This window comes from Misgurnus anguillicaudatus, chromosome 6 (assembly GCF_027580225.2).
Source record: "Misgurnus anguillicaudatus chromosome 6, ASM2758022v2, whole genome shotgun sequence".
NCBI classification, from domain to species: Eukaryota; Metazoa; Chordata; class Actinopteri; order Cypriniformes; family Cobitidae; genus Misgurnus; species Misgurnus anguillicaudatus.
The window spans coordinates 1785202-1851031 of NC_073342.2; the positions used below are offsets into that span (position 1 = coordinate 1785202).

Genomic DNA, 65830 nt, shown 5'->3' on the forward strand with positions numbered 1-65830 from the left:
GGCACCATCTCGCGGCCCCCAGTTTGAAAACCACTGCACTAGAGCAGTGTTCTTCAACCCTGCTCCTGGAGGATCCCCTTCCAGAAAGTTTTAGATGTCTCCTTATTTAAAAAACCTGAACCAACTCATCAGCCTCCTTCCAGAATGTCTTCCTAACAAGCTGATACGTTAAAATAGGTGTGTTGATTAAGGAGACATCTAAAACATTCTGGAAGGAGGTCCTCCAGGACCAGGGTTGAAGAAAACTGCACTAGAGTAATGCCTTAATAAATTCAACTCCGTTCCACATTTTAGTTGCTGCTTCCTCAAATCCGTTTCGCTTGTCTAATTTAGAGTCCCTATAAATTAAACTCCATGTTGTTTTTGTTTTTACTACTTTGCATGATGCACTTCCACAACACGCTAAACAAAGCTTTTAGGTTATAAAAGCATTTTTTTAATATTAAAATGCACCAGAATACAAGAAAATGGTATCTACCCCAGTAAATATTTTAGACCCACCCACATTTTTTTGTTTCTGATGCCCATGTTTAGTACCAGACACACATTACAACTAAGCATTTTGTCCTTTTTTTATTAATGAGTTTTTTCTTAGTGGATATATGACTGGACTGTAATCTTCTATCCTACAGGTGGACCAAAGCTTATGCCTGATAAGAAAAAGCTTAAAAGGAGTAAGTGTACGTAAACATTGATGCTTTTATCAGTGTGTTGACATTGCTATTTTACCCCTGGTTATTTGTTATAGTTCTATTGCTTATTTCTCTAACTACTTACAACAGTCACAAAGGTTAGACAGTCATAAAAGAAATGCATATAGACCATATGCAGAGTCTAATATAGGATTTAAATACTTCCTTGTGGGTAATAAATAACATTGATATCATAATTGTTATGTAGATACTTTCTGTGTTTAGTCTTTTTAAATTGCAGGCTAAGAAGGAACAGAAAAATCCATGATCAGATGCTGTAAATATCAACAGTGACCCACTGTGTTACTTAAACTTAATGCCTATAGCCAAACATAATCTAAACATCATGCTAAAAATGAAATTCATGTGTTTGCTTTTTTTGTTTTGTTGTTTCCTTAATAGGGGAAAGCAGACATTTTGGTGGACTGGGAGCCCTGTCCAGTATGGTATGTAATCTTCTGTTTGCTTGCTTTATCAATTAATGCATGCATTATTTATTTATTTTTATTTATTTATTCACTTTAACTTTGTTTGTTTTTTTATTTGGCTACAATAATTTTCTTATCTGAACTGTTTCACAAATGACAAAAAAAGAAACTTATATTTATAAAAGACATGTTATAATTTGTGCTCCACACTTTCTCTTCTGTTTTAGTGATGAGATTTGGACCCATCCCTGGCAGCCAAAGGATTCTCTCCAAATTAATTAAAATAATTAAATAAAAATTGTATTACACTAAAATTCCATTTTGGTTTCTGACTATTTATTACATTTTTCTGTGCTGCATTTGAAGTCGTATTGTGCTTCTGTAGTGGTAAAAGGTGGAAATGTTCAAGAAATTCAAGAAATGTGACACATGGAGTTTCTTTATTCTTTACGCCATTCCAGCATCTATGGCTATTTTCATGGTGAGAGGGACAATTTGACATTTCCAATTTGCCTAACTAGCATGTTTTTGGCCTTTGGGAGGAAACCGGAGTAAATTCATGCTGACACAGGGAGAACATGTAAACTCCACACAGAAAGGCCACCTCACCTGAGCACTGCATAGTTTAGCTCCAACCCTAATCAAACTTAACCACCTGTGTTTGTCTAGTGATCATGAAGACCTTGATTAGCTTGCTCAGGTGTGTTTGATCAGGGTTTGAGCTAAAATCTGCAGTGCTCTGGCCCTCCAGGGTAAGATTTGAATAGCCCTGCACTATGCTATTCTATGTTGTTACTTCCTAAAAACCAATCATATCTTACTCTCATCTTATGTTACTCTCTGCTGTAGTCAGTTGTCATTTCAGGGTAAAGCGATGCAACTCTCTTTCACCCCATTTCCATCTGCAGACAGTCCTCATTGCTTTAAGCTCCTAGGTATCCTTCCAGTGCGTGTTCACCAGGAGCTTGAGCATTGCTATTCACCTCTTCATCATCACCACCACCACCAGTGTTTAGACTCCAATTGAGGATTCCTTTATATATCATGAATTTCTCTGCACCTACATGTGGTCAATTTGCTAAAGGCTGCATCATTTAAATTTGTTGTGCATCTCAATAATGCATTTGTTTGATCACTCTTTAAGCTTCTAGTGAATAAATAAGCAATAAATAAGCGTTTGGTCTCTTTTACCTGTATCTTTGTGAAGAACCACAAATATTGCAAAAGATAATCCTTTTTGTTTTTACTATTCCATACATCATATTAATTCCAAACACAATATGACGGTGACATGGTTATGAAAAAGTAGAACAAATAACTTTGCCTTAGGTTGTTTTAAGTGGATGGTTTTGAAATGCCAATTAGAGATAATACTTATAAATATAGGCCACTTATCTGGATCACTATTATATACTAGCATTAAACCGTTTTTGTCACTAGTTAACAACTATTGTGAACTGAAAGCCTTTGTCTGGAGAGTAGACATACCTTTTGAAAGTATTTAATGTTTAATATAATATCGCTATTTGAAGTGTACAGTAACACCCGCCGACATTGACCTTGAATTCAGTTCTAGAGTAGCTAAACTAACCCGAATGAACTGACATACTGCCGTGTTTTTCAACCTGAACATGTAAATACAAAATAATAATTTATGTTTCGGCTGTTTAAACTAAAATATCGATGATTTATAAATAGTAAATCCGTATAACCATATTCACGCTCTGAAAACCGGAAGAACTACAAGTATTATGGCTGATTTGTACGCTTTGTACGAAGCTCTATGGCGCGTTACTCTGGATGTTGTAGTTTATAAGCACATTGGAGAAGGCTGAACGCTCTACAATATCACCAATAAACTGACGTCCTTGCTATATAGTATAATGTATGTTTTAGCTGTAGTAGGTTATTGAAACGCATAGTATAAATACATTTTATAGCCCTAACCCTAATTCAAGTCTGAAGAACTTCAAATATGGACACCGATTTGCATGCTTAGTAAAAAGTTCAAGGGCGTGTCTCTGCTGGGAATTGTAGTCTTTAAATACATTGGTATATTCACCATAATAAGAAAGTGGTAATATAAAACTGATGGTACTCCTAGGGGTTTTAGGGCGTGGGGAAAACATTAGTGTTGTCAGATTTTAAAAGTCTAATTGTTAAATGGGTGAAAATTGCTTATGGGCTATTTGTACTGCACTTTTGGATGGTATCCATTAGTGACTATACTCATGTGATAAGTGAGGTCCAGAACTGTGTATAACTATTGGTCTCACATCTGTAAACATTCTTGTTGCTGGATTATAAGCTTTCAACAATGGTAAAATGTTAAGGTTTAAGGGTGAGAATTTAGAAAGCATGAGCCATGTAGAATCTTTACACTCACATATGTTACTCCCCAGGTCAAGACCTTTCCAAGGATGCATTTCGTATAGCTCTATGATAAAATGTTTTTTTTCACTGATTCAAGCTGTCCCTGGCCTAGTTTCAGAGAGCACTTCGAAGGCCTATTATATACACAAATAAACACAAAGCTTCATTTTTATTTAGTTATTTTATGTAGAAATAGTGCCCAAATTAGTTTGAGTTCTTTAATATGTTTAGTCATGTGACAAAGTTTCAATTCTCATAATTTCTTGGACATGACTTTGCATGCATAGCTTCACAGGACCCTTTGAAAAGAAACTATTTGACATGGCCTGAATTATTACCTTATTTGGATAATGACATCCAAGATCTATGTTGTCTGCCTTAACCAGTGGTTTTCAATCTTGTCCCAGGTGACCCACGGCTCTGCATAATTTCTAGGTCTACCTTAACTGACAAACCAATTTCTGTTTATGGATCTCTCCATAATCTCAGAGCTGATGATCTGAAACCCAGGTGATCCACTCCTCTGCACATTTTGCATGTCTCCCTAAACTGATTTAGATCATCAGCTCATTAAGGGAGAGATCCATGAACAGATCTGGGTTCTGGGTGTGTCAGTTAAGGAAAACATACAAAATATGCAGAGCTGTGGGTCCTACTGATCTAGTTTGAGCTCTACCACTGCTAGAACACTTTCTGCTAGAATCATTACATCACCAAATATAAGCAAAAGCAAGCGGTTTGAAGATAAGTAAAATATATGCCTTAAAGGAAGGGTCACCAGTCTTGCTCCTGGAGGGCTAGTGTCTTTGCAGAGTTTAGCTCCAGCCCTTCAGGTGTATTTGATTAGGGTTGGGGCTAAACTCTGCAGAGACACCGAGCCATCAGGAGCAGGATTGTTGACCCCTGCCTTAAAGCATGGGTCCCCAACCTTTTTGTGAGCAAGGGCTACCACAATGGATAAAACAATTCTGCAGGGCCACTTTTTTTAAATAGTCTACTAAAAACTTTTTTGTTTTACTTGATTTTTATTTTATTTTACTTGTTAATGGTTTATAAAAGTTTAAAATGTTAACGTACATAAAAGATGCCAAGCTAATATAAAAATATGTAATAAATAAATAGTCCTGTTTAATAAATAAAATTAAATTAAGGCTATTAGTAGTGTGCTTTGACAATTCACAAGGCAACCTTGTTGGAGACCAATGCATGCATTAAAGCAGGAGTGGGCATTCCTGGCCTGGAGGGCTACTGTCCTGCAAAGTTTAGCTCCAACCTTAATCAAACACACCTGAAAAACCCTAATCAAAGGCTGTAATCAAAGGTTTGATTAAGGTTGGCGCTAAACTTTGCAGGACAGTAGCCCTCCAGGACCAGGAATGCCCACCCCTGCTTTAAAGTAATGCATTTATTATATAATGCAGTCTGTTGTCAAATTAACCAAGATCGCCCATATAAATACGCATAATCACATTTTGTTTTTAACTAACAATGTATGAACAAGTAAAAACATAATATGCTCATATTTAGAAACACTTTATTTTTTGTCTTTCACAATAAAAGCAGTGAAAATACATGAAATGCAAATTTGTCAATCAAGCCATAAGTCTGAATTTAATAACACTAGACTGTGAAGTTCACTTGAAAACAACCAGCAGAACAGGGGAATAAAGTTGTAGTAATACACAATATAAGTATAATCATAAAATATAAATGTAGTGTATTTTTCTTTTGCATACTATAGTGCTTAATGTACAATAAGCTTATAAGAACAGAACTGATAGTGACAGACACATGGCCAACAAATTATACATCTTTAAGAAAGAATTTATGATGTTTATCTTTAATGGTGCACAACAGTTATATCCTATAATACACTCAATCAAGTAGAGTTTTCACATTTTGGCCTAAATGTGGTAATAAAGGTCACAAGGTCAGCAAAGTCATCCTGATGAATGTGCTTACAATATTTCATATCAACTTACCCGTTATAAAACTTTTCCTTTATTATCAATGATTATTCTGATTGGTTGAGCTTTGTTCAAAGCCATTGTAAAACACACCAATGACCTTACTGCATTACATCAATATTACTGCACCAATGCAAGTACATAAACACAATAAGGCACAATAAGCAGTGTTTTAACATTGAGTTTGTGATGTGGCTAACAATGCCCATTAGCAACTTTAAATACACAAATTATGAATACACTAGCCAAATATAACATCAGTTCAATTATTACAACTGATAATATCATACGATTGTTGCACCTATCTTGAGATGTTTGTGCATATTTAAGGAGCATCAACGTGCTAAATAACATGCTTGATAATCTAGACACAGGTTGAACATTTCAACAATATAGGATGCATACAGATTTTAATGTAGTTAGCATACTAACACTACACAGATATATGCCAAGTCCATTTCCTTAAACGCAGTCCTTTGTGCAGTTTCTATCTGGGAAAGCAAGAGGTAGGAAAAGAAGGTTAAGTTCAGCTGTTTTAGGTGTGTAAAGCATTATTAATTACACAAAAATGTGATTTCATGTAAAAATAATGGGGAAATTCCATCAATGCAGCTAAGGAAAGCTGTGCTCACTTGAAAAAGCCTTGCTTAAATTAACATTGTCAGTGAAATGGCTTGAGCCTACAGTGAAAGTCAGTGTAATATAGCAATAACAAGTCCATGTTGACTTTAACCGAGCCAGAATAGGTATATAGTGTGCTCGTGCACATAAGGTGCCCTGAAGAGTTAAGTACATTTTACGTTTTTAGGCAAACAGACACAGCTGTTCCTCAAACAAATAAACAAATTGTTCCCCACTTTCTTTCGTCCAAAACTTGAACCAGCCAATAGTTGACTTAGTTGAATAGTGACTTGACCAGTTGACTCTGTTACAAGCTGACTATGTGTTGAAACCTTCTAAAACCAGCAGCTGGCAAATTGACAAGCTGTGATGCAGCAACCCCAAAAGCTGGCTTGAGTAGAGGTGAGACGAGCCAGTTCATGTTGCTGCAACTTCCCCCTGTTAACTTTTAAAACAGCTTTGTCTTGTTGTGAATCTTTGATCTGAACTGGGCTTAAGCCACAGTAATGGAACAGAACTCCCACTTAAATTTGTGAGACTTATCAAAAATCTTTTCCTTTATCCACTTTGATGGAATAGCCTCTGGTCAATTTTTGAGAACAAACATACATACAAATAAATAAATAAATAAAATACCTAAATTATGTTTTCATCCTCGCTGGTATCTGGACTGCTGAGGTCAGATCTTCTTCTTCAACATGTAGAAGGACAGAGACCTCAAGACCTAATGCAGTCTTGTATTGTTGAAGGACGACTTGCAACCCTTCTGACACCACTGACGATCTTCTTAAGAGACAGCAAAGTCCTTCATTTCCCTTGTCTAAAATACAAAAGAGATTACATTAAAGACAAACTAACTTGGTATTAATTTTGCTTTTTGAGGCCAAAGAACTTCAATAGAGTAAAAAAATGTCACCCATTTAAATCTACATACAAGAATGGCTGTCATTTTTCTGTGCATTGTTGCAATGGTACCCGGCTAGATGACTCTGTATAAACCGAGGCAACATGATGGATCACTGAGGTAACAGAAAGACCAAAAGCAGAAAAAAGCATTTTGTGTTTCAGCCAATGTCTGATAGGCCCTTTTGGTTAACCGTTTTCTTCTTCAATATAGTTGTGCTTAAGTACCGGTACACAGCAAAATTGGACAGTAAAAATTTCAGTGTTAAACATTTCTGAGTTGAATTGAACACCTAAAGAGCAAATTTAACATATTCAGAGTAAATTGTTGTTCAGATTTGGAGTTAATTGACAGAGTTAATAATACCAGTTTCCTTACTATACGTTCACACCGCCACCGACGAGAGCGTTAATGTGGCCGGAAGTCAGAGAAAACATTCGGCGGCAACCAATCAGAAGGTGGAAAATTATTCTGTAGAACGTATTCGAGTGTCCGCTACTCTTTTTCTATAGCGTTGTTTGCAGGGCAGCCAGAGTGTTTTTTTAACAGTCTCCATCAGCGTTGTGAACGTACAGTTAGAGATGCAATTACAGTCCACCCACACATTTCAGTCTTCCGTTTGGGCTGGTCGCCTATCATTTAGTGAAACTAAATTATTTAAACTCATTTTTAATGCTTCGATTTTAACTGTAATTAACTTTTATAAACTTTTTGTGTTTGTTGTCCTTGAACCCTAGTTAAACGAACACTGCTGGGTTATATTTATATATGTATATGTATGTATGTATGTATGTATGTATGTATGTATGTATGTATGTATGTATGTATGTATATATATATATATATATATATATATATATATATATATATATATGTATATATATATATATATATATATATATATATATATATATATATATATATATATAGTGTCCCAATATTAAAGTGCGTTAAAAAGTAACACTGATGAAGATCTGCAATCTTTTACTTTATTGTCTCTATCACCATCTCTGTGTTATGTGTTATTTTATTAACCCAGGTTTAGATGTTGGCTGTTTCCTTTAAAGCACACACTCCAAAATGGCACATTTTTGCTCGCACTTACAAAGTGGCAATTTTCACATGCTATAATAAATTATCTGTGGGGTATTTTAAGCTAAAACTTCACATATGTACTCTGGGGACACCAAACATTTATTTTACACAATAAAAAATGTCATAATATGACCCCTTTAACACTTTTGTGAGTTAAAGAAACTGGCATTGTGTTAAATATTTAACTGTGTTAAACTAGTACTACCTAAATCACAGTCTAGCAAAGCCGTATTTGTTGTGAACAACAACTATAATGCCTATTTTATTATGTACAAGCCAAATGTCCATGGTAAACAGAGCAATAACCGTTCTACTCCATCCAAGTTCAGAGACTGAGGGTGACTTCTTTATTCAAACTTTGAATTGACAGGATTTTTATTTAACTTACCCTCCTCAGCCATCTTGTTCTGAAGAGCCACTGCCAGGCTCTGCAACCATGTCCGGTGTCGTGCCATCTCCAACACCACAATGCCCCTTTATTCTTGCAGTCACATTGTCAACATCACTTGGTCATGCAATCGTTTCTTGACTGAAATGTTTGCTAAGAATCAATAACAGTTATATGTTAATTTGAGACAATATTGCATAATCGCATTATGCATACTTTTTACAAACTGATACATAATAAGCAAACACCAATAAATTAAATGAATATTTTAACACTGACTATGTTGCATGCTTTTGTTCAGAATACTCTATAAAGCAAAACTGTAAATAAATTCTTGACATACCACTGCCATGAAGGTCCCACGGTCATATCTGAGACACACTGCTCTCTCCAGTGAGGGAATGCTCCACCACAGCTAGGTCAATGTTTGTGGCAGAGTCTAGTACAAGATCATTGTAGTTCTGTATCTCCTGAAGAAGGAGCTTTTTGTCCTCTGCCAGCTTTCTTCGAAGGCGGTGGCAAAGCTTGCTGCTGTCTAGAAAGACATGTACAGGGGTTTGTGAACTGTTCACCAAGAAAAAATGTTACAAGCAAAAGGGAAAGCAGCAATTGAATTTTATGCGAAAATTACAATTTAGATTGACAAAGAGGTAACTGAAAGATCCATTTAGGGGAGGAAGCTAAAATGTTACAGCTACATAAATCCTACAGACTAGACATTTCAAGAACAGAATTCAGAATTAAATGCTAATTCCATGTAATTGTTGTTGGAAAGTAGGATGCATACATTAGCTTTTAGAATTTATCAAGCTATTAAATTATAATAGTTATACCATTCTGACAGTAGAGAGTTTGCTTGCGCAGCATCACACTAAGATAAAGCCCCTCAATTGACTGCTGAAGTTCTCTGTGTGTGGTGTCTTGACTGGCATGAGATGTTTCTGATGTCTCTGTAGAAGTGATAATGAAAGCAAATTCACTGTTTAAACAACACACAAACATTTCAGAGGATACATTTGTATATAAAAGCCATTTTAATGGTTTAAACAACTTTACTTGATATGTATGGTTCCTGCAAAGAAACTATAATAAACATAAACACAACATAAATGTGCAATAACATTTGATTATGAGATGAAGTTGGCTTGTTTATGGTGGCAGGAGATGTCACCAACTGTTTTACCTTCTAAGACCCGAGCTTTGGTTTGGCTTGCATTTTAGATTTCTTCCAGCTATTTGGGGTCAGGAAAAAACAATATATATATTAACCAAATTTTTTTTTTTTGAAAATGAAGCAGTGTTATTGTTCACGTTTGTGTACCAGGTTCCAGTTACACAGAATAAAGTATTATGATGCAAACAACAAAAAAATGTGATATCCATGTATGTGGACACACCAGGTCTTAGGACAGGGGTGTCCACTCCTGCTCCTGGAGGGCCGGTGTCTCTGCAGAGTTTTATTCCAACCCTAATCAAACACACCTGATCCAGCTAATCAAGGTCTTACTAGGCAGACTAGATACTTTGAGGCAGGTGTGTTGAGGGAACTTTTAGCTAAACTCTGCAGGACACAGGCCCTCCAGGACCGACTTTGGACACCCCTGTCTTAGGAGGTTAAGAAATAGATGATAAGCCTACCATCTTTGGCACTTGTTTAATATCAAACTGAAAAATTCAGATAGTAGTGGGAAGAATATTGGTCTCGCTTACCACCAGCTGCCCATTCTTTCACATCAGAAAGCCTTGTGACGCCCCTTTATCTGTGCAATGTAGCTTTGTTTTTAGTTCTGCTAGCCTTGCAGTCTCGTGCTGGATGTCTGTTATTCAATAATCAGGATTGTTGTACATTGTACAATTAACATCAGGCAAAATGCACACAACAACTAAAAGACACACAAAACATTTATATATATATATATAAAAAAAACTTACTTTCACATATATTGTGGAAAGTGCCTGATGTAGAGAGATACTTTTTTATGGTTCCAGCCCATTGCATGCAATGTAAGCATGTCCACCCCTGCCGTTGAAAGAAAATAATGAGGGTATGATGCTCCAAATAAAAAAGTATGCAAAAATATAACAAACACTCTGATCACCTGCTTTGGACATATATTTGGTTGTACGGGCACAACGTGAAAGGTAGCTGTTCACTTGCTCCACTCACCGGTGGTTGTCCCTGTTCCTTCCTGGTTCCTACCACTTCATTTAATCTGTGAATAAATGGTGGAAGACTAATTTAAGAATTCAAGACTAATTCAATTCAAATACATTTTATTTATATAGCCCAATATCACATTTGTCCTCAAAGGGCTTTTACAACCTGTACAAGAAATGGTTATGCCAAAAAGAATCTAAATAGTGTAGTCAAGCCATTAACTTCTATTTCTTATGAATGTACATTACACATGTACGTATGAAGCAAAAATATTATACATACCTCACACGTTGTAGCGTGGCTCAAGCATGCATGACATTAAGGAAAGGTTTCATTGAGGTCAGCTCCTGAAGATCAGGAAGGACACTAGCAACTTTCTTCAAGTATGGCCAATATTTGCAAGCCACAGTCTATGAAACACACAACAAACACAACAAATCAAATTAAAGTGATGGTGTCATACAATACAGTATATGGCATTTATTCCTAATTTGATTTAGGAGTACTTGGTAGGCAAAAGTAGAAATCAACTCCGAACAAGATTTTTTTGTGTAACAACTATTTTGTCAAGTTATGATTAAAACTTGCATTTTCAGTGCTTTTTGTATGGTGTTGACAAATCTAGACACCGCACTGTCTTCAGCCACAAAAGGCCCCTCAAAAAAGAAAACAAAAAACAGGAACACCAGAGCTAAGAAAGAAAAATAGGAAATCCATCAATTAAAGTAAATAAATAAACCAATAAAAATACTGGAATAAAGACCACCTTCTGTTTCGGCAAAAGCGATATAGCTTTCTGTTTCGATCTGCTGAAGCAGCCAACAATTCTAGCGTTCAGGCTGGGCAGGTGAAAGGAGCACCACACCATAGCTGGTCTGATTCAAATGAAGCGTATGAAAACTCCAAGAAGCTGCATTGCAGTGCATCGCCGTTGATATATCCAAACTGGAAGATATATAGAATGAAATAGTAATTGTGATATTGTCTGCTTATGGAGTTTTGAATAAAATGATAACATTTACACTTACTCTTCTTCCACACTTCGTGCAATGCTCCAGCAGCTTTCCGAAGGCTTGTCTGGAAAATCTTGGAGAGATGACCTTGAGTTCTTGAAAGGAGATCAGGAGGTCCAGTGTGTAAAGCGTGGTGTTGTTTATTGAAGCTGGCCAATATCCACTCCTCAGAAGGTCTTTCAGGTCTGGGGTCCTTTGCTGTTTGCATGTTTAACAGACATACAGTGGCTGAGGCAAGTCAAAACGCCCTTGGAAAAAAAACATTTACCACATACTATTTTAAAACAGTTAGTTCATTCCGCACATTGTGAATGTTTAAGAGACATCTTATAAGTTTCTATAATCCCAGTATAGCACTCCTTCTGCCTAACTTCTCGAGTAGTATCATTTGCTAACTCACCAAATTGCTTTGCAACAGCTAACATTTTTTGTTTGTCTGCAGAGAACAAAAATATAAAGATATCTGTCTTTGTTTCGATTAATAACGATACCATGTGTGTAGCAAGGTTGAAGTCCAGGGAAGTGAGAACTGGTGAATGATGAACATATCTAAAATCACAAAATAAATAAATAATAACTAAACATAAATTGCATGCAGTTGACCCCCGTTTAGACTCCCACAACAGGCCTTGCTCACGATGCCCTACTTGGATTGTAATGTGCTATACAATGCACTTTGACTCTACTGGAAAGTACAATGCCACAGCATTGAAAACATCAAAACATAGTGTGAAAAACATCAAATCTAAAATGGAAATCTAAACTGTGAATTGGTTTTACCATTGATGGTAATTAAAATGATTGGTTTGCCTGAAAGCATTATTACGTTTGTGCGTTTACAACAGTGGTATGTCATCTTGCCGACTGCCAAAAAGAAAGAAAACCACTAGTTTAGATTACCTGTTACTGGCTGCAGACACATAAAAACATCAAAAGTAGGGCTTTTTTGAGAACATACCTTGTGTTGAGTGCAATATCCATCTTCCCCTTTAATGATGCATTTGGTTGGACGGATGGCTACAAAAAAACTATTAATTACACATTCCCTATTGTGGAGTGGCTGTTTTTTGTGACGTAATACATCACGGTCCCCACAGAACCACTCTCTGCACCTAGGGAGAAAAATAAATTAACATTATTCTAGGTGAATAACTCATATAAAAATAATACACTAAACCAAACTATTCAAGATTTAGTTGGATTCTAGGTTTGATTTTTTTGTATAGGATTGCTTAGTGGCTCAATGTTTAGCACTATCACCTCACAGCAAGAAGGTCCTAGATTTAATTTTCTCTTAAATGTGTTTTTATCTGGTTTCTCAAATCCCCCCCAAAAACATGCATCTTAAACCATAAAGCAGGGCACTGTGCATTAATTCTTAGCAAGCATACTTTAAGTAATTAAAGTTTAATATTATTGACTAAATAAAATTAAACTCAAATTAATCAATGCGATTTACCAAATTCCTCATGAGGATTTAGTTTTGCTGAGGGTACAGTTAGGTGAAATCTCCACACTGGATGACAGGAAGCACTCAACCTGTAAAAGTGACTGCAACAGTACACAGAACAGGTTAGGCTATCACTACATACATGATCTTTTTCAACATATATACAGAACTGTTTATGAAATCAGATGTATTTCTGTTAAGGGTTTGGTAAAGACATAACGAAGTACTTGACATGATAGTATACTTAAGTGTTATACTCTATTTCTTATTTGTTTTGTCATATTTAAATGTTTTAAACTGTTAATACTCAAATACAATTACAATGTTATTCCGTAATTTGATTTGGTCCACCATTTACATTTAAATTCCTACAAATCTGAAATAATTCAGATATACCCTGTAGCTGAGGCTTGGCGTCACCCTCCTTGCCTCCCCCTCGGCTTGCCCCAGCCAACAAAGATCCTTTTAGAGGTCTGTGAAGGGTCTCTTCTAGGGCATAAACATTTCGTCTCCACAGCTGCTCTGTGTGTGTTGAAGTGAATATTTCTTGTAAGACTAATAAAGGTACAGGACGTGAAAAACATGCAACAACTAAAGGAAACACAGCATAAGTATTGAAACACCTAAATGAGCCTTGGCATAGATTCTCCAAGTCTCTGAAACTCAGGGGATGAAACCTCTCTTTTCCAAAATATATTACCTTATTAAAACATGCCACGGAACATTATAGGATGTTAGTTGCTAAATAAGTTGCTATTACAATATACCGTATTAAATCTTCAACACTCATCTCTTTTCCATATTTATCATTTTTATTTTAAGTTGTAACACATCCAATATGTTTAAGTATAAACTAACAGGTAAATAAAAACTCTAACCTTGGCTTCAGCTAGAATGTGGTCATGGTTCAGCTCAAGAGCCATGAGCCTCCCCTCTTGGTAGTGGGGATCCTGTTTGTGAGGGGTATATCTGGTGGCCATTGCAAAGCAGACAAAGACAGAAAGACAAACACACAGCTGGACAGACAGGTACAACAGATGCAGTATATATAGAGATAGGTTGCAAGTTAAGAAAGAACCATGAATTTGAAAAAAAAAAGTTAAACCATGTTTGGTTTAGTAAAACCATTTTGCAAATAATCGATACACAAACCGTAGTTACTACACTTTTACCACAAAAACATGGTTAATTTTCGTACGGCTATGGCAATGTCAGCGTAATGCCAAAAGAAAGGCGTGAATTATAACATTTAAACAAATAGTGAACTTTAAACGAAAGCATCGTGACTTACCTGGACAATGATTTTCGCGTATGAGAGAATCCCTGTCAATTACGAGTACCGAAGAAGAAATCACCCAATAGCAAAGAGGACTGGCTCAGATTCCATAGCAACGAAGGCAGAGAGGATTCTGGGAAATGCAGGCGTCCGAAACTGACTTATTATTTTTTTTACAATCAAAGTAGAAACAATCAAAATTGATGGCCATAACATCGTATTGTTGAATTATCAAGCACACGTTAGTATTCATGTGTTGAGAAAATATTGTGATCTGCAGCGGGCCCACATGTAGTTTTAGCTGGTGCCTTCACCATAGTAGATGTCGATAAGGCTCATGGGTACTGTAGTATTAATTATTGTATTTGACACACGAAACCGATCAAAAAAATCAATATTATAGGATAAACATCTCCTGATTAAATGTTGAGTAAAGTAGCGCTTAAAGTGTAATCAATTAATGACAAATAAAGTAAAACAATCCCTGGTATATACTATTGCGATACATTAGATTAAATTCGTGCTTATAAACACGAAAAAAATAATAGGACAAAAAAACGTGGTGCAGGCACGAAAAATACTTCCTATTGAAATACATTAGATTGAAAGTCGTTCTGACTGGCACGAAAAAAAGGGGAAAATCGTGTCCATGGACACGAATCGATTAAATTACACGAACTGCCTTGGGTATATCTTAATTAAACATACAGCAAATATACAGTCCTGTAAACATGTCATTTTAATGTAGAACAATATATATTTAAAGAGAAACTTAAAGAGAGAGAAATTCGTGATCCCGCTTCAGACAAGGGATTCTGCCCCACGAAAATGTAGTGACCGCACCAATGAATTAACAGCCGCACGCTACTGCAAAATACACATTTGAACAATAAAATCAATCGCCTAAAACATACTTTGCAGCGCAGGCATGAATACCCCCATTACGTCAAAATCCAAAGATGAGGGATTTGGATTCAAATATCGGACGACCCTTCTACGTTGTCAAGCGACGAATTGGGGGGTACCCTCAACGTCAGCTTATAGACGTGAGGGGGAATGACCAACTGTGCGTGATCGAAAATAATAAAATATCTACGTTAATTAAGGCATGTTTTAAACACACAGCAAATACAGCCCTGTAAATATGTCATTTTATTGTATACCAAATATATCTATATAAAAAGAGAGAGAAAAGTCGTGATACACCGATTCAGAAGGCTTTCCGCTCCACGAAAATGTTTGGTCACCGCATCAATAATGATTGTAACCGTTTATGCGCCGCACGCTTGTGCAAAATGCACATTTGCAGCATAAAATCAATCGCCTAAAACCATATTGCGCAGGCAAACCGATAAACCCATTTCGTCAAAATTCAAAGATGAGGGGTTTGCATTCAAATCTATAGGACGACCCTCTACGTTTTCAAGCGACGAATAGGGGGTACCCTCAACGTCCGCTATGGACGTGAGGGGGTCATGACCAAACGGCAGTATGTGACGAATAGGGTGTGAGACTGTGTTGAATAATCACCATTTACTTTTAAAGCATTTTGAAAATTGCTTGCTTATGCTGGGAGTAAAGGTATTTATTGCAGTGCGCATCCTGTTTAAAAGGTAAGGTATGGTTCTTTTAAAGCTGACACATTTGCCACATTAAAATAACAGAAATGTACTGTTTCAACATTTTGGAGCCGGTGTGTCTGTGTTCTTGGGGCACATCTAAATGTAATAGCAGAATTGCTTAATATTCTTTTCTATTTCTTGTATAGGTCAATTATGAGTGAAGAACCGTTCACCAAATGAAGACCACAGCCAGGTGACGGGATTGTGTGGTAATCACAAACAGGTTGAAAATTGAAGTTCTGTGTGTTCTTTTTGTACTTTATTTCTGCAGGTAAGCACCATACCGTAAGCTTCATTCCCTTTATGGCGGGTAAGGTTCATACTGTTTTATTCTTTTATACTGTTTTATTTTAAATCATTCAGTAAATGCAAAGTTAAACCGATGGTGTTTTTAATCTAGATTTAAAAGTGCCTACTGTTGAAACACATCTGATCTCATCTGAAGCTGATTCCAGCTATACAGGTTCATACTGTTGTATTCTTTTATACTGTTTTATTCGTACTGTTTTAAATCATTCAGTAAATCTAAAGTTAAACCGATCATACTGTTGTATTCTTTTAAACTGTTTTATTCGTACTGTTTTAAATCATTCAGTAAATGAAAAGTTAAACCGATCATACTGTTGTATTCTTTTATACTGTTTTATTCGTACTGTTTTAAATCATTCAGTAAATGCAAAGTTAAACCGATGTGTTTTTAATCTAGATTTAAAAGTGTCTTCTGTTGAAACACATCTGATCTCATTTGAAAGCTGATTCCAGCTACAGGTTCATACTGTTGTATTCTTTTATACTGTTTTATTCGTACTGTTTTATATTCTTCAGTAAATGCAAAGTTAAACCGATCATACTGTTGTATTCTTTTATACTGTTTAATTCGTACTGTTTTATATTCTTCAGTAAATGCAACACATCTGATCTCATTTGAAAGCTGATTCCAGCTACAGGTTCATACTGTTGTATTCTTTTATACTGTTTTATTCGTACTGTTTTAAATCATTCAGTAAATCTAAAGTTAAACCGATCATACTGTTGTATTCTTTTAAACTGTTTTATTCGTACTGTTTTAAATCATTCAGTAAATGCAAAGTTAAACCGATCATACTGTTGTATTCTTTTATACTGTTTTATTCGTACTGTTTTAAATCATTCAGTAAATGCAAAGTTAAACCGATGTGTTTTTAATCTAGATTTAAAAGTGTCTTCTGTTGAAACACATCTGATCTCATTTGAAAGCTGATTCCAGCTACAGGTTCATACTGTTGTATTCTTTTATACTGTTTTATTCGTTCTGTTTTAAATCATTCAGTAAATGCAAAGTTAAACCGATCATACTGTTGTATTCTTTTATACTCTTTTATTCGTACTGTTTTATATTCTTCAGTAAATGCAAAGTTAAACCGATGTGTCTTTAATCTAGGTTTAAAAGTGCCCACTGTTGAAACACATCTGATCTCATTTGAAAGCTGATTCCAGCTACAGGTTCATACTGTTGTATTCTTTTATACTGTTTCATTCGTACTGTTTTAAATCATTCAGTAAATGCAAAGTTAAACCGATCATACTGTTGTATTCTTTTATAATGTTTTATTCGTACTGTTTATTCAGTAAATGCAAAGTTAAACCGTTGTGTCTTTAATCTAGATTTAAAAGTGCCTACTGTTGAAACACATCTGATCTCATCTGAAAGCTGATTCCAGCTACAGGTTTATACTGTTGTATTCTTTTATACTGTTTCATTCGTACTGTTTCAAATTCTTCAGTAAATGCAAAGTTAAACCGATGTGTCTTTAAATCTAGATTTAAAAGTGCCTACTGTTGAAACACATCTGATCTCATCTGAAAGCTGATTCCAGCTACAGGTTCATACTGTTGTATTCTTTTATACTGTTTTATTCGTACTGTTTTAAATCATTCAGTAAATGCAAAGTTAAACCGATCATACTGTTGTATTCTTTTATACTGTTTAATTCGTACTGTTTTATATTCTTCAGTAAATGCAAAGTTAAATCGATGTGTCTTTAATCTAGGTTCAAAAGTGCCCACTGTTGAAACACATCTGATCTCATTTGAAAGCTGATTCCAGCTACAGGTTCATACTGTTGTATTCTTTTATACTGTTTCATTCGTACTGTTTTAAATCATTCAGTAAATGCAAAGTTAAACTGATGTGTTTTTAATCTAGGTTTAAAAGTGCCTACTGTTGAAACACATCTGATCTCATCCGAAAGCTGATTCCAGCTACAGGTTCATACTGTTGTATTCTTTTATACTGTTTTATTCGTACTGTTTTAAATCATTCAGTAAATGCAAAGTTAAACCGTCGTGTTTTTCATCTAGATTTAAAAGTGTCTACTGTTGAAACACATCTGATCTCTTCTGAAAGCTGATTCCAGCTCCAGGTGGCATATTAACTGAATGCTGATGCACCTTGTATTTCGATTGCTTTGTATGCTTGAAACATGTGAAGAATTGACAATAAATAATCTTTATCAAGTGTTATACATTAAAAAGTGGATAAGTAACAAAAATGTCACTCCTGACAGCTGATAAATTAATGTTTTTTTATAGCACCATTGAGGCGAGCACTTTTCAAGGCAAGATTCTTTATAGAACCTTATAAAAAGTTTCCATATAGTACCAAAAAACGGGTTCTGCTGTGGTTACATGCTGAGGAACCCTTATTTGGTACTTTTTAGGAGCATTTGTCTTAAGAGTGTTGCATAGGTTCGAAACTTTCAAACTTGAAACCAAATAGAAGGGTCACACTGTTTTTTTTTTGTGGAGTGGACATGAACAAGCTGCAGGCATTCAAATGTTATTTGTAATTTATTGTCTTATTTCATATTTAAAAAATAGCTATACAACTGGTGTTCCTCAATTTTAGGGCCTATTTTGTTTAGTATATCAGTTTTGTTCAGTTTTTTATGTGCATGCAAAAAGCAATCAGCAAGCAAATTAACTGAAGCTTTACCTTCATGTTCTTTTTGTGTAAGTGATAACTGTTTCTGTATGTATTTTATGTATTTGTATGTTTTTTACACGTATAGAGTGAAATGCACACGGTGAGGAATGGACCCAGACCTTCAGTGCCAGACCTCTGACCCGTTAACCTCCATCCCGACAGCCAGCGCCTTCTCCGGCTCCCATTGCGGTATCGCTTCTCGGCTTTTTGGACAAGAACAAGTGGACCCCGGGGACTACAAGTTTAAATGGATTTTTGACCTTCGGAAATGGAAGCGAGGCTTGCTCCGTCCACTCCGTTCATCGACTCGGGCGCTTTCCGGGCACAAATAAGGTGAGTTTAAAACCAGAGTTTGCTTCTTTTGTGCGTGGTTGCCAGTTTGGTTTCCAATCCGTGATCTATATGATGTTGCGCGTTCTATAATATGTTTCTCGTTCGCTCAGTACTTTTGTGTGTTTCTATTCCACGTAAAGCTAACACCAAAACGATTGTGGAGAGCGCTATATAGATTGTTTTCAAAGAAAAAACAACAACGAGAAACAAACCCATGTTAAAATGGGTCAAATTATTTAGGCGGAGCACGCTGTCGCGTTGAACAAAGACAATGGCGCGTGCACACAACGAATGTGTATTGTGGAAAAGTTTGGCCCATATGCAGGTTCGCATGTGTCTTCGGTGGATACTAAAAAGATAAACATCTGCCCGGTGATCTAGTTTGTAGACAATATTTTTATATATGCAATCGAAGTGAATTTAAACAAGCAAAAAATCGGCCAGTGGGGTAGGACAGTTTTTCTTGAAATAGTATTTATGGGAAAAGTTCACGACTTTTTTTCTTACCCTTTAGGCAGATTTATTTGCTTGTTTTAAGCATAAAATAATCATAAACAGGAAAACGAATTGTATAGGCGGAGCACACGGGTTTTTTTTTTCGTTCAAAGAAAAAAAGCAGCGTGGCACGAAGGAATGTTTGACTGAAATGGAATTTCGCCCTCTATTTTCCTTACAAACATAAACCAGAGAGAAGGGCCAGATGGCATCGTGTTGTACCTTGTATTCGGTGATTGAAATCGAAAAAAAATCGAATAGATCTATATATAAACACAATTGTTTTGTTGAACAGAGACAATGGCGGCATGCTCCAGCGTCGCCTATATGCCCATTTCACAAAATGGCGGCTTTGACCGGAAGTAGGGAAAACATTTTACTGTAATGACGGGGGTCGTTGTCCAAAGTGTGCCCATTTGAAGAAGTACATACACGTTTTACTTCTCATTTCTTTAGACTGAATAATTGTTTCTTATTAATTCCAAAGTATGTGACGTGATGATCTAATCGTATGTGTTATTCCTCGTTTGCTTGCATGTGTAACCTTTGGTTAAAGGTATGAAAAGGAACCGACTAGGTCACCTGGGTTATTTATTCACACAGGAAAATAGATTGAACCCAAGAGAAAAAATAAACAAACAAAAAAGTTACAAAAATATGAAAAGGACCCTGCTGGTTCGGATGGGATTAAAGACAGAGACGTGACTCTCCAAAAATAGTACAAATTTATTTTTTACAGAAAGTGCTTAAAAATATTTAAAAGATAAAATTTACGGCCCACCGGTTATTTACCCACAATTGGAGAGACTAGATTAAATCCACTTTTTAACAGAAGGGACAAACCACACAGCAAATCAGTGCATAGTTCTTAAAAGCAGTGACGAACCAAAAATAAACCAAAACACACAAACATACTCTCGCCTTCTGTTTAAGTCTCAAAAACCACCGCTCAGATATTACATGTGGAAATAGTTATATAAATGGTACATACACTTATATACACACGTAAAGAAAGAAAAAAACTGCAGGACAGCAAAATACAGTTAACTCCCGATGACTATTTAAACAGCGTCCAAGCGGCTCACGGAGCAAAAATACAAAGCCTTTTAGTTTAATAAACTTCCACAAAAAATAAATATCAAATCCTTACGCAAACATGTATGCGACGAGACTTAAATCATGCAAAACATGAATGGTAACCAGACGTGCTTGTTGTGTACAGGGAGTGCATTTATTTGTAAACTTTTGCTAAATCAAAATGGTTTATTTTTTATTTTACTTTTTTACCTGGGTTTTTGGGAATACTTTTATATATTTCACAGCTATATAATTGGTTATAATAACGCACTTTTTGTTTATAAGCACGTTGAAATACATTAACACAGGATAATGCGGCAACAAATCAAATGTGCATTTAAATGCAACAAGCAAAATAAATAAAGCAAATCCATGCAAGCAAACGAGGAATAAAACACACCGCGATTAGAAAATCAGATCGCATACTTTGTAATTGAAAATAAATAATAATTAATTCTAAAGAAATAAGAAGTAAAATGTGTAAGTATTCCTCAAAATGTGCTTTGGACCAAGACCCCGTTCATCACAGCAAACGGGAGCAGACCCGAATAGGTATGTCTAGTTGTTTTATTTAAAATTTCCAGCCGTCTGTAAATTCATGTTTGGAAGAAAAAAGTAAATTAAGGTCTGTCTTGCTGTTATTGTCTTGTTTTCTAGTAAATATCTGACAATTCTTAAATCGAGATGCATTTACTTGTTACGCAAAGTGGCTTAAGATGTTATGTATTGTAATAATTGAAATAAATTACAAAAATCAACAGGTTTATATTTAAAACAAGTAAAAATATCTGCCGGCGGGGTAAGAAAAATAAACTTAATTTCAGTTTCAACTTAATTCAATAATAAACTCAATTTAGGTTTATTTCCCTTAACCCACTGGCATATATTTTTACTTGATTTAGGCCTTAACCTATTACATTTTAGAATTTATTTCAGTAAACAAGACTTAAAATCTAAGCCACTTTGCTTAACAAGAAAATGCATCTCGATTTAAGAATTATTTTTTTACTCGAAAACAGGAAAAAAGTAGCAAGTAAACGAACAGATTTGGATGTTTAAAACACTTAAACACTTTTTTCACTCTACCCTTCATATTACAGCTGTCGAAAAACCACAGCAACGTCGACAGACCTGGAAGCATAGCTGTTTGCTTGTTGCGTTTAAATGGACATTTGATTTCTTTACCAGCATTGGATTTAGACCATTCAATGAGAATAGTTAACAGCGTTCATTATGATTGATAAGCCCTTAATGGAGAATGAAGTCTGCATACATTAAAAGCCTTATTTTATTCCAAAATGTATGCGACGAAACTTAAATCACGCAAAATATGAATGGTAACGAGACGTGCTTGTTGTGTACAGGGAGTGCATTTATTTGTAAACTTTTGCTAAATCAAAATGGTTTATTTTTTATTTGCTTTTTTTACCTGGGTTTTACCAGGTTCGCATTCCGGACATTTTTAATCCACAGTGTATGCAGTTATTTAGTAGAAAATGATATGCTGTTTTTTGGTAGAATTTTGTGTGAGCTAAAGAAAGTGATGCCAACCCAGCAAATACAAAAACGTTATAAAAACGTTTTGTGTTTGCTGGGAATACTTTTATATATTTCGCAGCTATATAATGAATTATAATAACGCACTTTTTGCTTATAAACAAATACATTGAAATACATTAACACGGAATGATGCGGCAACAAATCAAATGTGCAACAAGCTAAATAAATAAATAAATAGAAAATCAGATCGCATACTTTGTAATTGAAAATAAATAATAATTCATTCTAAAGAAATAAGAAGTAAAATGTGTAAGTATTCCTCAAAATGTGCTTTGGACTAAGACCCCCTTCATCACAGCAAACGGGAGCAGACCCGAATAGGTATGTCTAGTTATTTTGTTTAAAATTTCCAGCCGTCTGTAAATTCATGTTTGGAAGTTTTTGTCTTGTTTTCTAGTAAATATCTGACCATTCTTAAATCGAGATGCATTTACTTGTTAAGCAAAGTGGCTTAAGATATTATGTGTTGTAATAATTGAAATAAATTCTAAAAAGCAACAGGTTTATATTTAAAACAAGTAAAAATATCTGCCGGTGGGGTAAGAAAAATAAACTTAATTTCTGTTCCAACTTAATGCAATAATAAACTCAATTTAGGTTTATTTCCCTTAAACCACTGGCATATATTTTTACTTGATTTAGGCCTTAACCTATTACATTTTAGAATTTATTTCAGTAAACAAGACTTAAAATCTAAGCCACTTTGCTTAAGAAAATGCATCTCGATTTAAGAATTCTTTTTTACTCGAAAACAGGAAAAAAATACAAAGTAAACGAACAGATTTGGATGTTTAAAACACTTTAACACTTTTTTTTCACTCTACCCTTCATATTACATACTACTTCATATTAGAGTTAAATGCCCGCTAGCCTCCACCCCGAAAGCCAGCGCCTTCGCCGGCTCCCCTTTGGCTGCGTCTATTGCGGTATCGCTTCTCGGCCTTTTGGCTAAGATCAAGTGTAGTATCTGTTCTTATCAGTTTAATGTCTGATACGTCTCCTACCCGGGGACTATACGTTAAATGGATTTTTGACCTTCGGAAATGGAAGCGGAGCTTGCTCCTTCCACTCCATGCATCGACGTGGTATTGCAGTGTTTCCATGAACGGTGCGCTCCCCTTCTCGGGGACAAATAAGTTAGGTAAAAAACAGAATTTGTTTCTTTTGTGCGTGAATGACAGAGTGTTTTTTAATTCGTGTGTTTTAAAAGTGCTGTGTATTCGTTGGCATTATTGGTTTAACGAAAAGCTTGCATGGAAATGAACACGCTGATAACGAAATGTTTTTGTAATGTATTTAATTATTTTCCTTACAGTTTGCGGAGGTGATACCAGGACGAATTAAACAGCCTCGACACAGCTGAAGGCGCAAGAAAATCGTACGAGACAGTTTGGGATGTTAAAAACACCTGAAAACTTTTTTTCCACTACCCTTCATACTACAGCGGTCGAAAAACCACAGCAACGTCGACACGCCTGGAAGCATAGCTGTATTTGTTTAAGACAACGGGTAAAGTATTTTCTTGATTACCTAAATGACTTGCAGTAAGAAAATATTTTAATTTATAATGATAACTCTGTCATCATTTATTCATCCTCGTGTTGTTTTCAACCTGTATGCATTCGTATTTTGGAGGTGACACGATGACGACTTAAACATCATCGACACAGCTGAAAAAGCGAACGAGACAGATTGGGATGTTCAAAACACCTGAAAACTTTTTTTTCACTGTACTACAGCTGTCGAAGAACCACAGCAACGTCGGCAGATCTGGAAGCATAGCTGTATTTGTTTAACTCACAACGACAACGGGTAAGTCATTGAGCCCTTGTGTTTTTATTTATCCACGTTCTAAAATTGCTATGCTTTCGTTGTTTCTCGATTGCTCTGTACATTTCTTTGTTTCTATTCCACGTAAAGTTACTTTGTAATAACGAAACGATATATTGAAATGCGCTATTTAAATCCATTTGATTTAAATTGTTTCACGTTTTTCTCTCTGCACGGTTTAACCGGGCTGGAAACGGAAAATGGGTAGATCTCGAAGAATATTTGGTTTCAGACCTGGCTTCGTGCGCCTTTCCACCTGGTCACACACAGTAATGAAATGGTAGTCGGACGGCCTTCGGGGGCGCCGTCGATGCGATCGGTCACAGGAAGATGCGGCCGTCTGGCCTCAAAGGCTGTTGCTCATACTTACCTGGCAGGGGAGATACCATGATCATGAAGGTGGTTCACCCAGGGCGAGGCTCAGCCATTGCACTCCGGTTGTGCTGACCCTTTGCGAATTCCCCAAATGTGGGAATCTCGACTGCAAAATTTCTGATAGTGGGGGACTGCGTTCGCGCTCTCCCCTGGCCTTTGTGTTAAAAATAGATTCGTTTGTCTTTTTACGGAAAATCCAAGAGACGCCTAACCACGGCACAAGAACGCATTGGTCATCAAAAAGCGGCTATTAAACGACTACATAACTTCTAATAGACCGCGAATATGTGTCTAGGCTAAAACAAGGCTTAATTTGGGCTGTCAGTGAAAATCTAATAGACGTTTGACCGTTCCCCAAGTATAGACTGGCCATTAAATAGAACCACAATCAAACAGCTACATGTCTAAGAGACATTCAACAAAATAATGCTTAGATGATTCTTTTACTTACAATGTAAGCGGTTCTCAGGAATGGCAATCATCCAAACTAATAAATTATAAAGCTTTTAAAAGAAAATGACAACCGTTAAACAACCTAGACAACGTTGGGCAGTACAAAATGCTTAGAAATACAAGACAAAACGAAATATTGTACATGAATGTACATTAAAACAAGCCAACAAATCTGCCAATGGGCTAAGACAATTTTTCTTGAATTAGGTGTTTAAATCTAGATTTGTTTCTAACCCCTTTGGCAGATTTATTTGCTTGTTTTAAGCCCAAATTCACTTAAATTTTATGTTTTTTCTCCCGAAAGGCTAGGCTTATTTTCTTATGTCCTTTTGCTCATCAAAATAATGCATCTTATTTTAAGACTTTTTAGATATTTGCATAGTTAAAAAGGATTTTTTGTGCAATGTATTCATTCATTCGCTACCCTTCATACTACAGCTGTCGAAAAACCACAGCAACGTCGACAGACCTGGAAGCAAAGCTGTATTTGTTTAACTTGCAAAGACAACGGGTAAAGTATTTTCTTGATTACCTAAATGACTTGCAGTAAGAAAATATTTCAATTTATAATAATGATAATTCTGTCATCATTTACTCATCCTCGTGTTGTTTTAAACCTGTATGCGTTCGTTTTTTCTGATTAACACAAAAGAAGATATTTTGAGGAATGATGGTAAACCCACAGCAGATAGTGACCATTGACTTCCATAGTAGGAATAAAAAAATATGATGAAATTTAATAGGTACCATCGACTGTGTGCTAACCATCATTTTTCAAAATATTTTCTTCATCATTTATCACGATACTTCCAAAATATTTTTTTTCCTACTATGGAAGTCAATGATAATGTATTTCATTATTTGCTTTACAAGCCTGAAAATGATAGGTTGGAATCCAGGCGACAGGATTCTATGGTAGTCAAAAACAGGCAAACAAGTAAAATAATCACCATTTACTTTTAAAGCATTTTGAAAATTGCTTGCTTATGCTGGGAGTAAAGGTATTTAATGCAGTGCGCATCCTGTTTAAAAGGTAAGGTATGATTCTTTTAAAGCTGACACATTTGCCACATTAAAATAACAGAAATGTACTGTTTCAACATTTTGGAGCCGGTGTGTCTGTGTTCTTGGGGCACATCTAAATGTAAGAGCAGAATTGCTTAATATTCTTCTCTATTTCTTGTATAGGTCAATTATGAGTGAAGAACCGTTCACCAAATGAAGACCACAGCCAGGTGACGGGATTGTGTGGTAATCACAAACAGGTTGAAAATTGAAGTTCTGTGTGTTCTTTTTGTACTTTATTTCTGCAGGTAAGCACCATACCGTAAGCTTCATTCCCTTTATAACAGGCAAGGTTCATACTGTTTTATTCTTTTATACTGTTTTATTTTAAATCATTCAGTAAATGCAAAGTTAAACCGATGGTGTTTTTAATCTAGATTTAAAAGTGCCTACTGTTGAAACACATCTGATCTCATCTGAAGCTGATTCCAGCTATACAGGTTCATACTGTTGTATTCTTTTATACTGTTTTATTCGTACTGTTTTAAATCATTCAGTAAATGCAAAGTTAAACCGATCATACTGTTGTATTCTTTTATACTGTTTTATTCGTACTGTTTTAAATCATTCAGTAAATGCAAAGTTAAACCGATCATACTGTTGTATTCTTTTATACTGTTTTATTCGTACTGTTTTAAATCATTCAGTAAATGCAAAGTTAAACCGATGTGTTTTTAATCTAGATTTAAAAGTGTCTTCTGTTGAAACACATCTGATCTCATTTGAAAGCTGATTCCAGCTACAGGTTCATACTGTTGTATTCTTTTATACTGTTTTATTCGTTCTGTTTTAAATCATTCAGTAAATGCAAAGTTAAACCGATCATACTGTTGTATTCTTTTATAATGTTTTATTCGTACTGTTTATTCAGTAAATGCAAAGTTAAACCGTTGTGTCTTTAATCTAGATTTAAAAGTGCCTACTGTTGAAACACATCTGATCTCATCTGAAAGCTGATTCCAGCTACAGGTTTATACTGTTGTATTCTTTTATACTGTTTCATTCGTACTGTTTCAAATTCTTCAGTAAATGCAAAGTTAAACCGATGTGTCTTTAAATCTAGATTTAAAAGTGCCTACTGTTGAAACACATCTGATCTCATCTGAAAGCTGATTCCAGCTACAGGTTCATACTGTTGTATTCTTTTATACTGTTTTATTCGTACTGTTTTAAATCATTCAGTAAATGCAAAGTTAAACCGATCATACTGTTGTATTCTTTTATACTGTTTTATTCGTACTGTTTTATATTCTTCAGTAAATGCAAAGTTAAATCGATGTGTCTTTAATCTAGGTTTAAAAGTGCCCACTGTTGAAACACATCTGATCTCATTTGAAAGCTGATTCCAGCTACAGGTTCATACTGTTGTATTCTTTTATACTGTTTCATTCGTACTGTTTTAAATCATTCAGTAAATGCAAAGTTAAACTGATGTGTTTTTAATCTAGGTTTAAAAGTGCCTACTGTTGAAACACATCTGATCTCATCCGAAAGCTGATTCCAGCTACAGGTTCATACTGTTGTATTCTTTTATACTGTTTCATTCGTACTGTTTTAAATCATTCAGTAAATGCAAAGTTAAACCGTCGTGTTTTTCATCTAGATTTAAAAGTGTCTACCGTTGAAACACATCTGATCTCTTCTGAAAGCTGATTCCAGCTCCAGGTGGCATATTAACTGAATGCTGATGCACCTTGTATTTCGATTGCTTTGTATGCTTGAAACATGTGAAGAATTGACAATAAATAATCTTTATCAAGTGTTATACATTAAAAAGTGGATAAGTAACAAAAATGTCACTCCTGACAGCTGATAAATTAATGTTTTTTTATAGCACCATTGAGGCGAGCACTTTTCAAGGCAAGATTCTTTATAGAACCTTATAAAAAGTTTCCATATAGTACCAAAAAACGGGTTCTGCTGTGGTTACATGCTGAGGAACCCTTATTTGGTACTTTTTAGGAGCATTTGTCTTAAGAGTGTTGCATAGGTTCGAAACTTTCAAACTTGAAACCAAATAGAAGGGTCACACTGTTTTTTTTTTGTGGAGTGGACATGAACAAGCTGCAGGCATTCAAATGTTATTTGTAATTTATTGTCTTATTTCATATTTAAAAAATAGCTATACAACTGGTGTTCCTCAATTTTAGGGCCTATTTTGTTTAGTATATCAGTTTTGTTCAGTTTTTTATGTGCATGCAAAAAGCAATCAGCAAGCAAATTAACTGAAGCTTTACCTTCATGTTCTTTTTGTGTAAGTGATAACTGTTTCTGTATGTATTTTATGTATTTGTATGTTTTTTACACGTATAGAGTGAAATGCACACGGTGAGGAATGGACCCAGACCTTCAGTGCCAGACCTCTGACCCGTTAACCTCCATCCCGACAGCCAGCGCCTTCTCCGGCTCCCATTGCGGTATCGCTTCTCGGCTTTTTGGACAAGAACAAGTGGACACCGGGGACTACAAGTTTAAATGGATTTTTGACCTTCGGAAATGGAAGCGAGGCTTGCTCCGTCCACTCCGTTCATCGACTCGGGCGCTTTCCGGGCACAAATAAGGTGAGTTTAAAACCAGAGTTTGCTTCTTTTGTGCGTGGTTGCCAGTTTGGTTTCCAATCCGTGATCTATATGATGTTGCGCGTTCTATAATATGTTTCTCGTTCGCTCAGTACTTTTGTGTGTTTCTATTCCACGTAAAGCTAACACCAAAACGATTGTGGAGAGCGCTATATAGATTGTTTTCAAAGAAAAAACAACAACGAGAAACAAACCCATGTTAAAATGGGTCAAATTATTTAGGCGGAGCACGCTGTCGCGTTGAACAAAGACAATGGCGCGTGCACACAACGAATGTGTATTGTGGAAAAGTTTGGCCCATATGCAGGTTCGCATGTGTCTTCGGTGGATACTAAAAAGATAAACATCTGCCCGGTGATCTAGTTTGTAGACAATATTTTTATATATGCAATCGAAGTGAATTTAAACAAGCAAAAAATCGGCCAGTGGGGTAGGACAGTTTTTCTTGAAATAGTATTTATGGGAAAAGTTCACGACTTTTTTTCTTACCCTTTAGGCAGATTTATTTGCTTGTTTTAAGCATAAAATAATCATAAACAGGAAAACGAATTGTATAGGCGGAGCACACGGGTTTTTTTTTCGTTCAAAGAAAAAAAGCAGCGTGGCACGAAGGAATGTTTGACTGAAATGGAATTTCGCCCTCTATTTTCCTTACAAACATAAACCAGAGAGAAGGGCCAGATGGCATCGTGTTGTACCTTGTATTCGGTGATTGAAATCGAAAAAAAATCGAATAGATCTATATATAAACACAATTGTTTTGTTGAACAGAGACAATGGCGGCATGCTCCAGCGTCGCCTATATGCCCATTTCACAAAATGGCGGCTTTGACCGGAAGTAGGGAAAACATTTTACTGTAATGACGGGGGTCGTTGTCCAAAGTGTGCCCATTTGAAGAAGTACATACACGTTTAACTTCTCATTTCTTTAGACTGAATAATTGTTTCTTATTAATTCCAAAGTATGTGACGTGATGATCTAATCGTATGTGTTATTCCTCGTTTGCTTGCATGTGTAACCTTTGGTTAAAGGTATGAAAAGGAACCGACTAGGTCACCTGGGTTATTTATTCACACAGGAAAATAGATTGAACCCAAGAGAAAAAATAAACAAACAAAAAAGTTACAAAAATATGAAAAGGACCCTGCTGGTTCGGATGGGATTAAAGACAGAGACGTGACTCTCCAAAAATAGTACAAATTTATTTTTTACAGAAAGTGCTTAAAAATATTTAAAAGATAAAATTTACGGCCCACCGGTTATTTACCCACAATTGGAGAGACTAGATTAAATCCACTTTTTAACAGAAGGGACAAACCACACAGCAAATCAGTGCATAGTTCTTAAAAGCAGTGACGAACCAAAAATAAACCAAAACACACAAACATACTCTCGCCTTCTGTTTAAGTCTCAAAAACCACCGCTCAGATATTACATGTGGAAATAGTTATATAAATGGTACATACACTTATATACACACGTAAAGAAAGAAAAAAACTGCAGGACAGCAAAATACAGTTAACTCCCGATGACTATTTAAACAGCGTCCAAGCGGCTCACGGAGCAAAAATACAAAGCCTTTTAGTTTAATAAACTTCCACAAAAAATAAATATCAAATCCTTACGCAAACATGTATGCGACGAGACTTAAATCATGCAAAACATGAATGGTAACCAGACGTGCTTGTTGTGTACAGGGAGTGCATTTATTTGTAAACTTTTGCTAAATCAAAATGGTTTATTTTTTATTTTACTTTTTTACCTGGGTTTTTGGGAATACTTTTATATATTTCACAGCTATATAATTGGTTATAATAACGCACTTTTTGTTTATGAGCACGTTGAAATACATTAACACAGGATAATGCGGCAACAAATCAAATGTGCATTTAAATGCAACAAGCAAAATAAATAAAGCAAATCCATGCAAGCAAACGAGGAATAAAACACACCGCGATTAGAAAATCAGATCGCATACTTTGTAATTGAAAATAAATAATAATTAATTCTAAAGAAATAAGAAGTAAAATGTGTAAGTATTCCTCAAAATGTGCTTTGGACCAAGACCCCGTTCATCACAGCAAACGGGAGCAGACCCGAATAGGTATGTCTAGTTGTTTTATTTAAAATTTCCAGCCGTCTGTAAATTCATGTTTGGAAGAAAAAAGTAAATTAAGGTCTGTCTTGCTGTTATTGTCTTGTTTTCTAGTAAATATCTGACAATTCTTAAATCGAGATGCATTTACTTGTTACGCAAAGTGGCTTAAGATGTTATGTATTGTAATAATTGAAATAAATTACAAAAATCAACAGGTTTATATTTAAAACAAGTAAAAATATCTGCCGGCGGGGTAAGAAAAATAAACTTAATTTCAGTTTCAACTTAATTCAATAATAAACTCAATTTAGGTTTATTTCCCTTAACCCACTGGCATATATTTTTACTTGATTTAGGCCTTAACCTATTACATTTTAGAATTGATTTCAGTAAACAAGACTTAAAATCTAAGCCACTTTGCTTAACAAGAAAATGCATCTCGATTTAAGAATTATTTTTTTACTCGAAAACAGGAAAAAAGTAGCAAGTAAACGAACAGATTTGGATGTTTAAAACACTTAAACACTTTTTTCACTCTACCCTTCATATTACAGCTGTCGAAAAACCACAGCAACGTCGACAGACCTGGAAGCATAGCTGTTTGCTTGTTGCGTTTAAATGGACATTTGATTTCTTTACCAGCATTGGATTTAGACCATTCAATGAGAATAGTTAACAGCGTTCATTATGATTGATAAGCCCTTAATGGAGAATGAAGTCTGCATACATTAAAAGCCTTATTTTATTTTATCGTGTGCCTTCCAAAATGTATGCGACGAAACTTAAATCACGCAAAATATGAATGGTAACGAGACGTGCTTGTTGTGTACAGGGAGTGCATTTATTTGTAAACTTTTGCTAAATCAAAATGGTTTATTTTTTATTTGCTTTTTTTACCTGGGTTTTACCAGGTTCGCATTCCGGACATTTTTAATCCACAGTGTATGCAGTTATTTAGTAGAAAATGATATGCTGTTTTTTGGTAGAATTTTGTGTGAGCTAAAGAAAGTGATGCCAACCCAGCAAATACAAAAACGTTATAAAAACGTTTTGTGTTTGCTGGGAATACTTTTATATATTTCGCAGCTATATAATGAATTATAATAACGCACTTTTTGCTTATAAACAAATACATTGAAATACATTAACACGGAATGATGCGGCAACAAATCAAATGTGCAACAAGCTAAATAAATAAATAAATAGAAAATCAGATCGCATACTTTGTAATTGAAAATAAATAATAATTCATTCTAAAGAAATAAGAAGTAAAATGTGTAAGTATTCCTCAAAATGTGCTTTGGACTAAGACCCCCTTCATCACAGCAAACGGGAGCAGACCCGAATAGGTATGTCTAGTTATTTTGTTTAAAATTTCCAGCCGTCTGTAAATTCATGTTTGGAAGTTTTTGTCTTGTTTTCTAGTAAATATCTGACCATTCTTAAATCGAGATGCATTTACTTGTTAAGCAAAGTGGCTTAAGATATTATGTGTTGTAATAATTGAAATAAATTCTAAAAAGCAACAGGTTTATATTTAAAACAAGTAAAAATATCTGCCGGTGGGGTAAGAAAAATAAACTTAATTTCTGTTCCAACTTAATGCAATAATAAACTCAATTTAGGTTTATTTCCCTTAAACCACTGGCATATATTTTTACTTGATTTAGGCCTTAACCTATTACATTTTAGAATTTATTTCAGTAAACAAGACTTAAAATCTAAGCCACTTTGCTTAAGAAAATGCATCTCGATTTAAGAATTCTTTTTTACTCGAAAACAGGAAAAAAATACAAAGTAAACGAACAGATTTGGATGTTTAAAACACTTTAACACTTTTTTTTCACTCTACCCTTCATATTACATACTACTTCATATTAGAGTTAAATGCCCGCTAGCCTCCACCCCGAAAGCCAGCGCCTTCGCCGGCTCCCCTTTGGCTGCGTCTATTGCGGTATCGCTTCTCGGCCTTTTGGCTAAGATCAAGTGTAGTATCTGTTCTTATCAGTTTAATGTCTGATACGTCTCCTACCCGGGGACTATACGTTAAATGGATTTTTGACCTTCGGAAATGGAAGCGGAGCTTGCTCCTTCCACTCCATGCATCGACGTGGTATTGCAGTGTTTCCATGAACGGTGCGCTCCCCTTCTCGGGGACAAATAAGTTAGGTAAAAAACAGAATTTGTTTCTTTTGTGCGTGAATGACAGAGTGTTTTTTAATTCGTGTGTTTTAAAAGTGCTGTGTATTCGTTGGCATTATTGGTTTAACGAAAAGCTTGCATGGAAATGAACACGCTGATAACGAAATGTTTTTGTAATGTATTTAATTATTTTCCTTACAGTTTGCGGAGGTGATACCAGGACGAATTAAACAGCCTCGACACAGCTGAAGGCGCAAGAAAATCGTACGAGACAGTTTGGGATGTTAAAAACACCTGAAAACTTTTTTTCCACTACCCTTCATACTACAGCGGTCGAAAAACCACAGCAACGTCGACACGCCTGGAAGCATAGCTGTATTTGTTTAAGACAACGGGTAAAGTATTTTCTTGATTACCTAAATGACTTGCAGTAAGAAAATATTTTAATTTATAATGATAACTCTGTCATCATTTATTCATCCTCGTGTTGTTTTCAACCTGTATGCATTCGTATTTTGGAGGTGACACGATGACGACTTAAACATCATCGACACAGCTGAAAAAGCGAACGAGACAGATTGGGATGTTCAAAACACCTGAAAACTTTTTTTTCACTGTACTACAGCTGTCGAAGAACCACAGCAACGTCGGCAGATCTGGAAGCATAGCTGTATTTGTTTAACTCACAACGACAACGGGTAAGTCATTGAGCCCTTGTGTTTTTATTTATCCACGTTCTAAAATTGCTATGCTTTCGTTGTTTCTCGATTGCTCTGTACATTTCTTTGTTTCTATTCCACGTAAAGTTACTTTGTAATAACGAAACGATATATTGAAATGCGCTATTTAAATCCATTTGATTTAAATTGTTTCACGTTTTTCTCTCTGCACGGTTTAACCGGGCTGGAAACGGAAAATGGGTAGATCTCGAAGAATATTTGGTTTCAGACCTGGCTTCGTGCGCCTTTCCACCTGGTCACACACAGTAATGAAATGGTAGTCGGACGGCCTTCGGGGGCGCCGTCGATGCGATCGGTCACAGGAAGATGCGGCCGTCTGGCCTCAAAGGCTGTTGCTCATACTTACCTGGCAGGGGAGATACCATGATCATGAAGGTGGTTCACCCAGGGCGAGGCTCAGCCATTGCACTCCGGTTGTGCTGACCCTTTGCGAATTCCCCAAATGTGGGAATCTCGACTGCAAAATTTCTGATAGTGGGGGACTGCGTTCGCGCTCTCCCCTGGCCTTTGTGTTAAAAATAGATTCGTTTGTCTTTTTACGGAAAATCCAAGAGACGCCTAACCACGGCACAAGAACGCATTGGTCATCAAAAAGCGGCTATTAAACGACTACATAACTTCTAATAGACCGCGAATATGTGTCTAGGCTAAAACAAGGCTTAATTTGGGCTGTCAGTGAAAATCTAATAGACGTTTGACCGTTCCCCAAGTATAGACTGGCCATTAAATAGAACCACAATCAAACAGCTACATGTCTAAGAGACATTCAACAAAATAATGCTTAGATGATTCTTTTACTTACAATGTAAGCGGTTCTCAGGAATGGCAATCATCCAAACTAATAAATTATAAAGCTTTTAAAAGAAAATGACAACCGTTAAACAACCTAGACAACGTTGGGCAGTACAAAATGCTTAGAAATACAAGACAAAACGAAATATTGTACATGAATGTACATTAAAACAAGCCAACAAATCTGCCAATGGGCTAAGACAATTTTTCTTGAATTAGGTGTTTAAATCTAGATTTGTTTCTAACCCCTTTGGCAGATTTATTTGCTTGTTTTAAGCCCAAATTCACTTAAATTTTATGTTTTTTCTCCCGAAAGGCTAGGCTTATTTTCTTATGTCCTTTTGCTCATCAAAATAATGCATCTTATTTTAAGACTTTTTAGATATTTGCATAGTTAAAAAGGATTTTTTGTGCAATGTATTCATTCATTCGCTACCCTTCATACTACAGCTGTCGAAAAACCACAGCAACGTCGACAGACCTGGAAGCAAAGCTGTATTTGTTTAACTTGCAAAGACAACGGGTAAAGTATTTTCTTGATTACCTAAATGACTTGCAGTAAGAAAATATTTCAATTTATAATAATGATAATTCTGTCATCATTTACTCATCCTCGTGTTGTTTTAAACCTGTATGCGTTCGTTTTTTCTGATTAACACAAAAGAAGATATTTTGAGGAATGATGGTAAACCCACAGCAGATAGTGACCATTGACTTCCATAGTAGGAATAAAAAAATATGATGAAATTTAATAGGTACCATCGACTGTGTGCTAACCATCATTTTTCAAAATATTTTCTTCATCATTTATCACGATACTTCCAAAATATTTTTTTTCCTACTATGGAAGTCAATGATAATGTATTTCATTATTTGCTTTACAAGCCTGAAAATGATAGGTTGGAATCCAGGCGACAGGATTCTATGGTAGTCAAAAACAGGCAAACAAGTAAAATAATCACCATTTACTTTTAAAGCATTTTGAAAATTGCTTGCTTATGCTGGGAGTAAAGGTATTTAATGCAGTGCGCATCCTGTTTAAAAGGTAAGGTATGATTCTTTTAAAGCTGACACATTTGCCACATTAAAATAACAGAAATGTACTGTTTCAACATTTTGGAGCCGGTGTGTCTGTGTTCTTGGGGCACATCTAAATGTAAGAGCAGAATTGCTTAATATTCTTCTCTATTTCTTGTATAGGTCAATTATGAGTGAAGAACCGTTCACCAAATGAAGACCACAGCCAGGTGACGGGATTGTGTGGTAATCACAAACAGGTTGAAAATTGAAGTTCTGTGTGTTCTTTTTGTACTTTATTTCTGCAGGTAAGCACCATACCGTAAGCTTCATTCCCTTTATAACAGGTAAGGTTCATACTGTTTTATTCTTTTATACTGTTTTATTTTAAATCATTCAGTAAATGCAAAGTTAAACCGATGGTGTTTTTAATCTAGATTTAAAAGTGCCTACTGTTGAAACACATCTGATCTCATCTGAAGCTGATTCCAGCTATACAGGTTCATACTGTTGTATTCTTTTATACTGTTTTATTCGTACTGTTTTAAATCATTCAGTAAATGCAAAGTTAAACCGATCATACTGTTGTATTCTTTTATACTGTTTTATTCGTACTGTTTTAAATCATTCAGTAAATGCAAAGTTAAACCGATCATACTGTTGTATTCTTTTATACTGTTTTATTCGTACTGTTTTAAATCATTCAGTAAATGCAAAGTTAAACCGATGTGTTTTTAATCTAGATTTAAAAGTGTCTTCTGTTGAAACACATCTGATCTCATTTGAAAGCTGATTCCAGCTACAGGTTCATACTGTTGTATTCTTTTATACTGTTTTATTCGTTCTGTTTTAAATCATTCAGTAAATGCAAAGTTAAACCGATCATACTGTTGTATTCTTTTATAATGTTTTATTCGTACTGTTTATTCAGTAAATGCAAAGTTAAACCGTTGTGTCTTTAATCTAGATTTAAAAGTGCCTACTGTTGAAACACATCTGATCTCATCTGAAAGCTGATTCCAGCTACAGGTTTATACTGTTGTATTCTTTTATACTGTTTCATTCGTACTGTTTCAAATTCTTCAGTAAATGCAAAGTTAAACCGATGTGTCTTTAAATCTAGATTTAAAAGTGCCTACTGTTGAAACACATCTGATCTCATCTGAAAGCTGATTCCAGCTACAGGTTCATACTGTTGTATTCTTTTATACTGTTTTATTCGTACTGTTTTAAATCATTCAGTAAATGCAAAGTTAAACCGATCATACTGTTGTATTCTTTTATACTGTTTAATTCGTACTGTTTTATATTCTTCAGTATATGCAAAGTTATATCGATGTCTCTTTAATCTAGGTTCAAAAGTGCCCACTGTTGAAACACATCTGATCTCATTTGAAAGCTGATTCCAGCTACAGGTTCATACTGTTGTATTCTTTTATACTGTTTCATTCGTACTGTTTTAAATCATTCAGTAAATGCAAAGTTAAACTGATGTGTTTTTAATCTAGGTTTAAAAGTGCCTACTGTTGAAACACATCTGATCTCATCCGAAAGCTGATTCCAGCTACAGGTTCATACTGTTGTATTCTTTTATACTGTTTCATTCGTACTGTTTTAAATCATTCAGTAAATGCAAAGTTAAACCGTCGTGTTTTTCATCTAGATTTAAAAGTGTCTACCGTTGAAACACATCTGATCTCTTCTGAAAGCTGATTCCAGCTCCAGGTGGCATATTAACTGAATGCTGATGCACCTTGTATTTCGATTGCTTTGTATGCTTGAAACATGTGAAGAATTGACAATAAATAATCTTTATCAAGTGTTATACATTAAAAAGTGGATAAGTAACAAAAATGTCACTCCTGACAGCTGATAAATTAATGTTTTTTTATAGCACCATTGAGGCGAGCACTTTTCAAGGCAAGATTCTTTATAGAACCTTATAAAAAGTTTCCATATAGTACCAAAAAACGGGTTCTGCTGTGGTTACATGCTGAGGAACCCTTATTTGGTACTTTTTAGGAGCATTTGTCTTAAGAGTGTTGCATAGGTTCGAAACTTTCAAACTTGAAACCAAATAGAAGGGTCACACTGTTTTTTTTTTGTGGAGTGGACATGAACAAGCTGCAGGCATTCAAATGTTATTTGTAATTTATTGTCTTATTTCATATTTAAAAAATAGCTATACAACTGGTGTTCCTCAATTTTAGGGCCTATTTTGTTTAGTATATCAGTTTTGTTCAGTTTTTTATGTGCATGCAAAAAGCAATCAGCAAGCAAATTAACTGAAGCTTTACCTTCATGTTCTTTTTGTGTAAGTGATAACTGTTTCTGTATGTATTTTATGTATTTGTATGTTTTTTACACGTATAGAGTGAAATGCACACGGTGAGGAATGGACCCAGACCTTCAGTGCCAGACCTCTGACCCGTTAACCTCCATCCCGACAGCCAGCGCCTTCTCCGGCTCCCATTGCGGTATCGCTTCTCGGCTTTTTGGACAAGAACAAGTGGACACCGGGGACTACAAGTTTAAATGGATTTTTGACCTTCGGAAATGGAAGCGAGGCTTGCTCCGTCCACTCCGTTCATCGACTCGGGCGCTTTCCGGGCACAAATAAGGTGAGTTTAAAACCAGAGTTTGCTTCTTTTGTGCGTGGTTGCCAGTTTGGTTTCCAATCCGTGATCTATATGATGTTGCGCGTTCTATAATATGTTTCTCGTTCGCTCAGTACTTTTGTGTGTTTCTATTCCACGTAAAGCTAACACCAAAACGATTGTGGAGAGCGCTATATAGATTGTTTTCAAAGAAAAAACAACAACGAGAAACAAACCCATGTTAAAATGGGTCAAATTATTTAGGCGGAGCACGCTGTCGCGTTGAACAAAGACAATGGCGCGTGCACACAACGAATGTGTATTGTGGAAAAGTTTGGCCCATATGCAGGTTCGCATGTGTCTTCGGTGGATACTAAAAAGATAAACATCTGCCCGGTGATCTAGTTTGTAGACAATATTTTTATATATGCAATCGAAGTGAATTTAAACAAGCAAAAAATCGGCCAGTGGGGTAGGACAGTTTTTCTTGAAATAGTATTTATGGGAAAAGTTCACGACTTTTTTTCTTACCCTTTAGGCAGATTTATTTGCTTGTTTTAAGCATAAAATAATCATAAACAGGAAAACGAATTGTATAGGCGGAGCACACGGGTTTTTTTTTTCGTTCAAAGAAAAAAAGCAGCGTGGCACGAAGGAATGTTTGACTGAAATGGAATTTCGCCCTCTATTTTCCTTACAAACATAAACCAGAGAGAAGGGCCAGATGGCATCGTGTTGTACCTTGTATTCGGTGATTGAAATCGAAAAAAAATCGAATAGATCTATATATAAACACAATTGTTTTGTTGAACAGAGACAATGGCGGCATGCTCCAGCGTCGCCTATATGCCCATTTCACAAAATGGCGGCTTTGACCGGAAGTAGGGAAAACATTTTACTGTAATGACGGGGGTCGTTGTCCAAAGTGTGCCCATTTGAAGAAGTACATACACGTTTAACTTCTCATTTCTTTAGACTGAATAATTGTTTCTTATTAATTCCAAAGTATGTGACGTGATGATCTAATCGTATGTGTTATTCCTCGTTTGCTTGCATGTGTAACCTTTGGTTAAAGGTATGAAAAGGAACCGACTAGGTCACCTGGGTTATTTATTCACACAGGAAAATAGATTGAACCCAAGAGAAAAAATAAACAAACAAAAAAGTTACAAAAATATGAAAAGGACCCTGCTGGTTCGGATGGGATTAAAGACAGAGACGTGACTCTCCAAAAATAGTACAAATTTATTTTTTACAGAAAGTGCTTAAAAATATTTAAAAGATAAAATTTACGGCCCACCGGTTATTTACCCACAATTGGAGAGACTAGATTAAATCCACTTTTTAACAGAAGGGACAAACCACACAGCAAATCAGTGCATAGTTCTTAAAAGCAGTGACGAACCAAAAATAAACCAAAACACACAAACATACTCTCGCCTTCTGTTTAAGTCTCAAAAACCACCGCTCAGATATTACATGTGGAAATAGTTATATAAATGGTACATACACTTATATACACACGTAAAGAAAGAAAAAAACTGCAGGACAGCAAAATACAGTTAACTCCCGATGACTATTTAAACAGCGTCCAAGCGGCTCACGGAGCAAAAATACAAAGCCTTTTAGTTTAATAAACTTCCACAAAAAATAAATATCAAATCCTTACGCAAACATGTATGCGACGAGACTTAAATCATGCAAAACATGAATGGTAACCAGACGTGCTTGTTGTGTACAGGGAGTGCATTTATTTGTAAACTTTTGCTAAATCAAAATGGTTTATTTTTTATTTTACTTTTTTACCTGGGTTTTTGGGAATACTTTTATATATTTCACAGCTATATAATTGGTTATAATAACGCACTTTTTGTTTATGAGCACGTTGAAATACATTAACACAGGATAATGCGGCAACAAATCAAATGTGCATTTAAATGCAACAAGCAAAATAAATAAAGCAAATCCATGCAAGCAAACGAGGAATAAAACACACCGCGATTAGAAAATCAGATCGCATACTTTGTAATTGAAAATAAATAATAATTAATTCTAAAGAAATAAGAAGTAAAATGTGTAAGTATTCCTCAAAATGTGCTTTGGACCAAGACCCCGTTCATCACAGCAAACGGGAGCAGACCCGAATAGGTATGTCTAGTTGTTTTATTTAAAATTTCCAGCCGTCTGTAAATTCATGTTTGGAAGAAAAAAGTAAATTAAGGTCTGTCTTGCTGTTATTGTCTTGTTTTCTAGTAAATATCTGACAATTCTTAAATCGAGATGCATTTACTTGTTACGCAAAGTGGCTTAAGATGTTATGTATTGTAATAATTGAAATAAATTACAAAAATCAACAGGTTTATATTTAAAACAAGTAAAAATATCTGCCGGCGGGGTAAGAAAAATAAACTTAATTTCAGTTTCAACTTAATTCAATAATAAACTCAATTTAGGTTTATTTCCCTTAACCCACTGGCATATATTTTTACTTGATTTAGGCCTTAACCTATTACATTTTAGAATTTATTTCAGTAAACAAGACTTAAAATCTAAGCCACTTTGCTTAACAAGAAAATGCATCTCGATTTAAGAATTATTTTTTTACTCGAAAACAGGAAAAAAGTAGCAAGTAAACGAACAGATTTGGATGTTTAAAACACTTAAACACTTTTTTCACTCTACCCTTCATATTACAGCTGTCGAAAAACCACAGCAACGTCGACAGACCTGGAAGCATAGCTGTTTGCTTGTTGCGTTTAAATGGACATTTGATTTCTTTACCAGCATTGGATTTAGACCATTCAATGAGAATAGTTAACAGCGTTCATTATGATTGATAAGCCCTTAATGGAGAATGAAGTCTGCATACATTAAAAGCCTTATTTTATTCCAAAATGTATGCGACGAAACTTAAATCACGCAAAATATGAATGGTAACGAGACGTGCTTGTTGTGTACAGGGAGTGCATTTATTTGTAAACTTTTGCTATATCAAAATGGTTTATTTTTTATTTGCTTTTTTTACCTGGGTTTTACCAGGTTCGCATTCCGGACATTTTTAATCCACAGTGTATGCAGTTATTTAGTAGAAAATGATATGCTGTTTTTTGGTAGAATTTTGTGTGAGCTAAAGAAAGTGATGCCAACCCAGCAAATACAAAAACGTTATAAAAACGTTTTGTGTTTGCTGGGAATACTTTTATATATTTCGCAGCTATATAATGAATTATAATAACGCACTTTTTGCTTATAAACAAATACATTGAAATACATTAACACGGAATGATGCGGCAACAAATCAAATGTGCATTTAAATGCAACAAGCTAAATAAATAAATAAATAGAAAATCAGATCGCATACTTTGTAATTGAAAATAAATAATAATTCATTCTAAAGAAATAAGAAGTAAAATGTGTAAGTATTCCTCAAAATGTGCTTTGGACTAAGACCCCCTTCATCACAGCAAACGGGAGCAGACCCGAATAGGTATGTCTAGTTATTTTGTTTAAAATTTCCAGCCGTCTGTAAATTCATGTTTGGAAGTTTTTGTCTTGTTTTCTAGTAAATATCTGACCATTCTTAAATCGAGATGCATTTACTTGTTAAGCAAAGTGGCTTAAGATATTATGTGTTGTAATAATTGAAATAAATTCTAAAAAGCAACAGGTTTATATTTAAAACAAGTAAAAATATCTGCCGGTGGGGTAAGAAAAATAAACTTAATTTCTGTTCCAACTTAATGCAATAATAAACTCAATTTAGGTTTATTTCCCTTAAACCACTGGCATATATTTTTACTTGATTTAGGCCTTAACCTATTACATTTTAGAATTTATTTCAGTAAACAAGACTTAAAATCTAAGCCACTTTGCTTAAGAAAATGCATCTCGATTTAAGAATTCTTTTTTACTCGAAAACAGGAAAAAAATACAAAGTAAACGAACAGATTTGGATGTTTAAAACACTTTAACACTTTTTTTTCACTCTACATATTCATATTACATACTACTTCATATTAGAGTTAAATGCCCGCTAGCCTCCACCCCGAAAGCCAGCGCCTTCGCCGGCTGCCCTTTGGCTGCGTCTATTGCGGTATCGCTTCTCGGCCTTTTGGCTAAGATCAAGTGTAGTATCTGTTCTTATCAGTTTAATGTCTGATACGTCTCCTACCCGGGGACTATACGTTAAATGGATTTTTGACCTTCGGAAATGGAAGCGGAGCTTGCTCCTTCCACTCCATGCATCGACGTGGTATTGCAGTGTTTCCATGAACGGTGCGCTCCCCTTCTCGGGGACAAATAAGTTAGGTAAAAATCAGAATTTGTTTCTTTTGTGCGTGAATGACAGAGTGTTTTTTAATTCGTGTGTTTTAAAAGTGCTGTGTATTCGTTGGCATTATTGGTTTAACGAAAAGCTTGCATGGAAATGAACACGCTGATAACGAAATGTTTTTGTAATGTATTTAATTATTTTCCTTACAGTTTGCGGAGGTGATACCAGGACGAATTAAACAGCCTGGTCTCAGCTGAAGGCGCAAGAAAATCGTACGAGACCGTTTGGGATGTTAAAAACACCTGAAAACTTTTTTTTCCACTACCCTTCATACTACAGCGGTCGAAAAACCACAGCAACGTCGACACGCCTGGAAGCATAGCTGTATTTGTTTAAGACAACGGGTAAAGTATTTTCTTGATTACCTAAATGACTTGCAGTAAGAACATATTTTAATTTATAATGATAACTCTGTCATCATTTATTCATCCTCGTGTTGTTTTCAACCTGTATGCATTCGTATTTTGGAGGTGACACGATGACGACTTAAACATCATCGACCAACCCAGTCTCACGGCAGTTCGTGACATAGTCACGTAATTTAATCTATTGATTCGTGTTCATGGACACGATTTTCCCCTTTTTTTCGTGCTAGTCAGAACGACTTTCAATGTAATGTATTTCAATAGGAAGGATTTTTCGTGCCTGCACCACGTTTTTTTGTCCTATTATTTTTTCGTGTTTTTCAGCACGAATTTAATCTAATGTATTGCAATAGTATATACCCGGGGGCTGTATTGTTTTACTTTATTTGTCATTAATTTATTACACTTTAAGCGCTACTTTACTCAACATTTAATCAGGAGATGTTTATCCTTTTTTATTTGTTTAATATTCTGCATGATGATCGCCATTGTAAACCATCGTCAGCAGACATAATTGTTAATTTACGAGACTGCAGAGTTTTGCTACTGCAATCGTTTCCAAATGTTGCCGTTTTTTCTGAGAAATATTGATTTTTCGATCGGTTTCGTGTGTCAAATACAAGAGTAAATACTACACTACCCATGAGCCTTATCGACATCTACTATGGTGAAGGCACCAGCTAAAACTACATGTGGGCCCGCTGCAGATCACAATATTTTCTCAACACATGAACACTGACGTGTGCTTGATAGTTCAACAATACGATGTTATGGCCATCAATTTTGATTGTTTCTACTTTCATTGAAAAAAAATAAGCCCGTTTCGGACGCCTGCTTTTCCCAGAATCCTCTCTGCCTCCGTTGCTATGGAATCTGAGCCAGTCCTCTTTGCTATTGGGTGATTTCTTCTTCGGTACTCGTAATTGACAGGGATTCTCTCATTACGCGTAAATCACTGTTCAGGTAAGTCAAGATGCTTTCGTTTAAAGTTCACTATTTGTTTAAATGTTATAATTCACGCCTTTCTTTTGGCATTAGGCTGACATTGCCATACCCGTGCGAATATTAACCATGTTTTTGTGGTAAAAGTGTAGTAACCACGGTTTGTGTGTATCGATTATTTGCAAAATGGTTTTACTAAACCAAACATGGTTTAACTTCTTTTTCAAATCCATGGTTATTTCTTAACTGTAGTAAAACAATGTTTAATTTTCGCAAGGGAAGTCTAATGTTTCGTGTTAGAGAATTAAAGTTCCATTAAGAAGCTAACGTTAACCTAGTATAAGTTCCCTGCTGAAAAAACAGCAAGACCAGCATATGTTGTGTTTTGGTGCTGATTTGCTAGTGAACACCAGCTAAACCAGCATTAGCACCAGCTAAACCAGCATTAGCACCAGCATCCCATGCTGGTCATACCAGCATATGTTGTGTTTTGGTGCTGGTATGCTGGTGACCACCAGCTAAACCAGCATAGACCAATGATTCCCATGCTGGTTTGATGCTGTTTTATTCAGCAGGGTTATCAACATTAGGGTAACTTAAAGTGGTCATTGCTTTATTGTGTGAGCTTAATATAGTCTAAAGTTTTAATATTTGTCTTATAATATTTGTAAGAAAATAGGAATCCCCACTATCGGGGTACACTATTTAAGCCTTATATTAGAGCTAATTTACACTACATAATAAACATTTTCTGTTCTCCCTGCAGGTCCTGTCAATCGAATCACCTGTTACAACTTAGATTTAACGTTGCTTATTTTATAAACCCAAAGGCACTTTTAAGAGCCATTGTTTGCTACACAAAGCCATAGTTCACTGGCAAGCTGGGCCATATCGCATACATATCGCAGGCGATGATTAGTGCGGGATTGCCCCGGTTGTCAGGTAACTATGGCTTTGTGTAGTAAATGCTGCTCCATCTCAAAGCAGGTGATGTTGGTGTACTACTAATCAAAGAACCGGCTTTACTGAAGAGATGCGCATGACAATCACGTGCGATTTATCGTGCAGCCCTAGTAAGTAGAATTTCTTACATATTCTTGTATATCTCTTTTAATATATTGTTTTTATTTTAGTGGCAATTCTCTTCAGTAAACACATTTTCACTTTAACACATCACAGTCCTAAATTATCTACCACAACAAAATATAAGTGACACTTGGGAATTCTCTGAATGACAATTATCAAATAGACTGCATTCATACTACTTTTGCAGATTCTGTAGTTCATCCAAAGCAACCTATTTAATGATTAACGTTTGGCCTTTATTTTGAATAAATTTATACAGTAGATTGTCACTGTCCAATTGCACAATAGTTACCATAGTTACCAGCCAAACCTATTAACCTTATGATGTCATTTATGTTTTTGCTGTTTTCTTTTAATGTATTTCTCTTTCCTGTTTTCACATACTTGGTTATACAAAAGCTAAACTCACCATGAAGTAAAAAATATCCTGAATGACATTAACCAATATTCCATTCAGTAAATACACAATGTTGTCATTGCAGCTTGACAAACTCCATGCTACTGGATACAAGCCAGTTCTGCTTCGTGAAAAGGAGACCAAGAAGCAAAATATTAAGTGTGAGAGATTATCGCCTATGCCCAGGACTACCTTCAGAAGATCGGTTCCTTTTATGAATACCTTTGTGAAGGTGAGATGCATGCACTGTATTTTTAAAGTCACAGTTCACAGCTTGTTGAGTAGGCAAAAGATTTGATCAATATTAAATTCTTAAAGGGGAAATATAATTAAAATATGAATTTTTCCATTTAAAATTGCTATAATTGGGTCCCCAGTGCTTCTATCAACCTAGAAAATGTAAAAAAAAAAAAAAAAACGGTAACAGAAACCATTTTCTGCAAGCATGTGGAAAAAATAGGTCATTGGCTCCCCTTGTGATGTCAGAAGATTCCACTCCTACAAAGTGGCTATTTTAACATGTTATAATAAATTATCTATATGGTATTTTAAGCTAAAACTTTACATACATACTGTGGGGACGCCAAGTCTTGTGAAATGTTCCCTTTGAAAGGATAGCTCACTCCATAAAACTGAAATTCAGTCATCAACACCTAAACTCATTGACAGTAAAACGTTGGGAGAGGTTTTTGTTTTTAAATAACCACAAAGTTTGTTAGCACAACACTGGATCTTTTCAAAACATTTGAAGTATTTCAATATTTATCTAACCTTAGACACAGTCAAACAGCACTCCATCAAACCATTCTGTAAGATTTGGCAAACAACAACTTATAAGACAACTGACTCAAACAATTTCTACAGTCCACTGCTTTTACCTGCATAGTATTGTGAGGTTTGAAAGCATTTGCACAAGATTTGGGGATGAAGAATTATGGCATTTATTTTGATAGCAAACTACTATGATTATGTGATTGATCGGTATATCATGAATATTAATTAAGACATGGATAGTTGTGCATGGGGTACTTTTAAGGTAATTTCTATTTATAGCTTGCAGCACACTGGCCTTCAATCCACTTGGTAATTTGTGACGTAAGGATACCGTTTCCAGGTCCACGCCTTCACTGATTTTGAGTGAAATCTAAACAGACATTTACAACATGGTAGTTTATTGATTTCATGCATTTAAGCTAAGTTTTTATAAACTCACACTGTGCACTACCATTGTAATGATTGAACAATCATCTGGGATGTCCACATAGAGAGAGAGGTTAGAATTGTGATTGTATATCAGTATTTCTGTTTGTTTCCTCAGCATCTGATAGAGCTTTTGGACCCGGAAGCGGTGCTGTGTGATGTCAGACAAACAAGCGGATGGGATTTGGTACCCATAGTTAACTTGGTTCAAGCATATACCTGAATACATACTATGTTAACTTAGGAATTATTATGTTTGGAATGTTTTTTTTTTTGTAGAAGCCATATTTTATTTGTTTTCAGCCCACATACAACATCATTTTTAATGTTTAGGCACACTGACTTAAACAATTGTTTGTAGGGACACACATCAATTGAAATTTGTAAAGTCCTTTTGTAGGTCACTCAGTTACTGAATCAAATGAAAATGAATCTCATTATACTCTTGTATATGAAATGTAGAGCTTACAATGCAGATGGACCATTAGCAGAAATAACACAAAAAAAGGAAACCATCAAATGTTGGCTTGAGACATCATACACTTACGCTGCTGCTAACTTGAAAGCATAAAGCATACATTTTTCTTTAAACAAACATCACACTTGGTGTTATTCTTTGAATTGATAATATATAAGCACTCTGTTTTTTCCTGATCAAAAGATATATTGTATTTGTTATGGTCCTATAGAATCAATCAAATATAGATTTGCACATATCTAACACATCCAATAGTCTATCGTTACCTCAGCTCTAATCTAAAGTGGCAATAAATCTGATTTGGAAAAATTAGACCATATGATTCAAACACTTAAGAGGTACAGCCCAATCCCATAGTTAAAGGATTCTTTTTTCTAATGAACACAAAGTGTGTTTAACAGAAGAAATACAATTCATAAAGGTTTAGAACAACATGAGGATCAAAAATTATAACAGAATTTTCATTTTTTTGTCAACTATCCCTTTAAAGTCTTATGTTTTAAAACATCCATATGATTTAACCTGCACAGGTTGGACCCAGGATTCCAGTGGCATTATGATCAGCTGGTTACACTGCACCTCACACCCTGTGACCCACTGGAGAATGCAAACAACTGGAAGAGATGACAAACATGGTGGAGCAGGCGACTACTACAGAGGGACAGGTGGAGGCAGCGAACACTATGGAAGGGCAGCTGGAGCAGGCGAGCACTACGAAGGGCCAAGGTAATTAAGACAGATTTTAAGAGTTGCCATTTATATCTGGGTTTCAAGTACTTAACCTATGGGTTACCTTAACGCTACCTGTTGTCCAGTGTTTTCCCATAGAGCTTTATTCAGGTTAAGGCTGATATATTTTCAGCATCAACATTGCATTGTGTGCATGTGAAATGGTCACATTGCAGGACGCATGAAATCAAGTTGCGAAAATGAACTCAAACATATCATGTTATAGGGTTTTCTGACATTAAAATAGGTGTCTTTGTCATGTGTCATCAAGACATCAAAAAACACACAATGTGGATTGTCATTTTTAAGTGCAAAATTACTATTTATATGTGTTTTGCGTTAGGAATAATTGATGACGGGCAGTTGAATATTAAAAATAATGCACATTCAAGGTGGTAATGTGGCATGATGCAAAGTGAAGTATTACAACGCAGGTGTACATTATTTTCAAATAATTCAAAGGACTGGAGTCAATTATTACACTTATACTTGTAGCTGTAGGTGTTAAATATGGTCATAGTTTTTCTTGTTCCATAAAGACACAATTGAATGATTAGATGTGCTTATTACAGGTCTGTGACTAGGCTACATTTTAAGTACATTTCAATATATTGGGATAATTTGAATATTAAAAAAACTATGAAATGTACTTTGAATGGAATAATAGAGGAAGATTGACAGCACTAATCTGTATTTACAAGATGACATGTAACGTTGTATAAATCTGTTCAGCCGCACCAGAATATTTTGCCACTCAGATCAACCATAAAGTAGATTTGATTTTGGTCATGCTTCATTTTTTGTACATGCAATACACTATAGACATTTTTAAAAGTAAAGCAAACTCTTTGCACCAGCTGAAACACAGTTACATTGCTTATAGATCACCCATAACAAAAGGCTATTTTTTTTAAAAAATCCAGTAACAGAAGATGTTAAGTATCATATATACAGTAGATCCTTAATGTCCTTGTTTATAAACACTTAACATAAAACTTTAAATCACAATAACTATAGGCTACATGTACTTCACACTTATACATGTACTGCAGCACAGTGATGTTGTGATTGTCCAGTATTTGAAATAAGAAGTTAAAGGTTTATTTGGTTAATGAGTAATTTTCTTTCTTCAAACCCACAGGTGTCTACACATGGTCAGCCACAGTCACAAATCTTGCACTCTGTCGCAAAAAGAAAAAGCCAGGTATGTAAATAATGTTTGTAGAGTAATTATTGGTGGTATTTAAATGTATCTGTTTTACAGATGGATTAACACACTACACTTGTGTTAAATCTGTGCTATATAAATAAACCTTGAGTTGACTTGATCTGTTTTGTCCACTTTCGACCACTTCATCCTAATTACTGTGAGAAACTGAGCGAGTCCCTCTGCTTTCGTTTAAAAGTGAGCGGGAGAATTGGCGGGTTTAAATTGACGCAAACTAATATTATGTCAAAGTCCGCTGCTTGTGGTGTTAGTAAACATGCTGCACAGTGTTTTGTACATGTTTATGTAAGAGCTTTCTCTGATATTTCAGAGCCATTGATGAAATAAGCTTGCACAACTTTTACATGCTCACAAAATAAAAGCCTACCTCTGAATGTGGTCAAAAGTGGATGAGCCCAAAACGTTTTGAACACTGTTTAAACCTGTGTTTAGTCTAGTCCACTTGTAATCCGATCGACCAGAATGCATCTTAATCTTAGTGCATATAGCTGCATTCAGACTAGCAGTGACTAGCGCAGAGAGACGCGATCTCATTAATTTCAATGCCAGCTCGATGACACGAGCGACAGTGACCTTTGGCGACCAGATTGGGCATGTCCAGCCGAACGACAAATTTAAGAAAAGTTTAAAGCCTCATACATATTACGTGTGACTTTGTTACTGTGGCGCTCGTATCTTTCAAATAGGTCGTTAGGGGAGTGTCTAAATCTAGTTGTAATAAACAAATGATTAACGTCCACTCCAGTAACTGACTACAGATGGATGACAGGAACTCAACTGCTTTGCTCTTATTGGTAGTCACTTCAGAAAGTAGCTCATCATTTGTATAAAGTTAAACTTTTCTCAACCTTGTCTCAAATTTGACACACCCATTCAGAAGCCAATGGCCATTGTCAGTCGGGTCACCAGAAGTCACCAAGCTTCCATTGAAATAAATGAAATCGTGTCACACTGCTACTGCTAGTCTGAATGCAGTTTAACTTTGTGCAAGTGATGAGCGATTTTCTGGAGCAACTACCAGTGAGAGCCAAGCAGTGAAGTTCATGTCATCCGTCTCTTATCAGTTACTGGAGTGGACGTTACTCATTTGTTTATGACAACCAGATTTAGAAACACCCCCAAACGACCTCTTGAAGAGACGAGCGACAAAATCGCTTATGTGAATGTACCTTTAGTCTTTTCACTTGTCAGGGCACCGGCAATCAAGTCTATTCCACTAGAGCAGGGGTTCCCAAACTTTTTCAGCGTGCGGCCCCCCTTGTGTACGGTGCATTCCTTCGCGGCCCCCCAAAGAAAATTTGTGACAAAAAACTGTTCTAAAACTCAACATTTTATTTAAAAAAAAATTTAATTATACAAAAAAGTAGTGCTTTTGGTTAGTAGCCTTATTTTTTTAGGTTTAATTACACAGAATTCATGATAAATTAATGTATTTCATAAAATGACATAAAACTGGGGCCCCCCTGGCACCATCTCGCGGCCCCCAGTTTGAAAACCACTGCACTAGAGCAGTGTTCTTCAACCCTGCTCCTGGAGGATCCCCTTCCAGAAAGTTTTAGATGTCTCCTTATTTAAAAAACCTGAACCAACTCATCAGCCTCCTTCCAGAATGTCTTCCTAACAAGCTGATACGTTAAAATAGGTGTGTTGATTAAGGAGACATCTAAAACATTCTGGAAGGAGGTCCTCCAGGACCAGGGTTGAAGAAAACTGCACTAGAGTAATGCCTTAATAAATTCAACTCCGTTCCACATTTTAGTTGCTGCTTCCTCAAATCCGTTTCGCTTGTCTAATTTAGAGTCCCTATAAATTAAACTCCATGTTGTTTTTGTTTTTACTACTTTGCATGATGCACTTCCACAACACGCTAAACAAAGCTTTTAGGTTATAAAAGCATTTTTTTAATATTAAAATGCACCAGAATACAAGAAAATGGTATCTACCCCAGTAAATATTTTAGACCCACCCACATTTTTTTGTTTCTGATGCCCATGTTTAGTACCAGACACACATTACAACTAAGCATTTTGTCCTTTTTTTATTAATGAGTTTTTTCTTAGTGGATATATGACTGGACTGTAATCTTCTATCCTACAGGTGGACCAAAGCTTATGCCTGATAAGAAAAAGCTTAAAAGGAGTAAGTGTACGTAAACATTGATGCTTTTATCAGTGTGTTGACATTGCTATTTTACCCCTGGTTATTTGTTATAGTTCTATTGCTTATTTCTCTAACTACTTACAACAGTCACAAAGGTTAGACAGTCATAAAAGAAATGCATATAGACCATATGCAGAGTCTAATATAGGATTTAAATACTTCCTTGTGGGTAATAAATAACATTGATATCATAATTGTTATGTAGATACTTTCTGTGTTTAGTCTTTTTAAATTGCAGGCTAAGAAGGAACAGAAAAATCCATGATCAGATGCTGTAAATATCAACAGTGACCCACTGTGTTACTTAAACTTAATGCCTATAGCCAAACATAATCTAAACATCATGCTAAAAATGAAATTCATGTGTTTGCTTTTTTTGTTTTGTTGTTTCCTTAATAGGGGAAAGCAGACATTTTGGTGGACTGGGAGCCCTGTCCAGTATGGTATGTAATCTTCTGTTTGCTTGCTTTATCAATTAATGCATGCATTATTTATTTATTTTTATTTATTTATTCACTTTAACTTTGTTTGTTTTTTTATTTGGCTACAATAATTTTCTTATCTGAACTGTTTCACAAATGACAAAAAAAGAAACTTATATTTATAAAAGACATGTTATAATTTGTGCTCCACACTTTCTCTTCTGTTTTAGTGATGAGATTTGGACCCATCCCTGGCAGCCAAAGGATTCTCTCCAAATTAATTAAAATAATTAAATAAAAATTGTATTACACTAAAATTCCATTTTGGTTTCTGACTATTTATTACATTTTTCTGTGCTGCATTTGAAGTCGTATTGTGCTTCTGTAGTGGTAAAAGGTGGAAATGTTCAAGAAATTCAAGAAATGTGACACATGGAGTTTCTTTATTCTTTACGCCATTCCAGCATCTATGGCTATTTTCATGGTGAGAGGGACAATTTGACATTTCCAATTTGCCTAACTAGCATGTTTTTGGCCTTTGGGAGGAAACCGGAGTAAATTCATGCTGACACAGGGAGAACATGTAAACTCCACACAGAAAGGCCACCTCACCTGAGCACTGCATAGTTTAGCTCCAACCCTAATCAAACTTAACCACCTGTGTTTGTCTAGTGATCATGAAGACCTTGATTAGCTTGCTCAGGTGTGTTTGATCAGGGTTTGAGCTAAAATCTGCAGTGCTCTGGCCCTCCAGGGTAAGATTTGAATAGCCCTGCACTATGCTATTCTATGTTGTTACTTCCTAAAAACCAATCATATCTTACTCTCATCTTATGTTACTCTCTGCTGTAGTCAGTTGTCATTTCAGGGTAAAGCGATGCAACTCTCTTTCACCCCATTTCCATCTGCAGACAGTCCTCATTGCTTTAAGCTCCTAGGTATCCTTCCAGTGCGTGTTCACCAGGAGCTTGAGCATTGCTATTCACCTCTTCATCATCACCACCACCACCAGTGTTTAGACTCCAATTGAGGATTCCTTTATATATCATGAATTTCTCTGCACCTACATGTGGTCAATTTGCTAAAGGCTGCATCATTTAAATTTGTTGTGCATCTCAATAATGCATTTGTTTGATCACTCTTTAAGCTTCTAGTGAATAAATAAGCAATAAATAAGCGTTTGGTCTCTTTTACCTGTATCTTTGTGAAGAACCACAAATATTGCAAAAGATAATCCTTTTTGTTTTTACTATTCCATACATCATATTAATTCCAAACACAATATGACGGTGACATGGTTATGAAAAAGTAGAACAAATAACTTTGCCTTAGGTTGTTTTAAGTGGATGGTTTTGAAATGCCAATTAGAGATAATACTTATAAATATAGGCCACTTATCTGGATCACTATTATATACTAGCATTAAACCGTTTTTGTCACTAGTTAACAACTATTGTGAACTGAAAGCCTTTGTCTGGAGAGTAGACATACCTTTTGAAAGTATTTACTGTTTAATATAAGATCGCTATTTGAAGTGTACAGTAACACCCGCCGACATTGACCTTGAATTCAGTTCGTAGTCTACTAGCTAAACTACCCCGAATGAACTGACATACTGCCGTGTTTTTCAACCTGAACATGTAAATACAAAATAATAATTTATGTTTCGGCTGTTTAAACTAAAATATCGATGATTTATAAATAGTAAATCCGTATAACCATATTCACGCTCTGAAAACCGGAAGAACTACAAGTATTATGGCTGATTTGTACGCTTTGTACGAAGCTCTATGGCGCGTTACTCTGGATGTTGTAGTTTATAAGCACATTGGAGAAGGCTGAACGCTCTACAATATCACCAATAAACTGACGTCCTTGCTATATAGTATAATGTATGTTTTAGCTGTAGTAGGTTATTGAAACGCATAGTATAAATACATTTTATAGCCCTAACCCTAATTCAAGTCTGAAGAACTTCAAATATGGACACCGATTTGCATGCTTAGTAAAAAGTTCAAGGGCGTGTCTCTGCTGGGAATTGTAGTCTTTAAATACATTGGTATATTCACCATAATAAGAAAGTGGTAATATAAAACTGATGGTACTCCTAGGGGTTTTAGGGCGTGGGGAAAACATTAGTGTTGTCAGATTTTAAAAGTCTAATTGTTAAATGGGTGAAAATTGCTTATGGGCTATTTGTACTGCACTTTTGGATGGTATCCATTAGTGACTATACTCATGTGATAAGTGAGGTCCAGAACTGTGTATAACTATTGGTCTCACATCTGTAAACATTCTTGTTGCTGGATTATAAGCTTTCAACAATGGTAAAATGTTAAGGTTTAAGGGTGAGAATTTAGAAAGCATGAGCCATGTAGAATCTTTACACTCACATATGTTACTCCCCAGGTCAAGACCTTTCCAAGGATGCATTTCGTATAGCTCTATGATAAAATGTTTTTTTTCACTGATTCAAGCTGTCCCTGGCCTAGTTTCAGAGAGCACTTCGAAGGCCTATTATATACACAAATAAACACAAAGCTTCATTTTTATTTAGTTATTTTATGTAGAAATAGTGCCCAAATTAGTTTGAGTTCTTTAATATGTTTAGTCATGTGACAAAGTTTCAATTCTCATAATTTCTTGGACATGACTTTGCATGCATAGCTTCACAGGACCCTTTGAAAAGAAACTATTTGACATGGCCTGAATTATTACCTTATTTGGATAATGACATCCAAGATCTATGTTGTCTGCCTTAACCAGTGGTTTTCAATCTTGTCCCAGGTGACCCACGGCTCTGCATAATTTCTAGGTCTACCTTAACTGACAAACCAATTTCTGTTTATGGATCTCTCCATAATCTCAGAGCTGATGATCTGAAACCCAGGTGATCCACTCCTCTGCACATTTTGCATGTCTCCCTAAACTGATTTAGATCATCAGCTCATTAAGGGAGAGATCCATGAACAGATCTGGGTTCTGGGTGTGTCAGTTAAGGAAAACATACAAAATATGCAGAGCTGTGGGTCCTACTGATCTAGTTTGAGCTCTACCACTGCTAGAACACTTTCTGCTAGAATCATTACATCACCAAATATAAGCAAAAGCAAGCGGTTTGAAGATAAGTAAAATATATGCCTTAAAGGAAGGGTCACCAGTCTTGCTCCTGGAGGGCTAGTGTCTTTGCAGAGTTTAGCTCCAGCCCTTCAGGTGTATTTGATTAGGGTTGGGGCTAAACTCTGCAGAGACACCGAGCCATCAGGAGCAGGATTGTTGACCCCTGCCTTAAAGCATGGGTCCCCAACCTTTTTGTGAGCAAGGGCTACCACAATGGATAAAACAATTCTGCAGGGCCACTTTTTTTAAATAGTCTACTAAAAACTTTTTTGTTTTACTTGATTTTTATTTTATTTTACTTGTTAATGGTTTATAAAAGTTTAAAATGTTAACGTACATAAAAGATGCCAAGCTAATATAAAAATATGTAATAAATAAATAGTCCTGTTTAATAAATAAAATTAAATTAAGGCTATTAGTAGTGTGCTTTGACAATTCACAAGGCAACCTTGTTGGAGACCAATGCATGCATTAAAGCAGGAGTGGGCATTCCTGGCCTGGAGGGCTACTGTCCTGCAAAGTTTAGCTCCAACCTTAATCAAACACACCTGAAAAACCCTAATCAAAGGCTGTAATCAAAGGTTTGATTAAGGTTGGCGCTAAACTTTGCAGGACAGTAGCCCTCCAGGACCAGGAATGCCCACCCCTGCTTTAAAGTAATGCATTTATTATATAATGCAGTCTGTTGTCAAATTAACCAAGATCGCCCATATAAATACGCATAATCACATTTTGTTTTTAACTAACAATGTATGAACAAGTAAAAACATAATATGCTCATATTTAGAAACACTTTATTTTTTGTCTTTCACAATAAAAGCAGTGAAAATACATGAAATGCAAATTTGTCAATCAAGCCATAAGTCTGAATTTAATAACACTAGACTGTGAAGTTCACTTGAAAACAACCAGCAGAACAGGGGAATAAAGTTGTAGTAATACACAATATAAGTATAATCATAAAATATAAATGTAGTGTATTTTTCTTTTGCATACTATAGTGCTTAATGTACAATAAGCTTATAAGAACAGAACTGATAGTGACAGACACATGGCCAACAAATTATCCATCTTTAAGAAAGAATTTATGATGTTTATCTTCAATGGTGCACAACAGTTATATCCTATAATACACTCAATCAAGTAGAGTTTTCACATTTTGGCCTAAATGTGGTAATAAAGGTCACAAGGTCAGCAAAGTCATCCTGATGAATGTGCTTACAATATTTCATATCAACTTACCCGTTATAAAACTTTTCCTTTATTATCAATGATTATTCTGATTGGTTGAGCTTTGTTCAAAGCCATTGTAAAACACACCAATGACCTTACTGCATTACATCAATATTACTGCACCAATGCAAGTACATAAACACAATAAGGCACAATAAGCAGTGTTTTAACATTGAGTTTGTGATGTGGCTAACAATGCCCATTAGCAACTTTAAATACACAAATTATGAATACACTAGCCAAATATAACATCAGTTCAATTATTACAACTGATAATATCATACGATTGTTGCACCTATCTTGAGATGTTTGTGCATATTTAAGGAGCATCAACGTGCTAAATAACATGCTTGATAATCTAGACACAGGTTGAACATTTCAACAATATAGGATGCATACAGATTTTAATGTAGTTAGCATACTAACACTACACAGATATATCCCAAGTCCATTTCCTTAAACGCAGTCCTTTGTGTAGTTTCTATCTGGGAAAGCAAGAGGTAGGAAAAGAAGGTTAAGTTCAGCTGTTTTAGGTGTGTAAAGCATTATTAATTACACAAAAATGTGATTTCATGTAAAAATAATGGGGAAATTCCATCAATGCAGCTAAGGAAAGCTGTGCTCACTTGAAAAAGCCTTGCTTAAATTAACATTGTCAGTGAAATGGCTTGAGCCTACAGTGAAAGTCAGTGTAATATAGCAATAACAAGTCCATGTTGACTTTAACCGAGCCAGAATAGGTATATAGTGTGCTCGTGCACATAAGGTGCCCTGAAGAGTTAAGTACATTTTACGTTTTTAGGCAAACAGACACAGCTGTTCCTCAAACAAATAAACAAATTGTTCCCCACTTTCTTTCGTCCAAAACTTGAACCAGCCAATAGTTGACTTAGTTGAATAGTGACTTGACCAGTTGACTCTGTTACAAGCTGACTATGTGTTGAAACCTTCTAAAACCAGCAGCTGGCAAATTGACAAGCTGTGATGCAGCAACCCCAAAAGCTGGCTTGAGTAGAGGTGAGACGAGCCAGTTCATGTTGCTGCAACTTCCCCCTGTTAACTTTTAAAACAGCTTTGTCTTGTTGTGAATCTTTGATCTGAACTGGGCTTAAGCCACAGTAATGGAACAGAACTCCCACTTAAATTTGTGAGACTTATCAAAAATCTTTTCCTTTATCCACTTTGATGGAATAGCCTCTGGTCAATTTTTGAGAACAAACATACATACAAATAAATAAATAAATAAAATACCTAAATTATGTTTTCATCCTCGCTGGTATCTGGACTGCTGAGGTCAGATCTTCTTCTTCAACATGTAGAAGGACAGAGACCTCAAGACCTAATGCAGTCTTGTATTGTTGAAGGACGACTTGCAACCCTTCTGACACCACTGACGATCTTCTTAAGAGACAGCAAAGTCCTTCATTTCCCTTGTCTAAAATACAAAAGAGATTACATTAAAGACAAACTAACTTGGTATTAATTTTGCTTTTTGAGGCCAAAGAACTTCAATAGAGTAAAAAAATGTCACCCATTTAAATCTACATACAAGAATGGCTGTCATTTTTCTGTGCATTGTTGCAATGGTACCCGGCTAGATGACTCTGTATAAACCGAGGCAACATGATGGATCACTGAGGTAACAGAAAGACCAAAAGCAGAAAAAAGCATTTTGTGTTTCAGCCAATGTCTGATAGGCCCTTTTGGTTAACCGTTTTCTTCTTCAATATAGTTGTGCTTAAGTACCGGTACACAGCAAAATTGGACAGTAAAAATTTCAGTGTTAAACATTTCTGAGTTGAATTGAACACCTAAAGAGCAAATTTAACATATTCAGAGTAAATTGTTGTTCAGATTTGGAGTTAATTGACAGAGTTAATAATACCAGTTTCCTTACTATACGTTCACACCGCCACCGACGAGAGCGTTAATGTGGCCGGAAGTCAGAGAAAACATTCGGCGGCAACCAATCAGAAGGTGGAAAATTATTCTGTAGAACGTATTCGAGTGTCCGCTACTCTTTTTCTATAGCGTTGTTTGCAGGGCAGCCAGAGTGTTTTTTTAACAGTCTCCATCAGCGTTGTGAACGTACAGTTAGAGATGCAATTACAGTCCACCCACACATTTCAGTCTTCCGTTTGGGCTGGTCGCCTATCATTTAGTGAAACTAAATTATTTAAACTCATTTTTAATGCTTCGATTTTAACTGTAATTAACTTTTATAAACTTTTTGTGTTTGTTGTCCTTGAACCCTAGTTAAACGAACACTGCTGGGTTATATTTATATATGTATATGTATGTATGTATGTATGTATGTATGTATGTATGTATGTATGTATGTATGTATGTATGTATATATATATATATATATATATATATATATATATATATATATGTATATATATATATATATATATATATATATATATATATATATATATATATATATATAGTGTCCCAATATTAAAGTGCGTTAAAAAGTAACACTGATGAAGATCTGCAATCTTTTACTTTATTGTCTCTATCACCATCTCTGTGTTATGTGTTATTTTATTAACCCAGGTTTAGATGTTGGCTGTTTCCTTTAAAGCACACACTCCAAAATGGCACATTTTTGCTCGCACTTACAAAGTGGCAATTTTCACATGCTATAATAAATTATCTGTGGGGTATTTTAAGCTAAAACTTCACATATGTACTCTGGGGACACCAAACATTTATTTTACACAATAAAAAATGTCATAATATGACCCCTTTAACACTTTTGTGAGTTAAAGAAACTGGCATTGTGTTAAATATTTAACTGTGTTAAACTAGTACTACCTAAATCACAGTCTAGCAAAGCCGTATTTGTTGTGAACAACAACTATAATGCCTATTTTATTATGTACAAGCCAAATGTCCATGGTAAACAGAGCAATAACCGTTCTACTCCATCCAAGTTCAGAGACTGAGGGTGACTTCTTTATTCAAACTTTGAATTGACAGGATTTTTATTTAACTTACCCTCCTCAGCCATCTTGTTCTGAAGAGCCACTGCCAGGCTCTGCAACCATGTCCAGTGTCGTGCCATCTCCAACACCACAATGCCCCTTTCCTCTTGCAGTCACATTGTCAACATCACTTGGTCATGCAATCGTTTCTTGACTGAAATGTTTGCTAAGAATCAATAACAGTTATATGTTAATTTGAGACAATATTGCATAATCGCATTATGCATACTTTTTACAAACTGATACATAATAAGCAAACACCAATAAATTAAATGAATATTTTAACACTGACTATGTTGCATGCTTTTGTTCAGAATACTCTATAAAGCAAAACTGTAAATAAATTCTTGACATACCACTGCCATGAAGGTCCCACGGTCATATCTGAGACACACTGCTCTCTCCAGTAAGGGAATGCTCCACCACAGCTAGGTCAATGTTTGTGGCAGAGTCTAGTACAAGATCATTGTAGTTCTGTATCTCCTGAAGAAGGAGCTTTTTGTCCTCTGCCAGCTTTCTTCGAAGGCGGTGGCAAAGCTTGCTGCTGTCTAGAAAGACATGTACAGGGGTTTGTGAACTGTTCACCAAGAAAAAATGTTACAAGCAAAAGGGAAAGCAGCAATTGAATTTTATGCGAAAATTACAATTTAGATTGACAAAGAGGTAACTGAAAGATCCATTTAGGGGAGGAAGCTAAAATGTTACAGCTACATAAATCCTACAGACTAGACATTTCAAGAACAGAATTCAGAATTAAATGCTAATTCCATGTAATTGTTGTTGGAAAGTAGGATGCATACATTAGCTTTTAGAATTTATCAAGCTATTAAATTATAATAGTTATACCATTCTGACAGTAGAGAGTTTGCTTGCGCAGCATCACACTAAGATAAAGCCCCTCAATTGACTGCTGAAGTTCTCTGTGTGTGGTGTCTTGACTGGCATGAGATGTTTCTGATGTCTCTGTAGAAGTGATAATGAAAGCAAATTCACTGTTTAAACAACACACAAACATTTCAGAGGATACATTTGTATATAAAAGCCATTTTAATGGTTTAAACAACTTTACTTGATATGTATGGTTCCTGCAAAGAAACTATAATAAACATAAACACAACATAAATGTGCAATAACATTTGATGGTGAGATGAAGTTGGCTTGTTTATGGTGGCAGGAGATGTCACCAACTGTTTAACCTTCTAAGACCCGAGCTTTGGTTTGGCTTGCATTTTAGATTTCTTCCAGCTATTTGGGGTTAGGAAAAAACAATATATATATTAACCAAATTTTTTTTTTTTGAAAATGAAGCAGTGTTATTGTTCACGTTTGTGTACCAGGTTCCAGTTACACAGAATAAAGTATTATGATGCAAACAACAAAAAAATGTGATATCCATGTATGTGGACACACCAGGTCTTAGGACAGGGGTGTCCACTCCTGCTCCTGGAGGGCCGGTGTCTCTGCAGAGTTTTATTCCAACCCTAATCAAACACACCTGATCCAGCTAATCAAGGTCTTACTAGGCAGACTAGATACTTTGAGGCAGGTGTGTTGAGGGAACTTTTAGCTAAACTCTGCAGGACACAGGCCCTCCAGGACCGACTTTGGACACCCCTGTCTTAGGAGGTTAAGAAATAGATGATAAGCCTACCATCTTTGGCACTTGTTTAATATCAAACTGAAAAATTCAGATAGTAGTGGGAAGAATATTGGTCTCGCTTACCACCAGCTGCCCATTCTTTCACATCAGAAAGCCTTGTGACGCCCCTTTATCTGTGCAATGTAGCTTTGTTTTTAGTTCTGCTAGCCTTGCAGTCTCGTGCTGGATGTCTGTTATTCAATAATCAGGATTGTTGTACATTGTACAATTAACATCAGGCAAAATGCACACAACAACTAAAAGACACACAAAACATTTATATATATATATATAAAAAAAACTTACTTTCACATATATTGTGGAAAGTGCCTGATGTAGAGAGATACTTTTTTATGGTTCCAGCCCATTGCATGCAATGTAAGCATGTCCACCCCTGCCGTTGAAAGAAAATAATGAGGGTATGATGCTCCAAATAAAAAAGTATGCAAAAATATAACAAACACTCTGATCACCTGCTTTGGACATATATTTGGTTGTACGGGCACAACGTGAAAGGTAGCTGTTCACTTGCTCCACTCACCGGTGGTTGTCCCTGTTCCTTCCTGGTTCCTACCACTTCATTTAATCTGTGAATAAATGGTGGAAGACTAATTTAAGAATTCAAGACTAATTCAATTCAAATACATTTTATTTATATAGCCCAATATCACATTTGTCCTCAAAGGGCTTTTACAACCTGTACAAGAAATGGTTATGCCAAAAAGAATCTAAATAGTGTAGTCAAGCCATTAACTTCTATTTCTTATGAATGTACATTACACATGTACGTATGAAGCAAAAATATTATACATACCTCACACGTTGTAGCGTGGCTCAAGCATGCATGACATTAAGGAAAGGTTTCATTGAGGTCAGCTCCTGAAGATCAGGAAGGACACTAGCAACTTTCTTCAAGTATGGCCAATATTTGCAAGCCACAGTCTATGAAACACACAACAAACACAACAAATCAAATTAAAGTGATGGTGTCATACAATACAGTATATGGCATTTATTCCTAATTTGATTTAGGAGTACTTGGTAGGCAAAAGTAGAAATCAACTCCGAACAAGATTTTTTGTGTAACAACTATTTTGTCAAGTTATGATTAAAACTTGCATTTTCAGTGCTTTTTGTATGGTGTTGACAAATCTAGACACCGCACTGTCTTCAGCCACAAAAGGCCCCTCAAAAAAGAAAACAAAAAAACAGGAACACCAGAGCTAAGAAAGAAAAATAGGAAATCCATCAATTAAAGTAAATAAATAAACCAATAAAAATACTGGAATAAAGACCACCTTCTGTTTCGGCAAAAGCGATATAGCTTTCTGTTTCGATCTGCTGAAGCAGCCAACAATTCTAGCGTTCAGGCTGGGCAGGTGAAAGGAGCACCACACCAGAGCTGGTCTGATTCAAATGAAGCGTATGAAAACTCCAAGAAGCTGCATTGCAGTGCATCGCCGTTGATATATCCAAACTGGAAGATATATAGAATGAAATAGTAATTGTGATATTGTCTGCTTATGGAGTTTTGAATAAAATGATAACATTTACACTTACTCTTCTTCCACACTTCGTGCAATGCTCCAGCAGCTTTCCGAAGGCTTGTCTGGAAAATCTTGGAGAGATGACCTTGAGTTCTTGAAAGGAGATCAGGAGGTCCAGTGTGTAAAGTGTTGTGTTGTTTATTGAAGCTGACCAATATCCACTCCTCAGAAGGTCTTTCAGGTCTGGGGTCCTTTGCTGTTTGCATGTTTAACAGACATACAGTGGCTGAGGCAAGTCAAAACGCCCTTGGAAAAAAAACATTTACCACATACTATTTTAAAACAGTTAGTTCATTCTGCACATTGTGAATGTTTAAGAGACATCTTATAAGTTTCTATAATCCCAGTATAGCACTCCTTCTGCCTAACTTCTCGAGTAGTATCATTTGCTAACTCACCAAATTGCTTTGCAACAGCTAACATTTTTTGTTTGTCTGCAGAGAACAAAAATATAAAGATATCTGTCTTTGTTTCGATTAATAACGATACCATGTGTGTAGCCAGGTTGAAGTCCAGGGAAGTGAGAACTGATGAATGATGAACATATCTAAAATCACAAAATAAATAAATAATAACTAAACATAAATTGCATGCAGTTGACCCCCATTTAGACTCCCACAACAGGCCTTGCTCACGATGCCCTACTTGGATTGTAATGTGCTATACAATGCACTTTGACTCTACTGGAAAGTACAATGCCACAGCATTGAAAACATCAAAACATAGTGTGAAAAACATCAAATCTAAAATGGAAATCTAAACTGTGAATTGGTTTTACCATTGATGGTAATTAAAATGATTGGTTTGCCTGAAAGCATTATTACGTTTGTGCGTTTACAACAGTGGTATGTCATCTTGCCGACTGCCAAAAAGAAAGAAAACCACTAGTTTAGATTACCTGTTACTGGCTGCAGACACATAAAAACATCAAAATTAGGGCTTTTTTGAGAACATACCTTGTGTTGAGTGCAATATCCATCTTCCCCTTTAATGATGCATTTGGTTGGACGGATGGCTACAAAAAACCTATTAATTACACATTCCCTATTGTGGAGTGGCTGTTTTTTGTGACGTAATACATCACGGTCCCCACAGAACCACTCTCTGCACCTAGGGAGAAAAATAAATTAACATTATTCTAGGTGAATAACTCATATAAAAATAATACACTAAACCAAACTATTCAAGATTTAGTTGGATTCTAGGTTTGATTTTTTTGTATAGGATTGCTTAGTGGCTCAATGTTTAGCACTATCACCTCACAGCAAGAAGGTCCTAGATTTAATTTTCTCTTAAATGTGTTTTTATCTGGTTTCTCAAATCCCCCCCAAAAACATGCATCTTAAACCATAAAGCAGGGCACTGTGCATTAATTCTTAGCAAGCATACTTTAAGTAATTAAAGTTTAATATTATTGACTAAATAAAATTAAACTCAAATTAATCAATGCGATTTACCAAATTCCTCATGAGGATTTAGTTTTGCTGAGGGTACAGTTAGGTGAAATCTCCACACTGGATGACAGGAAGCACTCAACCTGTAAAAGTGACTGCAACAGTACACAGAACAGGTTAGGCTATCACTACATACATGATCTTTTTCAACATATATACAGAACTGTTTATGAAATCAGATGTATTTCTGTTAAGGGTTTGGTAAAGACATAACGAAGTACTTGACATGATAGTATACTTAAGTGTTATACTCTATTTCTTATTTGTTTTGTCATATTTAAATGTTTTAAACTGTTAATACTCAAATACAATTACAATGTTATTCCGTAATTTGATTTGGTCCACCATTTACATTTAAATTCCTACAAATCTGAAATAATTCAGATATACCCTGTAGCTGAGGCTTGGCGTCACCCTCCTTGCCTCCCCCTCGGCTTGCCCCAGCCAACAAAGATCCTTTTAGAGGTCTGTGAAGGGTCTCTTCTAGGGCATAAACATTTCGTCTCCACAGCTGCTCTGTGTGTGTTGAAGTGAATATTTCTTGTAAGACTAATAAAGGTACAGGACGTGAAAAACATGCAACAACTAAAGGAAACACAGCATAAGTATTGAAACACCTAAATGAGCCTTGGCATAGATTCTCCAAGTCTCTGAAACTCAGGGGATGAAACCTCTCTTTTCCAAAATATATTACCTTATTAAAACATGCCACGGAACATTATAGGATGTTAGTTGCTAAATAAGTTGCTATTACAATATACCGTATTAAATCTTCAACACTCATCTCTTTTCCATATTTATCATTTTTATTTTAAGTTGTCACACATCCATTATGTTTAAGTATAAACTAACAGGTAAATAAAAACTCTAACCTTGGCTTCAGCTAGATTGTGGTCATGGTTCAGCTCAAGAGCCATGAGCCTCCCCTCTTGGTAGTGGGGATCCTGTTTGTGAGGGGTATATCTGGTGGCCATTGCAAAGCAGACAAAGACAGAAAGACAAACACACAGCTGGGCAGACAGGTACAACAGATGCAGTATATATAGAGATAGGTTGCAAGTTAAGAAAGAACCATGAATTTGAAAAAAAAAAGTTAAACCATGTTTGGTTTAGTAAAACCATTTTGCAAATAATCGATACACAAACCGTAGTTACTACACTTTTACCACAAAAACATGGTTAATTTTCGTACGGCTATGGCAATGTCAGCGTAATGCCAAAAGAAAGGCGTGAATTATAACATTTAAACAAATAGTGAACTTTAAACGAAAGCATCGTGACTTACCTGGACAATGATTTTCGCGTATGAGAGAATCCCTGTCAATTACGAGTACCGAAGAAGAAATCACCCAATAGCAAAGAGGACTGGCTCAGATTCCATAGCAACGAAGGCAGAGAGGATTCTGGGAAATGCAGGCGTCCGAAACTGACTTATTATTTTTTTTACAATCAAAGTAGAAACAATCAAAATTGATGGCCATAACATCGTATTGTTGAATTATCAAGCACACGTTAGTATTCATGTGTTGAGAAAATATTGTGATCTGCAGCGGGCCCACATGTAGTTTTAGCTGGTGCCTTCACCATAGTAGATGTCGATAAGGCTCATGGGTACTGTAGTATTAATTATTGTATTTGACACACGAAACCGATCAAAAAAATCAATATTATAGGATAAACATCTCCTGATTAAATGTTGAGTAAAGTAGCGCTTAAAGTGTAATCAATTAATGACAAATAAAGTAAAACAATCCCTGGTATATACTATTGCGATACATTAGATTAAATTCGTGCTTATAAACACGAAAAAAATAATAGGACAAAAAAACGTGGTGCAGGCACGAAAAATACTTCCTATTGAAATACATTAGATTGAAAGTCGTTCTGACTGGCACGAAAAAAGGGGAAAATCGTGTCCATGGACACGAATCGATTAAATTACACGAACTGCCTTGGGTATATCTTAATTAAACATACAGCAAATATACAGTCCTGTAAACATGTCATTTTAATGTAGAACAATATATATTTAAAGAGAAACTTAAAGAGAGAGAAATTCGTGATCCCGCTTCAGACAAGGGATTCTGCCCCACGAAAATGTAGTGACCGCACCAATGAATTAACAGCCGCACGCTACTGCAAAATACACATTTGAACAATAAAATCAATCGCCTAAAACATACTTTGCAGCGCAGGCATGAATACCCCCATTACGTCAAAATCCAAAGATGAGGGATTTGGATTCAAATATCGGACGACCCTTCTACGTTGTCAAGCGACGAATTGGGGGGTACCCTCAACGTCAGCTTATAGACGTGAGGGGGAATGACCAACTGTGCGTGATCGAAAATAATAAAATATCTACGTTAATTAAGGCATGTTTTAAACACACAGCAAA

The 65830-nt window shown here is 35.7% G+C and overlaps 1 long non-coding RNA gene and 5 other non-coding genes across 12 annotated transcripts; 5 read left to right on the plus strand and 1 right to left on the minus strand.

The window, feature by feature from the left end:
* Window positions 1-11661: 11661 nt before the first annotated feature.
* On the minus strand, window positions 11662-15889 carry LOC141364225 (uncharacterized). 7 transcript variants are annotated; one of them, XR_012369869.1, is made up of 6 exons: window positions 13968-15889; window positions 13486-13611; window positions 13099-13190; window positions 12598-12751; window positions 12131-12503; window positions 11662-11887 (listed from the first exon to the last, which is right to left on the minus strand). It is a non-coding gene; the product is annotated as an uncharacterized lncRNA (long non-coding RNA). The 7 variants fall into 7 exon arrangements; XR_012369866.1 differs by having other exon boundaries at window positions 11663-12503; window positions 13968-14105; window positions 14381-15889; XR_012369870.1 differs by having other exon boundaries at window positions 11668-11887; window positions 12131-12188.
* A 7456-nt stretch (window positions 15890-23345) lies between these two features.
* LOC141364446 (U2 spliceosomal RNA) lies at window positions 23346-23536 on the plus strand. Its single transcript, XR_012370166.1, has one exon. It is a non-coding gene; the product is annotated as a U2 spliceosomal RNA (small nuclear RNA).
* Window positions 23537-24609: 1073 nt separating this feature from the next.
* Window positions 24610-24774, plus strand: LOC141364588 (U1 spliceosomal RNA). Its single transcript, XR_012370300.1, has one exon. It is a non-coding gene; the product is annotated as a U1 spliceosomal RNA (small nuclear RNA).
* Window positions 24775-32774: 8000 nt separating this feature from the next.
* On the plus strand, window positions 32775-32965 carry LOC129434640 (U2 spliceosomal RNA). Its single transcript, XR_008640911.2, has one exon. It is a non-coding gene; the product is annotated as a U2 spliceosomal RNA (small nuclear RNA).
* A 1073-nt stretch (window positions 32966-34038) lies between these two features.
* On the plus strand, window positions 34039-34203 carry LOC141364589 (U1 spliceosomal RNA). The gene has a single exon (XR_012370301.1). It is a non-coding gene; the product is annotated as a U1 spliceosomal RNA (small nuclear RNA).
* A 7998-nt stretch (window positions 34204-42201) lies between these two features.
* LOC141364447 (U2 spliceosomal RNA) lies at window positions 42202-42392 on the plus strand. The gene has a single exon (XR_012370167.1). It is a non-coding gene; the product is annotated as a U2 spliceosomal RNA (small nuclear RNA).
* The last annotated feature ends 23438 nt before the right edge of the window (window positions 42393-65830 follow it).